Below are 72089 nucleotides of genomic sequence, written 5' to 3'. Positions count from 1 at the left end.
TAAATAAAATAGACCGGGAATTGATAGATTTTATGTCATACTGTTTACTAATTAATTAATTTGTGAGGAAAACGATTCAACCGGAAGTGCATTCGCGAATTTATTTTGAAATGTACGCCGTGCATTTCCGGGCCTGACAGTGGAGGCACAGCCATTATAACGAACAGCCTTGCCACTCTCTATTAAGCCCCATTGTACCGGCTTTTTGGCTGCAGTTCCAACAGAATTCCACTGGGGGTGTCGGTGGAGACCAGAATGAATGGGGCCCAATGGAGCTAGATGCTACAAATGGTCAGTTTCACCTAAGTCTCCTCAAGAGCGCTCAGATTTGAATGTAGTTTCTGAGAGCTCAACATGGGTTTCAAGTCAAAAATCTACTGAACGAGTACATATATCCCTTTGATTTCTTACAGGTTGGCTTCTTGTTGTCCACCACGCGCTAGCATTGTGCTAATGACAGCGCTCGACCAGAATTACGACCAGAGGCACCGCTTGACGGCTGGCTCCATACCAAGCGACAACAGAATTAAGATGGACTTTTTCCGCTTATGTTACCACAGCCTAAGAATCTGTGATGTTACCACACATTCTCTCTTACTACAGCTCTTCCTTGAAAACGCTGCTGCCTTTGAGACCAACAACAAGCAGGATTGTTGCCGTAAAGCGGCATCTCCGGTCGTAAGCTATGTATGACGTCATATACACTTCAAATCCTTTTTTTAAGCAAATGAGTGGCTCTAAAAATCTAAAACTCAGCCATGGGTATTTTCTAAACATCCTCTTTCGAAAACAACATTCGAATTACTAGAGAAAAAATTATATCTTGAGATAAGGGCACGAAAGGGCGTATAGCTCCATAGGACTCCATTCATTCTGGTCTCCAAAATTGAGCGCCCCACGTGGAAAAAGGGTGGAACTGCAACCAAAATCGCCTCGTTGGAAACCGGAAATGCACCGTGAGTGGCGTATCTGTACTATTATAGAATCTGTGGTGGAGGTCTGCAGCCAGGACCTCTGGACCGGAACTCCACCCTGTGACCCCGGAAGCAAACACCGCAGCCGGCCGCCAGTTTTCTCTGTGTGGGACTCAGCTGCTGGACGGTGTGTTAGCGTGTCTGAGCTGAATATCTGAGTGTGTGCAGCAACAATGTCTTCAGTTCAGCATCTGAGAGAGTTTATCAGCCAGCGACTAACTGCTGCCGCCGAAGAAATATTCTCAGAGTTTGAGAAAACCATCGTCCAGTACGAGGAAGAGATCGGCCGTCAGCGCAGACTGCTGGATATCAGCTGGAAACCGCAAATAAACTTCCACAGAGTGGGTAAGTAAGGCTGTGTGGAGGAACAGGGCTGCAGCTCTGAGCTCCGCTCCGGTTCTGTTGGGCTTTAACGGGCCTCATCCTGAATCCGCTGTTTCTGTCAGCCTGAACGGCTTTTACATCCTCCGCTCGAGGCAAGTGAGCAGACGTTCGTCTTTCCCTGATTTAAAGTGCGCCCGTATTACAGAATTTATGGCAAATGCAGGAAGTCCATGATAGGGAGCGTGCAAATATTTTACTCAACTGTAAAATCCCTTTGATCCATAATTTCTGACAAAGGTTGATACACTTGAACTCAGGAACATCCTGACTGTTCACTCACTCAGTATCAAGCTCATTCACTGTATCCTTTGAGGCTGAATTTCTCCAAAATGATACAGTGAATGAGCTTGATACTGAGTGAGTGAACAGTCAGGATGTTCCTGAGTTCAAGTGTATCAACCTTTGTCAGAAATTATGGATGAAAAGGATTTTACAGTTGCGTAATTTGCCATACATTTTTTAATACGGGCGCACTTTAAATCAGGAAAAGACGAACGTCTGCTCACTTGACCGCAGTCTCGAGGCCTGCCATGATAATCACGAGCATTTTTTTTAAATCAACATTGAGATCGCGATTATTCACAAATTTCATTGTAAAACAAAGTTTTTATTCCACTTCTCTGTACGGATGCAGTCTCCACGCATAACTCGGCTCATTTTACGGACCTCTGGTCCAGCAGAACCAAGCAGCCGGACATCTGACGGTGTGACACATCCGGCTGCAGCTGCATCTTAAAACTCCAGTTTTATCATTAAATCTGTTCAACTTTATTAGATACCAACATATCTACACAGTAGAAACAATGAAAGAGGCAGTAAAACCTGGCTTAAACCTGTCTAAGATGGATGACACAATTTCTTTACCATCCTAAAAATGGGAGGCAGTTCTATCTTTCAGTTCTAATTCTAACCATAACCTCTGACCACAAATATATTTGAACACCTTCAGAATGACTCGAAATCCTAATTTGCAGCTCATACAAAACAAAATCCTTCACAGAACACATTATACAGGACAAAGGATGTTCAGGATGGGTTAACCAGTGGTGTAGTGGTCCCTGGAGAAGTGGGCATACTCTCAATTTTGCCCCCTTTTTTTAAGAAGTCCAGAAAAATGCACCGTTTTAGATACAGTGACATGTAAAACTATTCTATTTAGTTTACCAAAACATCTGTCAGTAGTATTTGCTCACTATTACAACTTGATCAGGTGCAGTTTGTAGGTGTTACTGGTCACACAAGCAGCCTGCATGAATATAAAATATATTCAACATGAGGCAAACATGGTCAATTTCATGGTCGTTTCAGGTCATTTTTCTGCATTTATTCAAATAAAATACTTCAAATCTGAAGTTGACAATGCATCCTTGTTCATATTTCACCAAAAATCATTCCCTTCCAAACATCAAAACCAATTAGATAAACTCAAAAGTTCACTGTCGTAACATTGAAACGAACTATTCACTTTTCAATAGCTGAACACTAGCATACTTTGTTAGATATACAGTATATAAATATCACTATTGAATATCATTTTTTCAATCAATCAATCAAATTTATTTGTATAGCACATTTCATGTACAAACAAGTCAAAGTTGTAGCGTTGACACGTTATTAATTAATATTTACCTCGAAAATAGTAGGGCACCACCTCTTTTATTTTAATTTGTTACGTTACAGTCCAAAGAGGAAGACTGTTTAAAATCTTGCAATCCTAGTATGTTATTTTAAGAATCAGTCTCATTCTGAGTCGTGCGTCCTATTTGGATTGGTAACCGGCTTTAGTAACTGTCTGTGACACTCTTAAGTGGCTTAACATAAACATTTATTCAACATTGCACAGGTATATAGGGGTATAAACAATTGATAAAGAGACAGAAATTAGAATTATTGGGGAAACCAAAAAAAAAGGTAATAGGGAAGAAAGGAGCAGGCCATTAACAGGGTTACCTATCAAAAATGTGACTAAATCTGGTTCATAACACGGATATTGTGCCAACAGTCTTCTGCCCGCGTAGGTCTGTTCATTCGTCGCTTCCAGAGAAAGTTTTCACTTTATCCACGGTTTCAAAAGATCTCAAACCAGCACCTTACTTTGTCGTAGAGTATCGTGGTTATTTACAAGGTGAGCGTCAGTCCTTGGAGACCACGTTTCCTTGGTTGCCAGCGGCTGGGCGTCGTTGTTGGAGACCACGTTTCCTTGGTTACCAGCGGCTGGGCGTCGTTGTTGGAGACCACGTTTCCTTGGTGACCGGCTGGGTGACGTTTAGTCGGCTGTTCTTCTTGGGCCGGGCGGTGTGATTTAGCAAACACTCGCGTGTATCGGACCAGACTTTATAAAAAAAAGGAAGTCTAAAAAAAATGGGAATTAATAGTTACGGAGTAAAATAGAGAGAGGACAGAAGACTTGAGCTAAGAGCAAGCGATAAGACAAGAGAGAGGTCAAAATTGTAAGCATAAGCTTAGGGGACAAAGGGAGTGGTCAAGGCTTGGAGGACCACAGGGAGGTCCCAGAGTTGCGGATTTTGAGAGTAAGCAGTAAGAGCGAGCTAAGAGGGGGAAGATGGTAGATATGAGAGCAAGGGAAGAGAGCAAGCGAAGAGAGCAAGCGAAGAGAATGATTTCATGCGCGCCTCTCTTTTAAGCTGGAGATCACATGTCAGCTTTCGTCCAATCAGTGTTCAGCTGACCTTTGACCCAAGGGAAAAAGGGGGGTTGACCATGCTGAATTCATGAGACAAAAAGGGGGGATTCTGCTCCTTTCTTATACCGTATTTAACCCATATGACAGTGATTTTAGACAATATAATGTTCTTAACAGACAATAATGTCACATAAAAGCAGGCATAAACACAAATATGAGCATGAAACACTTATTAGCATACAATACTTCATATTATCATGACAAAAATGGTAATGACAACTTTGCTTGCTGTTAATTTAGAATGATCTGCAGCTGTTCGAGTAATACCTGTGGAATTAAACCCTATTAGGTTTTGCATTGCACATAATGAGAACATTAACATCCGTAGTTGAAATTGTCCATGGTTGTTTAGGCTGACATAGTGAAAAGTGTCCGTCTTCTGTGTCCACTGGGGGGCGCTGTGGCTCCACAAAAGGGATTGTTATTAAATCCAAATCTTCATAGTTTGGAAAATACTCCATGTAAGAGAATGGCGAATGTTTCAAAATGATCTGTAGATTTATGCAGTTCCGATTTTAACAGTTTTATTCCAGGAGAAAGTGAGGATTATGGTGAAAGTTCTACTTTCTAGAAAATAGAGAAGTGTGGCATTCCTTCAGGTTGGACCAGCAGGACATTTGAGGCTACATCTGCTCTCTTATCAGGAGGTGTCCTACATAATTTATTATTCGTAGCTGGTCTGGGGGAGAGAAGACTCGGAAACAAAGAACCCCATTTAGTTGGTCTCACATCTGGCTCCGTTATCTCCTTTGAGCTGATCCGTTGAGAGGGTCGTAAAGAGGGTACGTTTCTTGATGTCAAGAAAGGTTGGATCTTTATGTAAACATCTCTGTGCTCTGTCTTTCCTGAGAGCACGCTACATATCCCCCACTTGATTTGGAGGTGTCCTGGGGAGATCTCGGAATCACGGAGGAGTAATCCCAGTGGTCTCAGGTCCAAGAGGCTGAGGTGTTCTCTGAGGTGGTTGTGTTGGCTTTTCCTATCTTGTAGTACTATTTTACTGTAAGACTTATGGAATTAGAAAAACATATAAAAAGATATAACGAATTTAACTACGGTTTCTTAAGGGACTATAGTCGTAGCCTGAAACTAATGTCTAACCTATCTTCTAGCTAATTCTTTATAAAAGGGTAAATGGACTAAGTAACAAAGAAAAATCAAAAAGGGGCAGAGGTGACAGAAAAGTTGGCTTAGAGTTATACTTCATTCGCTAGTTCGTGGACTGCGGGGGAATATATGACTCGGGGTTCTTCCGATTCTGTCTCCTCATCAAAAGTCACTAGATCGGTGGTGTTATTATCCTGATCTGGCTTCTTACGTTTGTTACGTCTCGTGGTCCATTTGAGTAGGTTAATTTGGCCCTGGAGGGCGTTAGCGCGTCGAGAATATAGGTACGCGATTCCGAAGGTGAGGAGGTAGCCTAGGGCAACCATAGTCGCGGTTACTGTGTCGGGGCCTGACCATGAGTAGGATATAGTTGGTCGGGGAGGTTTGTTGCTGGAGGTTATTTCTTTCAGCACGTTCTCTATGGGACTGACGTCAATGGTTTTAAAACCTTCAAATTGGAGTTGAGTGACCGTGTCTGCCTCAAGCTCCAGGGATTGCTTTGAGTAGAAATCGGAGATTTCTATTTCCCCGTCGTATTGGTCAGGATTAAGGTGGTAAAGGGCCAGGTCTCCTATGTGAAGGATTGCGCCTTCAGGAACTGTGACCCACAATGTGCGGTTTGGTAGTTCCATTTTGGTAGACGTGTCGTGTTGATCGTAACTAATAGTGGCGGTCTTCGCTGGAGTGTTAACCAACCAGCGACTTCCCACAGTTTCTGCTTGGGTGTTAGTTACTTGGTATTTTGGTGTGAGAGTTGTTTGGCACTGGGAGTCTTCGGTGAGAAGTTTAAGTCCACAGAGGCCCCCAGTGTCGTCTCTAACGAATGGTTTGCTGGGGCAGAGATAATGAATGTCTCTGGTAAGGGTGCACATTTTTAAATTGGGCGCGAGGTAGAGATCTGGAGAACTATCGTGGTACGCTACCACTGTTGGTGTGTGCACTTTAACGTGGGTTTCACCTTTCCAGATTCCTACGTTGATGACGTCTTTTAGTCGGTAGATGTTGTCGAGGGTAACTATGGGAAGATTAATGAGGAAGGCTATTTCGCGGCCTTCGGGATTTACGTGAATGGGGACTGCGCTGCCTAGTGTATAAGCTAGATGTGCTTGCAAGGGGTTAACAATTTCTCTAGTGGCCGTGGACAGAATGTCCTGTACTACGGCTAGCGACACTAGGTACGGAGGGATTTTTCCCATAGCTAGAGTATCAACGGAGGAGCTAACATCTCTTATCAGATCAGACATGAGCATAGTTACCAGCTGTGTGTGAGCATAATCAACCTTTAAAACTCCCAGCAGTGTGTCTTCTGCTGCGACTGTCTTCATCAGGGTTTCACTATGGGAGTTCAAAACCAAGACCGTGCCTTCCACAGTTTTGGTCACCGTGCTGAGCTGTCCTCTCTGCAAGTCTAGTTGCTGTTGGATGCCCGGGATTTCACCCTGCAACTCACCCATATGACGCTTTATCGCGGCAAGGTTTACGGCATTCACGGCTGACGCCCCCAAACTGAATAGGGAGCCGACGGCGGATGCGGCTGCCAGTAGTCCCCCAATGAAGCGTTTCTCCCTTCTGTTCGCCCCACTCAGTTCTGATTGAGTGATGGTGAACTTCTGGAGTTGTTGCAACATATGGGTGATGTCTACCTCCGCATGAGTGATGACTTCTCTCTTCCACCGAGCGCCGGCCCACGAAGTCAGTTTGGCGGAGCTAGGCACGTTCCTCGTGCACAGCACACTAGGACTGAACCGGACATACACCTTCTGGGTGTGTAGCCGGCAGTTGGTGATCAGGAGTCCGGGTTGTTCCATTAGAACAATTCCGGAGTCTGGTCCGGGTTCAACGATCTCAGTCCAAGTGGGAATAGTTGCCAGTCCCATCGTCGCAAGTATGAGCCAGAGTGTCATCATCCTGGTGAAAAACAGTGATGGATATTAGGGCTTATTTCAAATTGATACACTTTTGGTTGGACGGAGGTTAGAGTTGGCTAGTTCACCCCCACTTGCAGTTAGTGTGTTAGTAGCTTTTATTAGACAGGCAGTCGGATCGGGAAGACGGACTTTAGTTTGAACTATTCTGGTTTTGCCTATTTTGATTTTAGTTCCTTGCTAATAATATTGTTTAGGAGGGAGCTCTGTGTTCTTTTCTTTTATCGTTTTGTTAAGGCTTTTGCTTCCCCCCTTGTGGATCTCGGTTTTATGGGTTTGCTGGGACCTTATTGTCCTCAGCGGGTCCCCTAAAGCTTTTATGTGGTCTAATTTGGTTTCTGTGGACCCATTTGGACTTGGCTTCTTTCTGTCCTTGGCTGATTTTTATCTGATACACCACTGGTGACAGTTTTTCGGTGATCAGGTGGGGTCCTGTCCATCGAGGAAGGAACTTTTTGGCCAGCTTTCCAACCTTGTGACTCGTCTGTTCACCGGTTTTGGTGAAGTTGTAGTACCAGACCTTGTCCCCCACTTGGAGTTCCTCCTGTGAGGCTTTTTGGTCATAATAGCTCTTTCTTCCCTCGACCGATTTTTCCAGGTGTTTCTGAGCGAATGCAAAGGTTACCTGTAGGTGTCTGCTGAGGTCCTTCATGTACTGGTGAGTGGTGTACGCTGTTGCTACACTGGCTTCACCTGGTTGGTAGAGCAGATGCAGTGGCATTGTCATCTGTCTGCCTGTCATCATTTCAAACGGGGAGATTCCCGTTGCTTCGTGTGGTGTTGCTCTGATGGCCATTAAGACCAACGGCAATTTTACATCCCAATCTCGTTGGTTGGATGCAACGTACTTCTTGAGTATGTTCACCACAGTTCGGTTGGCTCGCTCTACTTGACCTGAGGCTTGCGGGTGATAACTGATGTGCAAGTTTACTTTCACACCCAGAGCTTGCCACAACTGTTGCATGACTTCTGCCGTGAAGTGTGTTCCTCTGTCTGAGTTGACACGACTCGGAAGGCCGAATCTTGAGAACACATGGTTCATGAGCAGGTAGGCGGTAGTTTCAGCTGTATCGTTTGCAGCTGGTAGGCATTCTACCCATTTGGTGAATGCACATGTAACCGTGAGGAAGTATTTGTTGCCTCTGGTTGATTTGGTGAGAGGTCCCACCCAGTCAATTTGGAGGTCTGACCATGGGAATGAGATGCCTCTCCTCTGCAACGGAGCCCGGTGTATCGGGTTTGTCGGCTGAAACTGGCAACACACAAGGCATCCTTTGATGTAGTCGGCTACATCTTTTCTCATTTTTGGCCAGTATGCCACTTGTTTTAACGCGCTGTATGTTGCTTTGACACCTTTGTGTCCAGCCGCGGGAAGGTCGTGTGCGTGCACAAGCATCACCCCCCTTTGGTTTCGAGGGACCACGAACGCAGGTGAAGAGAGTGCGTCGGAAACATGAACTAAGACACCTTTGACCAACCGCAGGGCTGATCGAGTGGCAAAGAGTTTCCTTAAATCAGGGATGTTATTGAGGTCAGACTCAGAGGGTGTGTTTGAGCCGTCAGACACGAACAACACCATTTTATTGATGGCAGGGTCGAGCGATTGAAGGGTGACCAGGTCAGTGTCGGTGAACGCTGGTTCCACTGACACTGATCCATCGTTAGATGTCTGGGCGGGAGGGTTCGTTTTGGAACGCGTCACCACACAGATCTGTGGTTCGGAGGAGTCCGCGGTGGCTGCGGTTAGCCACGAGGGATCCAGTGACCAGGGGATGCCATGCATCGCTCCCTGTTTTGCCAAGGAATCAGTTAGATCGTTCAGTTCTTTGTCTTGCCCCGGTACACGTGAGTGGCCTCTGACCTTTTTCCAGTAGATCTGCATGTCGTTGGACTCAATGGCATGGTTACATGCCAGGAACAATTCTTTATTTTTCACAGGTTTTCTGCTGGAAGTCAGGAAACCATTGCGTTTCCACGTGGCAAGGTGGCAAGAGAAACTGAGACGAGCGTAGTTAGAATCAGTACAAATCAATAAGTTTTTCACACCTTTTTCTGCAGCGAGTTGTACCGTGATCAGGACACCTGCCACTTCTGCGTATTGGGACGACTGTGAACCAAGCTGGAAGCTTTGAGGTTCATAGGGGTTGTTCTGGAGCCAAACGACGCCTGCACCTGCTCGTGTAACCGTGTCGTGATGGAAAGAGCACCCATCTACATACGCAGTAGTCATGTTTTTACACACATTTTCATCGTAGTAGTGGTGGTGGGGGTTGGTTACAGGTGAGGGTTTATCTGTAATTGCGCAGAGTGGAGGTGTATCTGCAGTGCAGTTCTGACATGCAGCAAGATCGGTGCCGAGAGGGCTCTTTTTGTTCTGCGCGTAGCGGACTTCTAAGTCGAAACTTTGCAGAGCCATTAGCCATGAGGCCACACGGGCATTTGTTACAACTCCATCCCTTATACGTTGGCTGTTAAGGAACGTGGTAGGTTGGTGTTGTGTTTCTACAATGACCTTTTGGCCTCCAAGGTAGTTGGAGAAATGTTTAACTGCCCAAACTGTGGCAAGCAGAGCTTTTTCACAGTCAGAATATTTCAGCTCGGGTATAGCTAGCGTTTTACTGGCGTACGCCACTACTCTTTTATCCTGGTCGTATTTCTGGTACAGACCAGCGCTTAAGCAGTGAGCTGAGAAGCCCACTTCGAGGTGGAATGGTTTGTCGCAGTTAGGGTAGTTTAAACATGGTGCTGTGCACAGTTTTTCTTTTAAGGTGGACATGGCCTTTTGTTGTGGCTCAGCCCAGATAAAAGGTGTGTCCTTTCTAAGTAGTTCAGTTAGGGGTTTTGCTATGTCGGCATAGCTCTCAATGAACTGTCGAGAGTAGTTGCAGACTCCTAAGAAGCTGCGGAGCTCAGAGACGTTTGAGGGAACTTTGATGTTACTGATGCCCTGGATGCGGTTAACTTGTGGCTCGACACCACTTGGTCCTACTAGGAGACCGACGTAGTCTACTTTGGTTTTGCACCACTGACATTTTGAGAGTGATATTTTTGCACCCGCAGTGGTGAGTTGACCCAGGACATGGTCGATTTCCTGAATGTGTGCATCCAGGTTGGGGCTACGGAGGAGGATGTCATCGACGTAGATGAGGTTACCTCGTTCGCCGGCATCAGGACATGCTTTGTTCAGAAATATGTTGAATTCAGCAGGTGAGTTGGCGTAGCCAAAAGGACACCTGGTGAATGTATATTGACGGTTAGCGAACGTGAATGCCAACTTGTGTTGGTCCTCAGCGTGTACTGGAATGGTCCAGAAACCTGACGCCACGTCTAGAGTGGAGAAGTATTTGGCATTTTTAACGCGAGGAAGTTCTTGTTCAAGCTGAGTCATTGGCCATCTCGAGAGAGGGACCTGTTGGTTGAGTTTTCGATAGTCGATCGTGAGTCTCCATTTTCCATTGGGTTTCACGACCGGCCAGAGCGGTGCCGAGTAAGTGCTGTTACAAGGCCGAATGATCCCGTTTTTCAACAGGTCGTCTATTATTTCTTGTATAGGCTCCTGTGATGCTAGAGGAATCTTATACTGACGTACAAAAGTTGGCGGTGCGTCTGGTGGAGTAGGAATGCGCATTGAGTGGATTGTGGTTAACCCACAATCCGAAGAATCAAGTGAGAAAAAATCCTGATATTTGAGAAGGGTTTGGCGTAGCTTGTCGCGTTCCTCGTCATTAACGAGAGCGTTAGCTTGCGTTACCACTTCTTCGATTCGATCAGCAACATTAGGGGATGGCCCTGTTGTTACTTTTTCCTGTGCGTCGGGAGAGTCTGGGGTTGATGTAACCGCCAAGACGTCAACCGTGTGAAGTGTCATTTGTTCATCATGACTAAGATCAATGCGACTGACTGAGTTCTGGTCGAGAGTCACGACCGAAAAGAGTGCGATCGCCCTTGAAGGCTTTGTGTAGACAACGTGGGTTGTCTGATGTTTTGGGAAGAGTGGAGTTGGGATTTGTCCCAGTATTGGGATGCCCAGCTCAAAGTCATGGAAGTCAGTACTGATAAGCCAGCCCAGTGGCGTGCCTTTTGGGATCAGTATGGCTTCCTCGCCGATGTTGTTGATCAGCAAGAATGTGGTCCTAGAATTTAGGCCCAAAAGAGGGGTTGCTTCCAGGGACAGTCCAAGTTCGAAGAACAATGGCGAAGGTTGAAACAGAGCTTGTGAGTGGTTAAGACTCTGGCCTGGTTGCATGCATATTCGGAGAGGGACATTCGCCGTGCGTGCTGGTATTGTGGCATGTTGGAAGTTAGCTACTTGACATACCTCTGGAATTGTCTGTCCTGACTTCAGGTTGTCTGCGTCAGGCAGATAAGAAGAATCACGCACGGGTGTTAGTGACCACAGAATGTTATTTACTGTGTCAATTTGGACTCCTAGTCTCACCAGTATATCGCCTCCTACGTACACTGAGTGTGGAAGGTCGGGAATAACCAGAAAAGTGTGAACCAGCATTCTGTTATTCCACTTTACTGTGAGAGCACAAACACCCATGGCAGTGAGTGTTGTGGTTGGTGTAGGATCTGATGGGAAACGGAAGGTCTTCTTCACCATCCGGAGATTGGCGTTTTCTCGTGCCAGTGACTCATATAGATCTTTACTGATTGCGGATTTATCAGCCCATAAAGCTATAATCACATCATCTATCTGCGACTTTTGCAGTTCAAGACCTCCGAGCACCTGTGGACAGTACTCGTCCTGCGTGGCTGACGGTTGTAATGCACACAGGAAAGTGTCTCGCTGTGTCGCGAGCTGCGTCACCAGGTTGTCAGGGTCGGCCTGAGCGGCTGGACTGCTGTGGACAACCTCATCGTGTGTTACGGTTTCGGACGGCTCGAGTGAAGTTATCTGTTGGACAGAGTTATGCTTTTCACTTTCAATGGCATAGCAGCTAAAATCTTCATTGTACGGAAAAGTAATCGTCAGAGGTTCTCGCACCTGTGCCCACACTTTCAATCTTTTGAAATCGAGTAAAGGCTCAAAGCGGTTCAGAAGATCTTTTCCGACAAGCAAAGGAATGGACTCAAGCGATGACACATACACAGGATGAATCAGAGTCATTGGTCCGATTGACAGTTGTATCAGAGATACTGCTGACAGCGTAGTGTTATTAGAGGCGTACGGGCGCACCTCCAGAGAGCAAGGTTGGAGTTTTAACTCTTTATTGCCGTGGTTTGCTGCCTTACGAAGTCTGTTAAAAAGAGATAGAGACATTAAAGTTATATCCGCGGCGGTGTCGAGGAGAGCTTCATGTCTCAGCACATTTTCCAAGGTTAGTGAGATGTAAAACTTGCGTGCGACTCCCTTTTCAGAGAGGTTGCACAGAAATTGGTGTACAGGTGGTTCAACTTGTATCAGAGAGGCATCCTGGTCAGAGGAGATCTCTTTTTGATCCAGCTGTACAACCAAGACTGCGCTAGGTGGGAGAGGATCTTTCGCCTCTTCTTCTGTGTTGTTCACAGGAGTTTGTGACTCTGTTTGAGCCTGTTGTGGGTCCAGCTCAGATTCTGGAGTTGGCTCGGCTACTCGTTCTGGCTGTGAAAGGGAATCAGCTGGCAGGGCCAGGTTCTGTGTCACAGTGGTTATAGACAGAAGATCAGACTTTTTGTTAACTTTCTTTTCTTTCATTTCTTGCAACAAACGTTTAATATTGTCTATCTCATCCTGGCTGGGACCAAAGGCTTCTTTTTCCTTTTCAGATCTCATGCCTGGAGAGTCTTTGTTGCTCCTTTTGTGTGAATCATTCGATTCCTGTTGGGATAATTTGGACCATTCCGTGCGTGGATGTGTGTCCCGAGGCCTATTTTTATAGTCACTCTGGTTCTCCCGAGCTGGGTATTTGGGAAGCCGGTTTGGGAAGAACTTTCCTCTGTGAGGGTTAAAAGGAGGTTCGTTGTGTTCTGCACGTGAGTGAGATCGCTCTTTACTGGGCCAGTGAGGTTTCGAGTAGCCGTCTCTCGGATGAGACGGTTGAGTCTGTGATGTCTTGTGACTCTCACTAGACCGTTGTGGTCGGGTGTCGTGACCAGGTGCCTTACCCCTTTGGTTTCCTTCGAGCTCCATAGGTGGGTGTTCGGCGTTCAGCGTCAGAACAGTGTTATGCTCTGGCTGTTTAGCTTGTCTGTGTTTCTGGAAACCTAAAGTGGCCCACTCACGGAGCTGCACAATTGTGGCTGTTCGCGGATTAGCCATGACCCCCAAGTGGTGACTAGTAACGGGATGGAGATTTTGGATGAAGAGCGTTTTGAAATTTATATCTTCCTCCATTCCCTTGTCGTTGCGTGAGCCAAAATAAGCTTTGAGGAGACGGTAATAGTACTGCTGAGGCAGCTCACTACGTCCCTGTTTAACCATCATGGCGGTACTTAGGCCAGACTGAGACAGCTCATCTGAAAATTCCCTCTCCATCGTTTGACAGAGAAGTGCATAATCATTTTGGATGTAATCAAGCTGACGTTCGATGAATCTACTTACTTCACGGCTGGACGTGATTTTAATCAAGTAGATTTTGTCCGTAATGGATGCGTTTGGAAATCGACGCAAATAGAAGTCAATATCATTTAAGTAAGCTCGGGTGTCGTGCGGCCCCCCAGGAGTGGGTTCGAACCTTGGCACGTTGCGAGCGATTTTGTCTAATTCTCGGTCAGAAGGTCCCAACGGTGTGTGGTTTCCCAGAGCAAGGACCGACTGATCCAGTCTGGTTGGTTCTGGGGACTCACCGTGGGCTCTGAAAGGATTTGGGGTAGCTGGCCCTGTTGGGGGAAAGAACGACTCCCCCTGGGCTCCCTTACAGCTAAAACGGCCTTCCTTTTCTGGTTGAGAGGTATCATGCATTTTCAGTTTGCGTTCAGCCTCCAAGGACTGACGTAAATCTCTTTTTGCATTTATCAACTCTCCTGTTAGGCGTTCGTTTTGCTGATACGCTTCATTGATTTTGTCTTTAGCTTCGCCGAGGTGTTCCTGCAAAAGCTGTATCTGTTTTTGTTTAGCACTGAGATGAGTCTCATAGGACGCGACTTCAGTGTTCAAATCCTGCACTGTCTGCAGGGCATCGTGGAGAGGTTGTTGCGAGTCCTTATGGGCTTTATCAACCTCTCCCAGTTTAGCTTGGTTAGCCAGCAACTCTTGTTGGCACTGCTGGAGCGATTCCCCAAGCTCACCGTTTATCCCTTTTAGTTGATTCATATCTCTGTCTGATTGTTCAACCTGGGTTGTTAATTTCTCTATTTGGTCAGCAGCCTGGCTTGCTGTCCTTTCAGAGACTTCTAATTTATGTTGGAGGAATTTCTTTTCCTCCTGTAATTGCGTTATCGTTTGCGACCGAGTTTTGAGTTTTTCAGCGGCTTGCTCCACCACCTTATGGGCATGTTTGAATCGCGCGGAGAAGACGACAGCTAAGCTCCCCAATAACTTTGTTAAAGTTTTGTCTTTGGGCGTCTTCGCTTCCACTCCTGCAATAAGTTCTGACACTATTGCCCCGAGCTCGTTGGGGTCAGTGCTTGTTATTTTGTTGACATAACCTGGAATTAGCTCTTCAGTCAAATCCATCAGGGTGTTTTCCATTGCTTCGAATGGATCGTCCTGACTGGACGTGTCAGAAGTCATGTTGATTTGTCGAGAAAAGTTTTGTTAATCTATTTGTTTAGGCGTAACCGTGGTAAGCAGTTAGGCAAGTTATAGACTAAGTTTAGCGTGTCTGGAAGAAGGGAAGGAAAGTAAGAAAAAGAAAAGGGGAAAAAAAAAATTAAAAAAAAAAAAATTCTTTCAATTTAAAATTAATAAAATAAAAAAAAAAAATAAAATAATTAAAAATTAAAATTAAAATTAATGATCAAAAAAAAATGTTTTAAAAGTTTATCGCTTAAAATTATTTAATTCCAAATTGCTTTTGAAATTAAACTTAAAACAAAATTAACTAACAACAAGATGGAAATAATCAAACAAAAGAAAATTCAGAAAGAAGTATTCCTTAATAAAATTTATCTTACTTGATTAAGCCAAATTATTGATAAGTTCTTTCCTTCTTCCAAGTGTCGTTCCTTTTCTAATGATGTTAATTTTGGGGTTGCTGATTGGGGTGTCGCAATTTAGGAGTTGTGGATATAATCCACCGTTTTAGGTTGACTCTCTTTTAACCTTAAAAATCAGTTACTGTTGAGTTTTCTGATTTTAAATTTCCTATTTATTTAAGAATCGTTTTTCTCTTAAACCCTTAAACAAGTTATGCAAACAGTCATTGTTAGTACAGGAATTAGTTGTGAACCACGTGATTGCTTTTCAATTCAATCACTTCACCACAAGTTACAATGGCGCTGGTCAGATTTGTTAGTCAAACACCATTTCCCAGAATTCCTTCACTTTGTTGTAATTAACCAAGTTACCAGCAGATGACGCTAAGGCTCGTTCTTGCGTTATTTGCAGCGGACTTCCAGGGGAAGAGTGAGAAAGTGCTGACGTCAGATGTTGACGACTTTGGCACCTCCCACTCAGGAAGTGTCAGTGCTGTGTGGCTCTCAGCCCACAGCAAATTTTTAGCTTAGCAGACTTACGCCAAGCTTTTAAACAACATTCATGTCACAAGCAAAGAGAAACACGGCGGTTTCTAACACAGCTTTTATCAACAGCTTTGCAGAAGAGGCAGCATTTGCGAGACGTGGCAGTCTCCAACTTTCCACCTTAAGCTTTTAAGGGCTTCCAACACGTCAGCGCTCCTGCCGACGTGCTGACTCAATTGGGCTCGTGCTTCTACGAACACCGAGTTAAAACAGACTTGCCTTTAGGCACTTCAACTCTTCAAAATTGACTATAACTACCCTCTCTTCGGGAAGTGATAATACACACGCCGTATAGACGTTACTTTCACCGGCCACGGGAGGTTTCGCCGTAGGCCTGTCAAATCTCCTGACTGTTTGTAAACAAACCAGCCGCAAAAACTTAGGTAGCTACTTCTAGTTTTTGCACGGAGTCCTGAGTTCAGCAGACAACACCGGAATTTCGCGGATAATTATCTCTGTTCCTCAGAGTGGTTATATCAATGTTGGATACTCGCAACCATTAATCCCCACTTGGCCATATATAATTGAGCGTTTTTTTAACACGCTCTTGCATGCAAAATTACTTCAGGAGGAAGCACACTCAGGCAGCGCTGACGTGTTCCGTTTCTGTGTTTTTGTAATACTTTCTTACTACAAAAACAATTCAAACAACAAGTTTATGCGTCCATAAAGTTTGTTATTCGGCTCTATATCTTTGCTTTCGTTAACTCTTAACTGCAGGAAACAAACAGTTTGTAGAACAATGCTCACACACACAGGCAGTTTTGCTAAGCGCGGCTACTTCACAAATCGCCTCGGACGGACGGCACCAAAATATATGTAGCGTTGACACGTTATTAATTAATATTTACCTCGAAAATAGTAGGGCACCACCTCTTTTATTTTAATTTGTTACGTTACAGTCCAAAGAGGAAGACTGTTTAAAATCTTGCAATCCTAGTATGTTATTTTAAGAATCAGTCTCATTCTGAGTCGTGCGTCCTATTTGGATTGGTAACCGGCTTTAGTAACTGTCTGTGACACTCTTAAGTGGCTTAACATAAACATTTATTCAACATTGCACAGGTATATAGGGGTATAAACAATTGATAAAGAGACAGAAATTAGAATTATTGGGGAAACCAAAAAAAAAGGTAATAGGGAAGAAAGGAGCAGGCCATTAACAGGGTTACCTATCAAAAATGTGACTAAATCTGGTTCATAACACGGATATTGTGCCAACAGTCTTCTGCCCGCGTAGGTCTGTTCATTCGTCGCTTCCAGAGAAAGTTTTCACTTTATCCACGGTTTCAAAAGATCTCAAACCAGCACCTTACTTTGTCGTAGAGTATCGTGGTTATTTACAAGGTGAGCGTCAGTCCTTGGAGACCACGTTTCCTTGGTTGCCAGCGGCTGGGCGTCGTTGTTGGAGACCACGTTTCCTTGGTTACCAGCGGCTGGGCGTCGTTGTTGGAGACCACGTTTCCTTGGTGACCGGCTGGGTGACGTTTAGTCGGCTGTTCTTCTTGGGCCGGGCGGTGTGATTTAGCAAACACTCGCGTGTATCGGACCAGACTTTATAAAAAAAAGGAAGTCTAAAAAAAATGGGAATTAATAGTTACGGAGTAAAATAGAGAGAGGACAGAAGACTTGAGCTAAGAGCAAGCGATAAGACAAGAGAGAGGTCAAAATTGTAAGCATAAGCTTAGGGGACAAAGGGAGTGGTCAAGGCTTGGAGGACCACAGGGAGGTCCCAGAGTTGCGGATTTTGAGAGTAAGCAGTAAGAGCGAGCTAAGAGGGGGAAGATGGTAGATATGAGAGCAAGGGAAGAGAGCAAGCGAAGAGAGCAAGCGAAGAGAATGATTTCATGCGCGCCTCTCTTTTAAGCTGGAGATCACATGTCAGCTTTCGTCCAATCAGTGTTCAGCTGACCTTTGACCCAAGGGAAAAAGGGGGGTTGACCATGCTGAATTCATGAGACAAAAAGGGGGGATTCTGCTCCTTTCTTATACCGTATTTAACCCATATGACAGTGATTTTAGACAATATAATGTTCTTAACAGACAATAATGTCACATAAAAGCAGGCATAAACACAAATATGAGCATGAAACACTTATTAGCATACAATACTTCATATTATCATGACAAAAATGGTAATGACAACTTTGCTTGCTGTTAATTTAGAATGATCTGCAGCTGTTCGAGTAATACCTGTGGAATTAAACCCTATTAGGTTTTGCATTGCACATAATGAGAACATTAACATCCGTAGTTGAAATTGTCCATGGTTGTTTAGGCTGACATAGTGAAAAGTGTCCGTCTTCTGTGTCCACTGGGGGGCGCTGTGGCTCCACAAAAGGGATTGTTATTAAATCCAAATCTTCATAGTTTGGAAAATACTCCATGTAAGAGAATGGCGAATGTTTCAAAATGATCTGTAGATTTATGCAGTTCCGATTTTAACAGTTTTATTCCAGGAGAAAGTGAGGATTATGGTGAAAGTTCTACTTTCTAGAAAATAGAGAAGTGTGGCATTCCTTCAGGTTGGACCAGCAGGACATTTGAGGCTACATCTGCTCTCTTATCAGGAGGTGTCCTACATAATTTATTATTCGTAGCTGGTCTGGGGGAGAGAAGACTCGGAAACAAAGAACCCCATTTAGTTGGTCTCACATCTGGCTCCGTTATCTCCTTTGAGCTGATCCGTTGAGAGGGTCGTAAAGAGGGTACGTTTCTTGATGTCAAGAAAGGTTGGATCTTTATGTAAACATCTCTGTGCTCTGTCTTTCCTGAGAGCACGCTACAAAGTGCTTTACATAAAATAAAAGCATTGCAGCAGGGAGTGGAAGAAGCATTAAAAATACAAAAAAAGAATATAAAGAGAAACAAATAAAATCATTTAAATGAATTTAAAAACAAGCAACGGTCTAGATAAGTTCAAAGATATCGTGCATATTTCATGCATAGACACATGAGAACAGAAATGTTTTTAACCTGGATTTAAAAATGTCTCCATTTGGTGAAAGTTTAATCTCCACTGGCAGTTTGTTCCACTTGTTTGCAGCATAACAGCTAAATGCTGCTTCTCCATGTTTAGTATTTTTGGATGAATGTTATTTTAAATTATTCAACATAATTTGGATTTAAATTCTTCTTTTTGTTTGGCAGTCCACAGGTCTGGCCAGTCACTATCGCTGTCTACAGTAAAACAACTAAAATGATGCATATCTCTCACACACTCACACTATTGTCATCACAATACTCACCCCCCTCTTTACATTAACAATCTGGACAAAGTGAGGCTACACTTCTATAAACTGGAGATGCATTTAGCTGCCTTTGAATACTCTGACCTGGTGGTGGTAGCCTGGCTCCTTGTGTCTGCCCACACTGACTTGCCTGGTTGGGAGCTGCCAGGGCTGCTGGTTTCATGGCTGGGGTCTGATCTGGGCCTTATCTGGGTCTGACTTGTGCTTCTTTATAAAGAAGTCTGCAATATTTCCCGTTCTTTTCATTGTTATCTGTCCCTACACAAAATAAGGCAGCCTGGTTAAACCTCAATATTGTGTTAATCTTAAACCATTTGTCTCCATTCTTGTGCTTTAACTTACTTTAAAATCAACTAGCAGCCTAGCTGCTATAAAGTTAAACCAGATCATGTAGGTTAGTCAGGTGAAGTAGCTTGGCTAAAGTTATACTTTTAGACCTTTTATAATAACAAACAACATTGTAACAAATGCCCAAAGATTATATCAGTTTCATCTAACGTTACAGCCTGGTATGAAATCCTTAAGAACTGTGTTGATTATACACTGAAAACCAACAATGATATGTCCCCCCACATTACCCCAACACAGTGGTGCGTTGAGTTATGCGTTTAATTGGTTCTGTGACAGAGCTCATAAGTCAAACAGCTCGTACGTCAAATCAATATCCACCATTGAAATGAATGGAAATGCCATTAATCCGTTCCATGCCCCCCAAAAACCTCCCCAATTTTTTTTTGTGATGGCTTCAATTTATTTTTAAATAAAAAACATTGTAGAAGAACATAAGACGATATGATAAATGAAAAAGTAAAGAAATATACTGGTTTTATCAAGTGTATTTATCTGGAGATCAGACGCTTGGACTGGCAGAAGATGCTGGCGGAGGAGGTTTGCAACTTTTAAAAAAAAGTTGTTACTTCATAACAAGTAACTTAAATTTCTGCTCACAAATTAAAGTAAAAAATAGACGAATAACGGCTCGTAACTAAAACAACTCGTATGTCGGGACACTCGTAACTCAAGGTACCACTTCATAGTGCTACATAGCTTCACGCTAACGTGACGTTAGCCTTTCATAACTTAAGCCCACTCATACAGTGTAACAATTGGCAACAAAATCTCTTCTCTAAATGGGCAGTGTCTTTAAAAAACAATGACTCATTTGGAAATCACATTAAAACTTAACTCAAAATGATGTATTCCAGGAAAGTAGGTTCACTCCGACAGTAGCTTCAGCACCACAGTCTCTACCCCTGGCACTCATTTCAAAGACGCCGCGTTTCTCATTCGCATCGCGCATCTTTCTAAGAGACATACCTGTCAATCAACTGGAGTGGCACCTGAGGTGTCCAATCGTGTTCCAGAAGTGGCCAGAGCATCTCCCGCCCCACTCTGCCTCTGATTATCTCACCAGTCCTCGTGCCTAAAATTAACCAGCGTAATCAGTGAAGGCACTGGCAGCGAGTACTGGCCGCATCAGGGGGGATTTAGACGTGGGTTTACGCAATGCTGACTGACAAATAAGTAGGTATACGCCGTATACCCTGGACTACACCACTGGGTTTAACACACTCAAATATCTGCTCACATTGCACAGATAACAAACCTGATGATTATGCACACGCTTTGTGGTTTTGTGCGCCTGTCCAGAAGTTTTGGCTTGAGGTCTGTGAGGACCTATCAACATGACTTAAGTGTAGTGTTCCTGCACACTCCACACTGTGCATACTGGGTGACTTGGACAACATCAACATGGAAATGAACTCAGCACACATGGTCCTCACAGTGCTATGTATCGCAAAGAAAACTATTCTCATGAACTGGAAAGCAGAGAACAATCTGTGTATTAACCAGTTTATAAATGTTCTTTTAGATTATATTAGCATGGAAACAATGTCTGCCTCCTCAAAAGATCAACTGGCTGAATTTCATTCTCTCTGGTCCCCGCTGATTAGCTTCATCACATAGTGGGGCTGGTTGGTTGCTGTCCCGCCGCTCTGGGCGGTTGGTTTTTAGCTGGGGGGGCTGTGTGGCTTCGGGTTTCTGGTGGTCTCTCGGGTGGTGGGGGCCGGGTTGATCATTGCTGGGGGGGACTGTGTGTCTGGCCTGGTGGGCAGTTTGGGGGGCTTGTGGGTGGAACTGTCTTGCGGTGTGGGGCGTGGTCGCTTGGGGGCCATGGGGGGGTTGGCCGCTGGCTCTGGGTCGGGTGGCCGTGCCGCTCTGGCATGGGTTGTAGTGCTGGGCCTGGGCCCTGGTGTCTGAGCGCTGCCTGTAACTGGGGGGTCTGGGTGGCCCTGGGCACGCCGCGGTGAACGTGGGTTGGTGCGGGTCCTGGTGTCGGGCTGGTTGCTCTGGGATCTCTGATGTGTCTGCAGGTTTTTCTTTGTTAGCGTGTGGTGGTGCTTTTCCCCTGTTGGGGGCAGCTTGGGTGGGCCTGGGTGATGGTGGGTCTCAGGCCCGAGCTGCTGTGACTGGAGTGACTGCGTGGTTTGTTTGTTTTGTTATTTTTTTTTTTTATTTGTAGGGGCCGTCTGGGGTGGGGTGGGTGGTTGCCTTCGGGTTACCAAGTGGCTCCCCGAATACAAATTGGAGGGTGGTAGCACTGAGTGGTATCTGGAGGCCGACTTATGTTTATGCCGGTGGGTGCTCGTGGTTCCCAACTGGGGGTCGCGACCCACAGAAAGACCCGTTTTGAAGTAAAACCTTGCTTTCCAATAATATAACCGTTTCATGAGTTGGTCACTTTATTTGTATGTATAATAAATGTATCCTATTTATTTTCCCTCCGAATGTCACATCAATATTTTACAATAAAATAGCCTATATTTGAATTGAAATTGATAATGGAATTAGGCCTACATTACAGTTGCCAAACGCTTTTCTGCAATCTAGGGATGCTGATGCTGTGTCGATAACTTGGACATACTGTTGTCGGTATAGCTCGTCAGGTGTCTGGAAGCTGCGCACCGGCGCAATTGCATTTTCCAACCGGCGGGGAATTTTTCTTGGTCGGGGCAAAACCGGGCTTTCCAAAGCTCAAGTGTCTGTGTCATTGATGAACCAGTAGCAGTACTTGGTTGCCCCACTGCATCTCCTCTCTGTAAAAGAGAATAGGCATGTCATTATTATTAATTATTATTATTATCATCATCATCATCATCATTAGGCTAACGAACGCACCTTTAATTTTGCCACATACAAGACAGACAGACAGACAGACAGAGACACACACTCTATATATATATATGTATATATATATATAGTGTGTGTCTCTGTCTGTCTGTGGAATTGATGCAGAAATACGTTTGTTGACATGAGCACGCAATACCGGCTTTTGAACTATTTCCGAATCTGATATTACTGTGGTCTGCCCCGAGTGGAGTCCTCCGCTATCATGCGTTTTGGCCGCGTATTGCCGCGGCAAGTCTGCACAGTTTCAGACTGCGAATGTTGTTGTGTTTATTTTAAAACGAAATACAGTGTTACAGAGCGAAATACAGGCTAACGGGGTGAAATACAGTCTTACAGGGCAAAACACAGGTGAATTTGGGCGATTTTGAATTATTTTTCCATCTGAAAGTTACAATTCCGTTTCAAAGGGTACATTCTGCGATTTCCGTCCGTTTTCCGTTATCGCGGAAAATTGTTGGCTCTACGCATACAAAGAGATACTGTAGCCTACAACTGTATGATAAACACAACTCAAATGTGCACCCGTCTAGCTCTGAGGCTAACGTTAAAGATGTGTCCCGATTAGCTCCACACTAACACCTCTGAACGAACATGTGCATGTGCCGTAGGCATCTGTTTAGATTATTGACACGTTATTAAAAAGTTAGACAGACGGATCATTGCATTCTGCTTCAACCCGATGTCCCCACACCATGCATTTATTTATGCATTTGAGCTGAAAAGTTAACGTTAACTTACGTTGCATTGGCTATACAGTTGTGGGTGATGATCACGGAGATGAGCAAGGAGATTTGACGTATTGCCACCTTTAGCGGAAACTTTTTTACTGCATCTTCTGCAGACAGGATAACCATCTTCTATCAACTGTCCCCCGGCATTCTTATAAAAACCAAAATATGCCCATACTTTGGATTTAGTCCTCTTAGAGGGCTGATAAATGTCCTGACTCTGAGTGCTGTCATCTACACCTTCGGCCATGATTCCAACTTCAAGAAATGCACGTTGTAGGCTGCGCAGTGAGCATGCGCGACAAATTAAGAACTCGGATGAGGCTGGGAAGGATTAAACTCACGGTTTTCATACCGTGTTATTAACCGTGATATTAATTATATTTGAAATGAACGCGGTAATTGTTATCGTCAACACTTTTTATCGTGGTTTACGTCATACCGGTAACCGTTACATCCCTACTTATAACTACAGTCTTTGTTATTCAGTGATAATAATAATCAAAGTGTTTTTATTGATTTTTCCATTCAAACAACAAAACATCAACAACAAAACAACAGGACCCAACATACACGCACAAATATCTGTCGCAACTACAGACAGACAACAACAAGACAAATCACCCCATACAAAACATCAAACATACCACCACCCATGTGGCCCAGACACTCTAAAATAAATAAACCAATAGAAAATAACAACAATAATACAATAATAATAAAAATAAAAACATGGATTTTAAAGCAAATTATTTTGGAGCAGAGGAGAGCTCCTGTTCAAAATGAGAAATAAAAGGCTTCCAGATCTTAGAGAATCTGTTTGTATTGCCCTGCAGCGTATATCTAAGGTGTTCTAATTTAAGGTGTGCCATCTCCTCCTCCATCCAGCGTTTGTGGGATGGTGGTGTTGCCTTTATCCAATTAAATAAGATCAATCTCCTGGCCAACAATGAAGAGAATGCAACTGCTTTCCCTTGAGTGATCGTTAGTTGTGCTTCTCCTGGTGCCACACCAAAGATGGCTGCCAGAGGGTCAGGTTCTACATTTTTCTTATAAATGGATGAGTAAGTTCTGAAAATTTCAGTCCAGAAGTCCTTCAGTCTGGGGCAGGTCCAGAACATATGGCATATGTTAGCTGGCACCTGTTTACATCTAGGGCAAGTCGGATCAGCCCCCTGATAAATTCTCGCTAGTTTCTCCCTTGAAAAATGAAGTCTGTGTAATACCTTGAACTGTATCAAACCGTGTCTAACACGAGTGTATTAGTTCGACTAACTGTCCCCAGTCAACCTCTGATATGTCCAGCCCTAACTCGTCCTCCCATTTCCTCTTCATGTAATCAAGAGACGGGGACGCCACCTTCTGAATATCCACATAAATCCTGGAGACCACCCCTTTAGCAGTTGGATTTGTATCCATCTATCCATACATTCTGCAATAGCATGAGGGATGAAGAGAATGTTTTCCTCACAAATTCTCGAATTTGGAAGTATCTGAGGTAGTTAGTTTTTAAGGGGGATTCCATACTCCTTCTCCAATTGTGCAGCAGACATGAATACCCCATCTTTGAAAAGATTTTTAACACATTCTACCCCAGCTCTATGCCAGTCCCCAAACGCTGTACCCCCAAGGGCTGGGGAAAATAAATGATTGCCATAAATGGGAGCGGATAAGAGGGCATCTCTATTTTTAAAATGTGTCCTGAACTGAACCCATATCTTGATAGAGTCACGTACTAGAGACCGACCGATCGATCGGCCAGCTGATTTAATCGGCCGATTTTTGCTATTTTTTAATCAATCGGCATCGGCCGATTTTTCTTATTTGCCCGTGCCGATTTTAAGTCTGGCACATCTGCGGGCAGCTACTTGGAACGCAGCGCGAGGTTTCAAGAGTGAGCAAGACTGTCAACAGGTAAGACATCAATGTTTACATTCTAAACTATAGCAGTGTTTCCCGCAGTGCATTATAGTTAAGGCGGCCGCCTTACCAAACTCGCACTGCCGCCTTGCCAACGTTCCCAAAAAAAAAAAAAAAAAAAAAATTTTTTTTTTTAAACCGAAGTAATAATGCTTTGCCAGGCTCAGACCCTGGTCCCGGCCGACGACTCACCACCTTGACTAGCATCTAAGTGGAAACGCTGGTTCTAAATTAACACCAGCCAACCGGCCAAATGCTGGTGAAAATTCAGTTTGGCTGGTAAAAAATAAAACTTACTAGCCACTTCGACCCATTAGTGAGTGTGTGTTTGGCTAGAAAGATTTATATCCACTAGCCATTTTGGCTGGAAGTGTAAAGAAAAAAAGTTAATTTAGACCCCTGCTGGGGACTGCTATGTTACGATCTAAACTGAAGTAACAGACAATCTTAGTGAAATGTTAACAAAAAGAGGACGCACAAATAACAAGTGAACGTTTTAAAACATTCTCATCCCATGTCAATTTGTTTTTCGCGATGCATACATGTTTGAATTGATTTGAATTTGCCGACTATGCAAGCCCCCTCAACGCTGGTGAGGTGACTGACTGCTATGTTACGATCTAAACTGAAGTAACAGACAATCTTAGTGAAATGTTAACAAAAAGAGGACGCACAAATAACAAGTGAACGTTTTAAAACATTCTCATCCCATGTCAATTTGTTTTTCGCGATGCATACATGTTTGAATTGATTTGAATTTGCCGACTATGCAAGCCCCCTCAACGCTGGTGAGGTGACTGACTGCTATGTTACGATCTAAACTTAAATAACGGACAATCTAAGTGAAATGTTAACAAAAAGAGCACGCACAAAGAACAAGTGAACGTTTTAAAACATTGTCATCCCATGTCAATTTGTTTTTCGCGATGTATATCGCTTGATTTGATTGTGAATTTGAGAGCGATCAAACGGATGTTCTCTAGTTCCGGTTTCCTGCACAGCATGCTGGGAGACGGAGTTTTATATTGTTGAAACATAGGAAAGTGTATGTGCAAACATAGAGGAAGTTCCTGGCAGTATTAAGAACGAGAAGCATAAAACATGCCTGTGAAACTGAAATAGTAAAACTTGAACCTCCTTGTTTACATTATTTTTTATGTTGGTCGTGTGTTTGCAGCACTAATATATATTTTTTTCATATTTATTTTTATGTTGATTATATATAGTTTTATATATATATGTAACCATATTATTATAGTTGGTATTTATTTATTTTATATTTAATTCATATGTTGTTTTTTCAACAATAGTTGTTGAACAGTTGTTAAATTTTCAATAAATCGTGTGAAGTTTACAAGTGTTGTGCCTCCTCTTACTAGTATGTTTGTTTGCATGCTAATTAAGGATAATACAATAGCATATCGGCCCTAAAAATCGGCCCAAAAAAATCGTCAGGTCACATCGGCCATCGGCTGACTCTGACCGCTAAATATCGGTATCGGCATCGGCTTTAGAAAAACCCATATCGGTCGGTCTCTATCATGTACCACAGGATTGTTTGTATAAAGGTGTTTGCTTTTGGGCAGAGGAGCACAGACCAGGGAGAGTAGAGCCACCGGGCTAGATGCATGTCTTTCCATATGTACCCACACTGGGGTTTCATCATCATCTAACTGTGAGACCCAAAACAACAGCTTATGTACGTTAGCAGCCCAATAGTAGTGCATATAGTTTGGCAGAGCTAAGCCCCCCTCTTCTCTTTGTCTCTCAAGAAACTCCCTTCTTATCTGAGGAACTGTTTTCTTCCAGATAAAGGTGGATGTATATTTATTTAACTCTTTAAAAAATGACTTAGGAATGAAAACTGGAATTGTCTGGAACAGATGTAGAAACCGCGGCATGATATTCATCTTAACAGAATTTATCTTCCCTACTAATGATAGGGGGAGGGATGACCACCCTTCCATGTCTAATTTTGCCTTATCCAGTGTCACCTTAAAGTTATGATAAAATAAATCTTCGTATTACTTTATTATTGTTACATTAATACCTAAGTAGGTGAATTTATCTCTGTGTGTTGTAAAAGGATATGCTTGGAGTCATAGTCTCCTCGCCTGCTTATTAATTGGGAAAAGAACACTTTTCTCTAAATTGACTCTATAACCTGAAACCTTCCCAAAGTCTTCAATAATATCCAGAGCCACCGGGATGCTTGTGACAGGGTTAAACTGGAAAAGGAGAAGGTCATCTGCATATAGAGAAAGTTTATGGTTTTGCATCCCCCTGTGTATTCCCCCAAGTCCCGCAGCGTTCCTCAACATTATTGCAAAGGGCTCAATCGCTATATCAAAGAGTAGAGGTGATAAGGGACAACCCTGCCTCGTACCTCGGAATAGAGGAAAAGGTTCAGATATTACATTGTTTGTTCTGACCATAGCCTGGGGTTCGCATATATGATTTGTTATTCAGTGATGGTGTAAATAACCATTTCCTTGTGACCTTGTGTCTTTCCAGAGCTCCCACAGTATTATCTCTGTGAGGAAGAGATTCCTGTTAACCTTGAGAAGGACTCCAGTCTGGACCAGGAGGAACCAGAACCTCCACAGATTAAAGAGGAACAGGTGGAAGTCTGCACCAGTCATGAGGAACAGCAGCTCTTACTGAAGCAGGAGACTGATAACCTTACGGTGACCCTAACTTATGAGGAAAGTGACCGTAGTGAAGCAGAACCAACAAATGTCCAGCTCCAAGATCAGAGCCAAGATCAGGAAGGAAGTGGGCGTGAATCAACTGGAAATGCAGAGCTGAGGCCAAAGAAGAGGCATCACAGTAACGATGGAGACAACTCTTCCATGTCAGAAAGTCACCGTAACACCGCGAAAGGTAAAGCATCTTTAAAACTTTAATAATGAATCAGCAAGACGTTATTCATCACCACAGGGGGTTTTACATGTTACAGCCGCATCACAGAAAACAGACAGGAATTTCATAACATGTGATTTCATAAACAGTGGGGGAGTATGTGCATAGTAATCAACCTTATTAATAATCCGTATGGCTCGTTTTTGTAGGAGAACTATACAGTTGTTTTCTGTCTCATATATATCTCATTTGCATATTTTACGGTTCACCACATTTCTGTGGAACACTCTCGACATTTCAAACTAAAATGTTTCTTGTCAGATCTTAGATTCATCAGTCATCAAGTTATTAACGTTTGGTTTTGTCCCTTTTCCAGCAGACCTCTCACAACAATATGTCTGTAAGGAGGAGGAGATTCTTACTGACCAGCAGTTCTTTAACCACGAGAGCAACTCCAGTCTGGACCAGCAGGAACCAGAACCGCCACAGTTTAAAGAAGAGCTGGAGGAACGCTGCACCTCTCAAGAGGAAGAGTGGCTTGAACTGAAACAGGAGACTGATATCTTATCGGTGACTCCTACTTATGAGGAAAGTGAACTAACCAGTGACCAGCTCCTCTCTCAGAACTCCTCTGTAGCTGAGAGACAAGAAATGGAAGAAAACTTGAGAGACGAAGAGTCTGAATCAACTCAAAATGCAAAGCTGAAGCCAAATAAGAGACGTAAGAGAAACATAAATCACAGTAACGATGTGATCAATGAGAGTCAGTTTAATGCCGACACAGGTGACCAGGCAGTAAAATGTGAAGTTTGTGGAAAAGCCTTTATGAGTTACTCTGAGTTGAGGGCCCATTGCAGAATGCACACAGGTAAGAAACCATATTCTTGTAAAATATGTAAGAAAGCTTTCAGGTATAATAGTGGTTTGTTGGTCCACATGAGGACTCACACAGGTGTGAAGTCGTTTTCATGTTCGACATGTGGCAAAGTTTTCAGCTCCAGCAGTAACTTAACCGCTCACATAAAAGTTCACACAGGTGAGAAGCCTTATTCGTGCAAAACATGTGGCAAATGTTTCAGTGTTAGTGGTAATATGCAGCAGCACATGAGAACTCACACAGGTGAGAACCCATATTATTGTGAAATATGTAAGAAAGCTTTCAGGTACAATAATATTTTGTTGGTCCACATGAGGACTCACACAGGTGAGAAACCTTACGTTTGTAAAACGTGTGGGAAAAGATTTTCTGAAGGGTCAACACTTAAAATGCATTCACGAATCCACACAGGTGAGAAGCCGTTTTCATGTTCTACATGTGGGAAAGGTTTCAGCTCCAGCAGTAGCTTAACCCGTCACATAAAAGTTCACACAGGTGAGAAGCCTTATTCATGCCAAACATGTGGCAAATGTTTCAGTCAGAGTGGTAATCTGAGGCAGCATATGAGAACTCACACAGGTAAAAAGTTGCAGTCCTGAAACATCTGTAAAGAAATAATGTTAAAGGCCTACAGAAAGCTGACACTACACCCAATACATAATGATAATACATACACAGAGGAACAATAATGATCATTGGACCCTACACCAAAACATTTCATAAACCCAGAAATTTGCGATTTTTTTTAATTTGCTTCTTGGAAATCCTTCCTGGAATTCCAGACTGGGGGCGGGGCTTCCGTGTGACGTCACAAATGCCATGGGTTTTCCTGGCTGCCGCCATTGTAGTATGCTTGTTGAGTGATGAAGGCAATAAAACGTTTGGTTCAGTGCAGTTTTTATTGCGAGTAGATGTACGAAGTCAGTTACCAGTGGTTACCAACATTATGGAGCCAGAAACCAAGAAAGGGGCCCGGAAGAAATGCGCAGGAAAGAAGAAGGAGAAGGTGGAATACGACACAGGCAAACGTTGTGTGGCTTGGGGGTGCAGCAACACCTGTGCCATGAAGGGCATATCTACGTTTTTGTTCCCAAAAGATAAAGGTAAGTCTGGGGTGAGTGGAAATATTTATGAAAAAATGTTGACCCGACCCGCTTTTAAAAAAAGTAGTCAATGGTCTTAATGAACATCCTAGCATCATTGACAACGCACAACGGACCTCATATAGCCTACCTGCATTCATTTTTAAGGTGTTAAAATTGTAAGATGGCATTGCTTGTAAGTTTATGTTGACAAACTTGCCCCGCTTCAGCATTCAAAAGTTAAATTGGCGCTCAGCATCTAAAATAATACAACAGAGGTAGCCTTCCCACAACAATTGGCTATAGGCAACTTTGTCACATGGATGAATGATAAAAGCTCTCACATCACATGCACAATATGTCTTTATTAACGTATGTCTGTGAACGCGTGTCTCATTTTACACAACCAAAAATAGTACCTACTGTACTTCTGACCACGTACGTCATCTCTGCAGAAGTTATTCAGCCAATAAAGTGTATTTATTTAATAGAACATTGTGTCTACTGTTTGAATTACAAACGTTTACCACGTTATTTTTTTAATGTTTATCTCAAACGACAAAACGACCCGACCGGTTGCAACCCGAATATCATTAAAAATATTTTTTTATGACCCGCAACTGCAGGTGCCCGCTGGCTTCGGGTCAGCCCGCACATCACTGGTTGTTACCTATTGAGTATTGTGCCTGCTGTCATCTCATTGCAACCAGATCAAATACTATTTTTCTTTTTTCTCTTCATTTTCAAAGCCCAGTCCAAGGCCTGGTCAGATGGGGTGAAGAAAATAAGGGCTGATTGGATGGAGCCAACCAAGTACAGTGTCCTGTGCTCAGAACACTTCACAAGGGACTGTTTTGAGGAAGGACCACTGATGAGAGCCGCACTAGGCATTGACACCAAGCGACCCCTGCAGCTGAAGAAGGGTGTAGTGCCATCTATTTTCCCCAAACCACAGACAATAACCCAACCACATGCAGAACCATCAGGTTCCAGATCAGCCTATGCCAAGAGGGAGAGAAAACGGGTAATAACTGACAGACTGTGTACAGCTACAATAGGGAACAATTATGTAATGTTAGACACATGCATTAGCAGGTCAAAATTATGTAGCCCACTGATGAAAAATCGAAAGGTGGAAAAAAATCGAGAGTACACTCTACCTAGTATAAAACAAAGGTTTAGTGAGTATACATTTGATCTAGATAGGCCAGCTAGTATGCTATACTAATAGAAAGGGCAGGCTACAGCAGTTCTGATATATTATTATTTATAAACAGCTAGATGATCCACTGGACTTTCCCTAAATGGTTAGGTGATTGTGTTGTCAATTCACAGAAAATAGACGGAATGCTGTCAGCACAACAAGAGGGAATGGAGTCGAGCAGTCTGGCTTCGTTCAGAGGACTCCATGGACAATCAGACTGGCACCGACATAGATACTGGCACAACACAGATAGACACTCAGGTTTGTTTTTGCTGCCACTTGTGATAACTTTTCCTGGCTTTTTAAAAACAGTGCTGCCTTTTTAATTATTGTGTATAAGAACTAAAGACAAAAGACAATTATTTATATTGACAACCAGGTACTCCTGTACTAGTAGTACTGCACATGCATAACTTTTCACTTCATTGGGGCCTGCCATAGCATTGCATATGCAAATGCATGGCAAGGCACCTATTACTATTCCGTTGGCAAAAGTCTATGGGATTTAACATTGAAAACGTGTCTCTTTATAGGCTATATTTATATATTTATATATGTCGATGCTGGTTCACCCATCGACATCCTCAAACCCGTGGTAAGGGCCATCTGAAGGGTACTCTTGCCTAATCCTGAGGACTGCACAGGAAGGCAGTGGGACGCGGATTTCTTTCCCTAGGAATCCCCAGCACAAATGCACCACCTGTCGATAAGCAGTGTACTGATGACGCCTGCAAGAAAGAACACAGAAACACAGAAAACTTACTTGTAAACGAACACGAGAAAATACAGGACAATAAAACTATAATGTCGCTAGAACAGAAACACTGGTCAGAATGACCAAATAACTACTAGATAGTAATACTAATCAGTACTACTATTGCATGGTACTGATTTCTCAGCTGCATGGTGCTGTGTGTGTGTGCTACATTTGTGTCTTTGCATGTTTGTCACTGAGTGTATTTCAGTCTGCAGGAAACGGCAGTGAAGAAAGATTAGAGAAAGAAAAGATGTTTCAAATGAGAAAAAAGTGTTTAGTTAAAAAACTAACACTTTCCTCATGCTCCCTCTGAACTTCCTTTCCTGAGCACCAGAACCAGTGGATTGGACCATGAGCTCTGGGATGAGAAAAAGTGCCTGAGACAATTGAATTTGTATTTTTCAGTGGAATATTAAACTGTTAGAGATCTCAGGGATTGATTTTTTTATTTATTTATTTATTTATTTTTTTATTTATTGTTTGAGATCAAAGTAGGTTGACCTACTCATGCTGTATGCTTTTTGTCTTTTCAACAGGAGCGATACAGTGAAGTCCAACTTTCTACATCACAACTCCTTCAGAGGGAGCACGAGCTCTTACACTGTCCTGACCTTTCTTAGCATCTCTGCTACAGCAGATAAATCCCCTTTCACATTTTCAATGATTTGTTTATTGCTTTTATTTAATAAGAATAAGTAAATAAAAGTAATACAAACTCATTTCTTTCAAGTAAAAAATATGCCCATACACTGAAGTATTTTTGTTTGATCCTAAACTGAAGATAAGTTGGAACAACTATTTGCATATATTTTTACTGAAATGATTTTTAATCAAACAAACTCATTTCATATTGTTTATCATACTAATAAACCAGATTTGAAAAGACAAATGTGACATTTGTTTTGATACTTTATAATTTTTTAACAAATATTTTCTTGAAATGAACATCTGCATTCTGTGTAAAGTGACAGGGGACATTGGTAATGACACACACCTGCATGTTAATTAGATACTTGTATTCATTTTCTTATAAATTACTACCATACTACTACACTAGTCACTACTAAGACTACTGAAATGTCATAAACTCTCATATGTTCTCTTAGTACACTACCCGTTCTCATCTCCTTGCAAATCCCCATGCTGCTGCTTGTATGCTAGATAAGCTATCCGCAGCACCCAGATATCCAGACAGCCCGACCGGAACCCTGGGTGGTCACGGATACAGGAGTGCACCCCCTCAGCCTCCATTGTGTCGGCCACTTGGACGATCTCCCTGCAGCAAACACATTCCTGTTGCGTCGGCATAGGTGCACAGTTGCCACACTGACACCTGCAACCGAGAATGAGAACAGGTTTCAGCTCATTGAACTTTGTATCTGTGATAATGTGATAATAAACAGATAAAGGATTGTATTGCCATTGAGCATGAAACTTGAGTGAAAAATTGGATATTGTCTGCAGATATTGTCTGTATACTGGGCCAGGGTAGGGAGAGACTGGTAAGTCTGATAAGAAGCTATTAAAATTGTGACCCAGCATCCCGGTCTGCACTCATTGACTCCGGCACTGTGTAAAAAGTGTGTTGACAGGCTGTCAGTGTCAGTTAGCTTCAGTTGTCAGTGCAGTGCTAATCCCTCTCGATAAAATTATTTATGCCTCATCAACATCGTCCAGACTCGTGGCCTAGACAAAACACAGTGTATGCTCACCAATCGGCATTCTGAAGACGACCAAAATCATCATGATCACCATCGTCCCCACTGCTCTCGGACTTGGACTCCGACTCACTGTCACTGGCAATGGCTGGCTCGAACCTGTATGGTTCTAGCCCCAATCCATACTCGGTTTCTTCCTCAGGCTCTTCATTGTCTTCTTCATTGTCATCAACAATATTCGGCTCGAAATTTGCCGTGAAGAAGCTGTCCAGGTCTGGCAAACTGCTGGTTTCGCTACTAGAACTACTGGTATCAGACATGGTGATTGTTGGTGGTTGTTCCAGCAGCTGGCACTCGTGACGTCATGCACCTGTCGTCTGCTACTTCCAGTTTGCCAAATGTCGGGCTATTCGAGTCAAATGTGGTGATAGTTTATTGGGCCTAATCAGGACTATCCAGGGGCCTAAAGTTATTTTAAAATCATAAAAACATTCCATAGTATATAAGGAATCGATCTGCTATTTTAGTTTTGTGGAAAAAAATCACCTTTCTGTAGGCCTTTAATGACTTTAATGGATGCCAAGAACAACCATAATTCCAGCTGGGACGCTGTGTAAATTGTACATAAAAACAGAATGCAATGATTTAAGAAGCTCATATTCAAATTTTTATTCACAATAGACTGTAGAGAACAGCAAATGTTGGGATGGGGCAACAAAAGAGATCAGATAAACTGTGTATCACAAAACAAAAATAGGTCATGTTTTGGGGAATCCTCCTGATCATACAAACTGTGCAAACACTGGGTCAAAGTGCATGATGAACACAGGTTGCCAAACAGTGGGTGCCACCAATGGGCTGGCTTGGATAAACTCTGAAAACCCATTAATCCAAATGACAAAAGATCTCTGCTGTAGTTTAGTTGAGTCTGCTCTAAAACCTGGTGGAGTCAGCTCCAAATTCAAATGAGTGTCGGTCTCCTTTTGGTTATTAACTGTTAAATAATGTTGTCCTTGTTGTCTGCTGCTGGTTCATCTTCTGCTGTTCAAAGCCGCTCTCCAGTTAAAATTCACATTAAATCGCATTTGTCCCACAGCGACTTGTCTTACGCTTTATGATTACATAGCTCAACAATCCATCCATCCATCTACCGCTTCTCCGTGGTCAGGTCGCGGGGACATTAGCTTGAGCAGACAAACCCAGCTGTGCAGCCCCTGTTTCATTGTCAGGATTTGATATATATGTTTTTGTTCTGTTCTGAATAAAATGATTTATGATTTGAAACTGATTTTATTTAGTTTTTATTTAGATTTCTCAAAGTGCAAACTTGTAACAATTGGTTTGAAATTGTCAATCATTGTAGTTAAGATTAGAGCTATTCTGTCTTCTCACAATACCATCAGGAAGCAAACCTGTTGCAGTGATGGGATGGCTGGGAATGTTGTTGAGTGCCTTGAAGTTTGGCTTATAGCCTATTTGTGAAATTTCTGTATACTGAATTGTATAGTGTCGGTCACAAAGTTGTGAAATGGGTCTCTTAGAAAAAAGAGATAGAAAATGCTTTTTGTAAAATGTTTTCTACTAATAAACTTATTTCTGAGAACATTTCTTTTTTGTTTTTAAATAATTTCATCTTCCTCGGTGTGTTGAAGCATATGAAAGGAAAAAGCTTAGGTATGTGGAGTTGTGGGCAGAAGCAGAGCAGCGAGGATGGAAAGTTAGAATCTGTCCAGTGGAAGTAGGATGTAGAGGATTTGTTGCAAAGTCTGTTGTCTCATTGTTGAGGGAGCTGGGTGTAAGTGGACAGAGTGTGAGAAAAATAGTGAAGGAAGTGTCAGATGAGGCAGTAAAGTCCAGTCAGTGGATTTGGTTTACAAGATGCAATGGCAGCTGGGGGCCCATTAGTGGGAGCACATAGGGTAAACAGACTCTTGGAAGAAGCAAAGAAGAAATTCAGGATATTTAAATGGAGGGTGTGGCCCATGTGAGCCTTTTGAAACCAGGCGGCCATTTTAGGTGAGTTGGCCTGCATGGCCTTGTTTCTGCTGGAATTTTTAGTGATTGTAGGACTGTTTAGGTGACTTTGTCTGCTGAATCTGCTAGTGTGTCTTGTCATGCCTCCACCTCTGATACCCTCTATACTTTCATTATTCCCCTAACCGAACCAGGCTTTGAATCCCATTCCAACTTATCTTAAGCACAATTTTCTTGTGTTTACCTTAAATCTAAATCTAGCCTAGCTAGTGGCTGTTGTGAATAGGCAGCTGACAACAAGGGAAAGACCATGTGACAGATTGTAAAGACAGCTGACAGGAGGCAAAGACCCAAAATGTGCTGCCATGGGGTAGCAATCCACGGTTGCGGTAGCGAGGCCTTGGAGCTTTGTTACAACCAGCATAAGCTACAAATAGATTAAAGAGAATACCCCTCGAGTCAGCAAGAGCAGGGGCGGAAGATGACTCACAGGTAGACTACATGGCAACTGACACTGGAACGAACATGACTAAGAGGTGGATATGCGACTCAGTGAAGGATAGGGGCACGGACCTATTCTCTCGGGCTAGAAATGACCAGAATAGTTCTCAGAGGAAAGAAAGCGTAGTTGGACAAAATAAAAGTGGTTGGCTAGAAGGAAATAAGCTCCATGTTTGTCCTTGTGGCTGGCAGAAAGTAACAGAAGCCTTAAAATGCATCAGGGAAGAAAGAGATGTGTGGTAAAAGAAGGGCAGTGTGGCCGTATCGATCAGTAATTTTTAAGAAGTCAATCAGGTAAGTCGGATGAAGTCCAGCGGCAGGTAGAAAACCACAAGGATACCAAGGATATCAATAACACAGCTACGGAGGTGGAGGAGGATCTAAGAAGGGATGCAGCTGATACTGAGGTGAACAGGCCAGTTATAGAGAGAAATATGGAGCAGAAAGCTGGAGTTAACTGGCCTAGGGCAAATAGCAATAAAGAATGGGAAGTAGTCAATAAAGATTTGTCTAATATTAGATAAGAGGAAATGCAAGCGATAGGCTAGAGAAGAAGGGAGATATAATTTACTCCTATGGTTTAGAAAGATTTGGTGTGCAAGACAGAAAGAGTTGAAAGAGTACATTTAGTTAAGTCCAGACCAGAGATACTCATTGCGCGGCTCCTCAAGATTTAATTGGCGGCTCGCACTCGCGTAGTAGCTTATAACAATATGGTAACAATAACAATACATTTTTTTCAACTAACATACAGCGAATACTGCACAGTATTAAGTATTTTTATTAAGTATTAATTAAGTCTTAATGGTGTTTCCTAAAGGGGGCTCTGTTAAACCTGGAAACTTAGCCCGCTTAAACCACCATCACACTTGACCACAGAGCACGCTAGCTCCTTTAGCCAGAGCGAGATGCAGGCACAATGGATTGGTTTTTAATTAAAAAAGGGCAAAAACCAGCACAAAAAGCAGCACAAAAACCATGCTCATCTTGAATGTCTCACTATGATTACAACAACAAACTACAAATACAACATGAAGAAAGTCGAGGACAGTTTCCGCTCATCCCAGTATTACGGTAAATGTGGTCTGAATTCAAAATGTATTGGCTGTGTTGTCTCTTTTTTTGTGGGATGTTTTATATGTACAAATGCAGATTTGCAAAAGGGGATTTAGTGTGTTGGCGTAAAAGTGGCTCTTCCCTTGATTTTGCTCTGCCAATGTGGCTCTTGTGAAAAAAATATAGCGAGTATCACTAGTCTAGATGACAAAATGAGATGGAGAAATTGGTTAAGGAAAGAAGAAATTTAAGAAAGCAGTGGAAAAGAGTTAGAAAAGAACAGAGGGAGGGAATTAATGTTTCGCAGGAAGAATTGAGAAGCAGGCCAGCAATACTCAGAAGGGCTGAATATCTGGTGACGCTTTGCTTTGTGGTAAGACGTCTTGCACCAGCAATTCTTGTAAATGAAGAATCTTCCTCACACACCAGAGTAAGTCATGGAGTTCCTCAGGGTTCTGTGCTTGGACCGATTCTTTTCACTTTATACATGCTTCCATTAGGTAACATTATTAGACAGCATGACATAAATTTCCATTGCTATGCTGATGATACTCAGCTGTACTTATTTATAAAAGCAGATGAACCCAATAGGTTGGTCAGACTACAAGCATGTCTTAAAAGACCTGGATGACTCAGAACTGTCTGCTTCTAAATTCAGACAAAACTGTAGTTGTTATCTTTGGACCTGAGCGCTCTAGGGAGAAATTGTCTAGCTATATAGTTACTCTAGATGGTATTTCCTTGGCTTCTAGTTCTACAGTGAGGAACCTTGGAGTTATTTATTTTTTTTTGTCATTAAAGTTTTTATTCAATTATTCATACACACCTAAACAAAACATTCCAACTAGAAAACAAACACTGACACTAACATCAACAGACGGTATATCCAGTTTATAGCCCTGTACACAAAGACCTGCACATAGACTTTTTTTTTTTATATACATTTTACATTTTGCATTGATCAGCACCATATCTACAAATTTTCATTTTCCATACCTACAAAAAAATATGTTCCCAGGCCCTCCTTACATGTTCCTCTTCATTGTTAACTCTAGCCAACATGCGTTCATATGATGCAACCTCTGACATAATTTCCATCCACTTTTTAACATCTGGGGCGACTGTACTCTTCCATACTCTGAGAATTGTTCGGGCAGCTGTGACCATTCCAACTTTTAAAATCCCTCTTTCATATTTAGATATATTTAGGATTCCTGTTTGGTCCCCTAACAAACACAGTTTTGGTGATACAGGTACTGCCACACCCAGCCATTTACTCACATGGTTCAATACTTTCTCCCAAAACGGGTACACTAGTTTACATCCCCAAGTCACATGTAAAAAATTCCCTATCTCACTCACATTTCCAACATAAATTATTTCCTATTAAGCCCATTCAATGTTGCTTTGAAGGAGTAAAATAAAATCTATGAATTATCTTGTACTGAATAAATTTCCCCTTCGGCTCTCTCATGTGTTTCCCTGTATTTGATTTAACACTACATGCCCAGTAATATTGTTGTAATGTTTTAAATACTTGAACGCAGTTTTTCTAGAGAATATAATTGTTTTGTATATGGGATTATCGTCCATCGACTCTTCTGGGCTTTCACATGCGCGAGCCTACAACCAGCCGGTGAGTTACATGCTGTTTATAAAGTTGTTTTGTAACGTCCCCATGCCAGTAATGTGAGAACCATGCATATGGTTTTGATGGTAAGGCTTGTGACTTTATTGTCGGATGGGTTATAAAGTGGTGTGACGTTTCTGCAGTGTGCAAGTTGTTGTTTTACGTGGAAGGGTTAGCTCTTGCCCCTTAGCCACCACGTATTAGCCTCGCATGACACGCTGTGCGGACAGAGCAATCTCCACACAGGGAGCGCAGATTTGCACCTCTCTGTGTCCTACTATCAGTATTTGACAACCTCTAGCAATGGAAACACGCTTCAAATGCCCCGGAGTTCCCCTTTAAAGCCATATGAAGTGACAACCCCAGAGTGACATGTATGCGATATTGGCATATATTCGGATTTATTCCAGTTAATTTTATAACTTGATAATCTAGAATACTGTTCAATATATTCAAGTAACACTGATAGGGAGTCCCCAGGATCTTCTAACACTGCTAATATGTCATCGGCATACATAAATAGCTTGTGCTCTCTACCCCCTGAAATTAGACGGATCAGAAGTATCTCTGTCCTTTTTAGGAATAAGCGAAATTAAAGCATCATTAAATGTACCAGGCAGCGAACCCCTCTCAAACGCTTCCATGTACACCTTATGCAATATGGGGGCTAAGATATCAATATATTTCTTATAATATTCAACCGGGAATCCATCCAAGCCTGGTGACATCCTGGTTTTCATGGATGAAATGGCTCTTGGAGTTATTTTAAACCAGAATTTATCATTTGACTCGCATATAAAACAGGTATCTAGGACTGCCTTCTTTCACCTTCGTAATATTGTTAAAATCAGGAACATCTTGTCTCAGAGTGATGCAGAAAAACTGCTCCATGCATCTGTTACTTCAGGATTGGACTACTGTAATTCTTTATTATTGGGCTGTCCCACATATTCTCTGAAAAGCCTCCAGCTGATCCAAAATGCTGCAGAGTTCTGATGACAACTAACAGCAGAGATCATATTTCTCCAGTTTTAGCTTCTCTTCATTGGCTCCCTGTTAAATTCAGAATAGAATTTAAGATTCTTCTCCTCACATATAAAGCTCTTAATGACCGAGCTCCATCATATCTTAAAGATCTCATTGTAAGATATTTTCCTAACAGAGCACTTCGTTCCCAAACTGCAGGTTTACTTGAGGTTCCTGTTCCTTCTTGAGTTTGGGAGGCAGAGCCTTCAGTTATCAGGTCCCTCTCTTTGGAACCAGCTTCCAGTTTGGGAGGCAGAGCCTTCAGTTATCAGGTCCCTCTTTGAAGAACCAGCTGCCAGTTTGGGAGAAAAAGCCTTCAGTTATCAGGCCCCTCTCTGTGGAACCAGCTTCCAGTTTGGCAGGCAGAGCCATCAGTTATCATGTCCCTCTTTGAAGAACCGGCTGCCAGTTTGGGAGGCGGAGCCTTCAGTTCTCAGGCCCCTCTCTGTGGAACCAGCTGCCAGTTTGGGAGGCAGGGCCTTCAGTTATCAGGCCCCTCTCTGTGGAACCAGCTGCCAGTTTGGGAGGCAGAGCCTTCAGTTATCAGGCCCCTCTCTGTGGAACCAGCTGCCAGTTTGGGAGGCAGAGCCTTCAGTTATCAGGCTCCTCTCTGTGGAACCATCTGTCAGTTTGGGAGACAAAGCCTTCAGTTATCAGGCCCCTCTCTCTGGAACCAGCTGCCAGTGTGGGAGGCAGAGCCTTCAGTTATCAGGACCCTCTCTGTGGAACCAGCTGCCAGTTTGGGAGGCAGAGCCTTCAGTTATCAGGCCTCTCTCTTTGGAACCAGCTGCCAGGTTTTGAGGCAGAGCCTTCAGTTATCAGGCCCCTCTGTGTGGAACCAGCTGCTTTTTTGGGAGGCAGAGCCTTCAGTTATCAGGTCCCTCTCTTTAGAACCAGCTGCCAGTTTGGAAGGCAGAGCCTTCAGTTATCAGGCCCCTCTCTGTGGAACCAGCTGTTAGTTTCGAAGGCACAGCCTTCAGTTATCAGGCCCCTCTGTGTGGAACCAGGTGCCAGTTTGGGAGGCAGAGACTTCAGTTATCAGGCCCCTCTCTGTGGAACCAGTTGCCAGTTTGGGAGGCAGAGCCTTCAGTTATCAGGTCCGTCTCTTTAGAACCAGCTGCCAGTTTGGAAGGCAGAGCCTTCAGTTATCAGGCCCCTCTCTGTGGAACCAGCTGCCAGTTTGGGAGGCAGAACCTTCAGTTATCAGGCCCCTCTCTGTGGAACCAGCTGCCAGTATGTGAGGCAGAGCTTTCAGTTATCAGGCCCCTCTCTGTGGAACCAGTTGCCAGTTTGGGAGGCAGAGCCTTCAGTTATCAGGCCCCTCTCTGTGGAACCAGCTGTCAGTTTCGGAGGCACAGCCTTCAGTTATCAGGCCCCTCTCTTTGAAGAACCAGCTGCCAGTTAGGGAGGCAGAGCCTTCAGTTATCAGGCCCCTCTCTGTGGAACCAGCTGCCAGGTTTTGAGGCAGAGCCTTCAGTTATCAGGTCCGTCTTTGAAGAACTAGCTGCCAGTTTGGGAGGCAGAGCCTTCAGTTATCAGGCCCCTCTCTTTGGAACCAGCTGCCAGTTTGGGAGGCAGAGCCTTCAGTTATCAGGTCCGTCTCTTTAGAACCAGCTGCCAGTTTGGAAGGCAGAGCCTTCAGTTATCAGGCCCCTCTCTGTGGAACCAGCTGCCAGTTTGGGAGGCAGAACCTTCAGTTATCAGGCCCTCTCTGTGGAACCAGCTGCCAGTATGTGAGGCAGAGCTTTCAGTTATCAGGCCCCTCTCTGTGGAACCAGTTGCCAGTTTGGGAGGCAGAGCCTTCAGTTATCAGGCCCCTCTCTGTGGAACCAGCTGTCAGTTTCGGAGGCGCAGCCTTCAGTTATCAGGCCCCTCTCTTTGAAGAACCAACTGCCAGTTAGGGAGGCAGAGCCTTCAGTTATCAGGCCCCTCTCTGTGGAACCAGCTGCCAGGTTTTGAGGCAGAGCCTTCAGTTATCAGGTCCGTCTTTGAAGAACTAGCTGCCAGTTTGGGAGGCAGAGCCTTCAGTTATCAGGCCCCTCTCTTTGGAACCAGCTGCCAGTTTGGGAGGCAGAGCCTTCAGTTATCAGGTCCGTCTTTTAAGAACCAGCTGCCAGTTTGGGAGATAGAGCCTTCAGTTATCAGGCCCCTCTCTCTGGAACCAGCTTCCAGTTTGGGAGATAGAGCCTTCAGTTATCAGGCCCCTCTCTCTGGAACCAGCTGCCAGTTTGGGAGATAGAGCCTTCAGTTATCAGGCCCCTCTCTGTGGAACCAGCTGCCAGTTTGGGAGGCAGAGCCTTCAGTTATCAGTTCCCTCTCTGTGGAACCAGCTGTCAGTTTTGGAGTCAGAACCTTCAGTTATCAGGCCCCTCTCTTTGGAACCAGCTGCCAGTTTGGAAGGCAGAGCCTTCAGTTATCAGGCCCCTCTCTCTGGAACCAGCTGTCAGTTTCGGAGGCACAGCCTTCAGTTATCAGGCCCCTCTCTTTGAAGAACCAGCTGCCAGTTTGGGAGGCAGAGCCTTCAGTTATCAGGCCCCTCTCTGTGGAACCAGCTGCCAGGCTTTGAGGCAGAGCCTTCAGTTATCAGGTCCGTCTTTGAAGAACTAGCTGCCAGTTTGGGAGGCAGAGCCTTCAGTTATCAGGTCCCTCTCTTTGGAACCAGCTGCCAGTTTGGGAGGCAGAGCCTTCAGTTATCAGGTCCGTCTTTTAAGAAACAGCTGCCAGTTTGGAAGGTGGAGCCTTCAGTTATCAGGCCCATCTTTGTGGAACCAGCTGCCAGTTTTTGAGGCAGAAACTTCAGTTATCAGGTCCCTTTCTGTGGAACCAGCTGCCAGTTTGGGAGGCAGAGCCCTCAGTTATCAGGTCCTTCTCTGTGGAACCAGCTGCCGGTTTGGGAGGCAGAGCCTTCAGTTATCAGGTCCCTCTTTGAAGAACCAGCTGCCAGTTTGGGAGGTAGAGCCTTCAGTTATCAGTTCCATCTCTGTGGAACAAGCTTCCAGTTTGGGAGGCAAATGCTTCAGTTATCAGGCCCCTCTCTGTGGAATCAGCTGTCAGTTTGCGAGGGAAAGCCTTCAGTTATCAGGCCCCTCTCTGTGGAACCAGCTGCTTGTTTGGGAGGCAGAGCCTTCAGTTATCAGGCCCCTCTCTGTGGAACCAGCTGCCAGTTTGGGAGATAGAGCCTTCAGTTATCAAGCCACTCTCTGTGGAACCAGATGCCAGTTTGGGAGATAGAGCCTTCAGTTATCAGGCCCCTCTCTGTGGAACCAGCTGCCAGTTTGGGAGATAGATTCTTCAGTTATCAGGCCCCTTTCTCTGGAACCAGCTTCCAGTTTGGGAGATAGAGCCTTCAGTTATCAGGCCACTTTCTGTGGAACCAGCTGCCAGTTTGGGAGGCAGAGCCTTCAGTTATCAGGCCCCTCTCTGTGGAATCAGCTGTCAGTTTGCGAGGCAAAGCCTTCAGTTATCAGGCCCCTCTGTGTGGAACCAGCTGCTTGTTTGGGAGGCAGAGCCTTCAGTTATCAGGCCCCTCTCTGTGGAACCAGCTGCCAGTTTGGGAGATAGAGCCTTCAGTTATCAAGCTACTCTCTGTGGAACCAGCTGCCAGTTTGGGAGATAGAACCTTCAGTTATCAGGCCCCTCTCTGTGGAACCAGCTGCCAGTTTGGGAGATAGAGCCTTCAGTTATCAGGCCCCTCTCTCTGGAACCAGCTTCCAGTTTGGGAGATAGAGCCTTCAGTTATCAGGCCCCTCTCTGTGGAACCAGCTGTCAGTTTTGGAGTCAGAGCCTTCAGGTATCAGGCCCCTCTCTTTGGAACCAGCTGCCAGTTTGGGAGGCAGAGCCTTCAGTTATCAGGTCCCTCTCTGTGGAAACAGGACGAGAGAGACCGGCCGATAGTTCTCCACATGAGTTGGAGGGAAGGAAGGTTTCTTGAGCAGCGGTGTAACCCGAGCAACGTGAAAGTTTTTTGTTTCATTATTTTTCTTTATGCAAAGAAAAGAAGAAGGAAAATTAGCTTATTTTACGAGTAGCTGTGAGTTTCTGATTTTTATTATCCGTAGAAAGTACATGCATGCTTTCTTGTGTTCTTCGTCAATATGGATGCCATTTTAGTAGTCGTTGTAGAAGTCATTAATGACGCAAATTACCAAATGTTACATGTCGGTTTGGGTTGTTGTTTTGAAGCTAAGTTAGATGATTTCAAAGTTTACTTTCACCAATGGTGTTTAGCATCAACACCTAAGGATTGTTAACTTTTTAGTGCATAACGTATAGTAACTGTTTGCATATTTGTTTGTATGTAACGTTATGAAACTTTTTTGTAAATTCTCCGTGCATTAGTTGGGCATGCTCACAAAGTTACAAACAAAAAATGAGCTTGATCAAGGGACCAGCCCAGCAGGAGGTACAGGTTGGGTTAGCACAACATGCTGCAGTCAGGTCCACTGCCCCCGGCGTACCAAACACCTCTTTAAACCAACAAAACCAGGCAGAGTTCGGCAGCATTTGGAGGTCCACATCAAAAATGCCATTACATTTGAAGGTAATGCCATTGCATTTTAGATTAAAGATATACGTGCACACACACACACACAAATATGTATCCTTATGTATGTTCATTTGAATTGTTTGTCATTGTTTAACATGAACATTTTCTTGACTTGCTCTTAGATAAGATCTGCTGCTGCATTTTGACTTGCAGGAATGGGGGACATTATCATCGTCCCATCTGTGACACAACTGTCATTAGAAGGACAGACATGGAAGCGCATGTAAAGTCTTGTTCCATACAACAAACATCCACCTCAGCTGCTGCCCAGTCCAATCCGAGTCAGGATTCATCCTTCCTCTCCCTGCAACCAAGTCCATCTGCATCCCCATCTCCAGAGCTTCTCGTGCAACAATCAATTCAAACATCTTCTATCGTCCACTCCTCAGCAGACACACAATTGTCATCTCCTTTGATTTCCTCTTCTGTTGAAATTGAAAAAGGTTGAATGTCCCCTCTGTTCACTAACTTGCCATCTGAAAAACTTGGCCAAACATATGAAGCACCCCCAAAAATATCAAATGATGTAACTCAAACCTACCATTTAAAGAGTGTCTCTGTGGATGCCAAAATTGACGACATGTTGAGATTTTGTGAAGAAGAAGACGACAAAAACAAAAAATTTTGGCCTATTGTGAATGTCTCACTGAGTAAAGGTCTACAGAACATTTGATCATGTTGTGACTTGGTATGTTTTTGATGTTTTCTCATCGATCACTTAATAATTTGACTTGGATTATACTGTAGATATCAAGAGTTAGGGTAGTATTTCGTGGTACTAAGGTGTTCCAGCAGCACATCAACATAATTAGCATAGACAAAGAACCAAACATGAAATTTATGGTGGTTAATAATAAATTTACAGAAAAATACAACAGAAAACTAATTGAAACAAATGTATAGAAAAAGAGCAGTGCAATAAAGTCAAAATGAAATGATAATAAAACGGCAGTGACGTACTCTATAGTACACAATAAAATGTATAGGCCTATGGCATCTTATGAGATGTTGGCTTATGAATATGAGTAATAGCTTAAGAGAAAATGTGCACTTACCAAACAAAAGTTTACTATACAAATAAAAACAATATATAAATAGACCGGGAATTGATAGATTTATGTCATACTGTTCAATAATTAATTAATTTGTGAGGAAAACTATTCAACCGGAAGTGCATTCGCGATTTAATTTTGAAATGTACGCCGTGCATTTCCGGGCCTGACAGTGGAGGTCTGCAGCCAGGACCTCTGGGCCGGAACTCCACCCTGTGACCCCGGAAACAAACACCGCAGCCGGCCGCCAGTTTCCTCTGTGTGGGACTCAGCTGCTGGACGGTGTGTTAGCGTGTCTGAGCTGAATATCTGAGTGTGTGCAGCAACAATGTCTTCAGTTCAGCATCTGAGAGAGTTTATCAGCCAGCGACTAACTGCTGCCGCCGAAGAAATATTCTCAGAGTTTGAGAAAACCATCGTCCAGTACGAGGAAGAGATCGGCCGTCAGCGCAGACTGCTGGATATCAGCTGGAAACCGCAAATAAACTTCCACAGAGTGGGTAAGTAAGGCTGTGTGGAGGAACAGGGCTGCAGCTCTGAGCTCCGCTCCGGTTCTGTTGGGCTTTAACGGGCCTCATGCTGAATCCGCTGTTTCTGTCAGCCTGAACGGCTTTTACATCCTCCGCTCGAGGCAAGTGAGCAGACGTTCGTCTTTCCCTGATTTAAAGTGCGCCCGTATTACAGAATTTATGGCAAATGCAGGAAGTCCATGATACGGAGCGTGCAAATATTTGACTCAACTATAAAATCCCTTTGATCCATAATTTCTGACAAAGGTTGATACACATGAACTCAGGAACATCCTGACTGTTCACTCACTCAGTATTAAGCTCATTCACTGTATCCTTTGAGGCGGAATTTCTCCAAAATGATACAGTGAATGAGCTTGATACTGAGTGAGTGAACAGTCAGGATGTTCCCGAGTTCAAGTGTACACGCCTTTGTCAGAAATTATAGATGAAAAGGATTTTACAGTTGAGTAATTTGCCATAAATTCTGTAATACGGGCGTGTGACACCGCATTACGTAATAATGTAATAAATTTGCACTTCATTATGTAATAACTGCCGCATTTTGTAATAATCTGCCGCATTATGTAATAAACTTCTTGAACCCAATATGTAATACATTTTGCCGCATTATGTAATAAGTTATTACATATTGTGGTTGTTACTACATAATGCGGGTGTTGTGATTTTTTTTTTTTTTTCTTTAGCAAAATGTAGCAATTGGTGCATTATGTAATAACCAACCGAAATTGACATTTTCATTGATTAAAAACAGCACGATAATGTGTATTTTACTCAAAAATAATAATTAAGAGGACAGTATGTCAACTATTGCTCAGCTTACATTGTAGCAATCCACCTTTTAACTTTGGTTGTGCTCATTTAAACATACAAGGGGTTAATTCATATTTGCAGTTAGATTAGTCATGAGATCAAGTTTGGAGGTAAGTGTTTCTGATAGTTAACCAATTTAGAAAATTGTCAACTAAATCTCTGTCTATGCTCAAGCAGCAGTAAAGAAAAGACATACAACACCAAATAATTAAACATGGGCTGTGCACAACAGCACCATGTAGTCTAGCCTATTCAATAAAGGTCATGTTCCATGTAACCTTAACCTTCCTTCATAATGCATATTTCCAATAACACCTACAGTACTAGTACCTGCATTAATGTAGCACTGGCAGTGTCACAAAATTATACTAAGTATTATTCTGACACAAAAATGTAGGATAGCCTATATCATGCAAACCCAGAGTAAGAGACAAAAAATAGTTGCAAGAACAAATGACTAATGTCGAACAGTTAATTATTTCAAATTATTTATTCTCTAAAGCCCAATACTATACCATCCTGTAGAGGTACAGACATCATGGATTAACATTGTGTAATGAACAGCAAATATTATGGCAATCTTTGATAATAGGCCTAATATCTCAATCAACTAAATGAAAAACAATCCAGCCACAGCATAGAGCCCAACACACACACAATGGAACTGTAGTGGATAATAAAGTGGAAACATAAAATTTAACAATGTTCTAGACCTATTACAGGCCATGGCAATATAACCACACAACTAACCCATCTAAAAATCTACATTTGAACTAGGGAGACTCAAGAAAATCTACCTACAATGCAAAACAAAATATAGCCCTAAGGTTTCCAAAAAATGTCCTTGAGTTTAAAATGACCGTGGCCAATGTGCTTTATCAGAAGCCAGGCCATCATCCACCTGCTATTTTGGCTGAATAGCTCCCTCAGTCTAATAGCAAGACCACTACTGTGTCCAGCGGATTTATAGAGCCTCATTATGCTTATGGAATTGTCATGATCATAATCCAAGTTTAGGGTGTCAGCTAAAGTTTCTCTGATGTAGATTTGCGGATGGAACGGATCTGCAAGATCTCGAAAAAGTTTAGAAACTCTATTAAATGCCCAGAGCATTGAGGAGTCTGCATTAAGGGTCAACTGGATGATAAATGACAGCAATTCTGTAGGCAAGATGGGTGTGCCATGCATTCTGTTTCCTACATCATTATCTGGAGGTCCACACAACTGGACATCATCTTGGTCTCGTTGAGCATCATCGTTGGACTGATCATCTAGATGGACATCATTGTGGGGTTCATCTTGTTGGGAATCATTGTGAGGTTCATTCAGTGTGGGATCATCGTGTGGTCCATCAGTAAGAGTTTCATTGTCTGTGTTGTCGTTTGGTATCACTCTCTTGGTCTGATTCATTTTTATGTTGAATTATCCTTTCTCTCTCTGCTTCTAAGATGTTTTCAATAAATGAAGAGACTGATCCTTCCAGACTTAAAGATAGGGTAGGAGATCCTGGATTTTGAGTCCAGCGAAGCTGCAATTTGAAAATACACAGGTAAAAAGTCCCAACCCCTTTCTTCACTTTCCCCCCGAAGGCACGCCTCTAGAGTACATGAACGCGCACGAGCAGGAAGGTGCACGAGCGCTGTTCTGACAGCAAGCATCGATCGTTGCCATATTTAGTATTTAGTATATGCTAACGATACGTTTAATAATGCTAGGTGCTAGCCAAGCTGGCTCTAGTTTAGCTTCCTGCCAAGCTTCTGGACCCGTAATTCGTTCACGGAGCAGGGTACGAGCACAGGGGGAAGGAGGGGGAGGGAGGAGCAGATTGCAGTTTGATAGACAGCATCAGTATCCAATCATTGTGAACGGTCCGTTCACAAAGAAGTCTGCAATATTTCCCGTTCTTTTCATTGTTATCTGTCCCTACACAAAATAAGGCAGCCTGGTTAAACCTCAATATTGTGTTAATCTTAAACCATTTGTCTCCATTCTTGTGCTTTAACTTACTTTAAAATCAACTACAAACCTAGCTGCTATAAAGTTAAACCAGATCATGTAGGTTAGTCAGGTGATGTAGCTTGGCTAAAGTTATACTTTTAGACCTTTTATAATAACAAACAAGCTTCATGGACATTGTAACAAATGCCCAAAGATTATATCAGTTTCATCTAACGGTACAGTCTGGTATGAAATCCTTATGAACTGTGTTGATTATACACTGAAAACCAACAATGATATGTCCCCCCACATTACCCCAACACAGTGGTGCGTTGAGTTACGCGTTTAATTGGTTCCGTGACAGAGCTCATAAGTCAAACAGCTCGTACGTCAAATCAATATTCACCATTGAAATTAATAGAAATGCCATTAATCCGTTCCATGCCCCCCAAAAACCTCCCCAATTTTTTTTTGTGATGGAATGAATTTATTTTTAAATAAAAAACATTGTAGAAGAACATAATATGATATGATAAATGAAAAGAAAAAGTAAAGAAAAATTCTGGTTTTATCAAGTGTATTTATCTGGAGATCAGACGCTTGGACTGGCAGAAGATGCTGGCGGAGGAGGTTTGCAACTTTAAAAAAAAGTTGTTATTTCATAACAAGTAACTTAAATTTCTGCTCGCAAATTAAAGTTAAAAAAAATAAATAAATAAACGGAATAACGGCTCGTAACTAAAACAACTCGTATGTCGGGACACTCGTAACTCAAGGTACCACTTCATAGTGCTACATAGCTTCACGCTAACGTGACGTTAGCCTTTCATAACTTAAGCCCACTCATACAGTGTAACAATTGGCAACAAAATCTCTTCTCTAAATGGGCAGTGTCTTTAAAAAACAATGACTCATTTGGAAATCACATTAAAACTTAACTCAAAATGATGTATTCCAGGAAAGTAGGTTCACTCCGACAGTAGCTTCAGCACCATACTCTCTACCCCTGCCACTCATTTCAAAGACGCCGCGTTTCTCATTCGCATCGCGCATCTTTCTAAGAGACATACCTGTCAATCAACTGGAGTGGCACCTGAGGTGTCCAATCGTGTTCCAGAAGTGGCCAGCGCATCTCCCGCCCCACTCTGCCTCTGATTATCTCACCAGTCCTCGTGCCTAAAATTAACCAGTGTAATCAGTCAAGGCACTGGCAGCGAGTACTGGCCGCATCAGGGGGGATTTAGACGTGGGTATACGCAATGCTGACTGACAAATAAGTAGGTATACGCCATATACCTGCGTATACCCTGGACTACACCACTGGGTTTAACACACTCAAATATCTGCTCACATTGCACAGATAACAAACCTGATGACTATGCACACGCTTTGTGGTTTTGTGCGCCCTTCCAGAAGTTTTGGCTTGAGGTCTGTGAGGACCTATCAACATGGCTTAAGTGTAGTGTTCCTGCACACTCCACACTGTGCATACTGGGTGACTTGGACAACATCAACATGGAAATGAACTCAGCACACATGGTCCTCACAGTGCTATGTATCGCAAAGAAAACTATTCTCATGAACTGGAAAGCAGAGAACAATCTGTGTATTAACCAGTTTATAAATGTTCTTTTAGATTATATTAGCATGGAAACAATGTCTGCCTCCTCAAAAGATCAACTGGCTGAATTTCATTCTCTCTGGTCCCCGCTGATTAGCTTTATCACATTGTGGAGCTGGTCGGTTGCTGTCCCGCCGCTCTGGGCAGTTGGTTGTGTGCTGGGGGGCTGTGTGACTTCATCAAATCAAATCAAATCAAATCAAATTTATTTGTATAGCACATTTCATGTACAAACAGTTCAAAGTGCTTTACATAAAATAAAAGCATTGCAGCAGGGAGTGCAAGAAGCATTAAAAATACATAAAATAATATAAAGAGAAACAAATAAAATCATTTAAATGAATTTAAAATCAGGCAACAGTCTAGATAAGTTAAAAGATATTTCATGCATAGACACATGAGAAAAGAAATGTTTTTAACCTGGATTTAAAAATGTCTACATTTGGTGAAAGTTTAATCTCCACTGGCAGTTTGTTCCACTTATTTGCAGCATAACAGCTAAATGCTGCTTCTCCATGTTTAGTCTGGACTCTGGACTGGACCAGCTGACCTGAGTCCTTGGATCTAAGAGCTCTGCTGGGTTTATATTCTCTGAACAGATCACAGATGTATTTTGGGCCTAAACCATTCTGGGATTTGTAAACCATCAGCAGGCTTTTAAAATCTATTCTGTGACTGACTGGAAGCCAGAGTAAAGATTTTAAAACTGGTGTGATGTGTTCAGATCTCTTAGTCCGGGTTAAAACTCTAGCAGCAGCGTTCTGGATGAGCTGCAGATGTTTAATGCTCTTTTTGGGAAGTCCAGTTAAAAGAGCGTTACAGTAATCGAGTCTACTGGAGATGAATGCATGGATGAGTTTCTCCTGGTCTTTTTGGGAGAGGAAACCTTTAATTCTGCTGATGTTTCTGAGATGGTAAAAAGCTGCCTTGGTGACAGCTTTGATGTGGCTGCTGAAAGTCAGATCTGAGTCTATCAACACTCCGAGGTTACCAACTTGGTCAGTGATTATAAGGTCCCGAGTCTCAAGATATTTACCAACGCTGACCCTCTTCTCTTTGCTACCAAACAGAATGATCTCAGTTTTGTCTTCATTTAATTGTAGAAAATTCTCTCTCATCCAGGTGTTTACTTCCTCCAGACACTGACACAGTACGTCTGCTGGGCTGCAGTCGTCCGGTGACAGAGACACATAAAGTTGTGTATCGTCTGCATAACTGTGATAATTGATGTTAAAGTTCTGCAATATCTGACCCAAAGGGAGCATATACAAGTTAAACAGAAGAGGTCCAAGAATTGACCCCTGGGGGACTCCACAAGCCATGGCCACTCGCTCAGATTCAGGGGTCTTGTGGTCTCTTGGGTCGTGGGGCCGGGTTGATCATTTCTTTGCTGGGTGGGACTGTATGTCTGGCCTGGTTGGCAGTTTGGGGGGCTTGTGGGTGGAGCTGTCTTGCGGTGTGGTGCATGGTCGCTTGGGGGCCATGGGGGGTTGGCCGCTGGCTCTGGGTCGGGTGGCCGCGCCGCTCTAGGATGGGTTGTAGTGCTGGGCCTGGGCCCTGGTGTCTGAGCGCTGCCTGTGCCTGGGGGGTCTGGGTTGCCCTGGGCACGCCGCGGGGAACGTGCGTTGGTGCGGGTCCTGGTGTCGGGCTGGTTGCTCTGGGATCTCTGATGTGTCTGCAGGTTTTTCTTTGTTAGGGTGTGGTGGCGTGCGGTGGGGTGTGGCGGTGCTTTTACCCGGTTGGGGGCAGCTTGGGTGGGCCTGGGTGATGGTGGGTCTCAGGCCCGAGCTGCTGTGACTAGAGTGACTTCGTGGTTTGTTTGTTTTGTTATTTTCTTTATTTGTAGGGGCCGTCTGGGGTGGGGCAGGTGGGTGCCTTCGCGTTACCAAGTGGCTCCCCGATACAAATTGGGGGGTGGTAGCACTGAGTGGTATCTGGAGGATGGGACTCTTTGGGTATTTAGGCTGCCCGGAGGGCCGCACTCCCAGTTCCACAAGGTTGCCTGCCCCTCAATTTTAAATGCTCACTATTAGAAAATATCAAAGAGCCAGAAGGGCGAGGGGAGGGGTCTTCACACACACTTGTTGCCTGGTTGTTGCCTGGGGCGGGAGGGGCCAGGAGGAGGAGTTGTCCTGCTGGTTCGGGGTCTGTGGTAGCTGGGGGGCTGCTGGCCCTCGAATGTGCCCGCTGCGCCACACCCCAGCGGAGTTGGGGGATGGATGCATGTGCTGTGCGAGTGTGTGTGGATGTGTGTTTATTTATTTTTGTATTTATTATTATTATTATTATTATTATTATTATTATTATTATTATTATTATTAATAATAATAATAATTTGCTGAGGCCCAAAATTTAGACATGTCTCCTGTAGACAGTTACATCATTTTTATTAAGGTCCTGTTTAAAATACAGCTTTTATGGCATTTTCAAAATGCATTTTGGGTTTGTTAAGTTCTTTTCAATTCATTTTCCCATTGCATTGTGGGTATTTTCAAACTTCCACCCACTATCTGTTTAAAGTAGAAAAGCAGATCAGATTAATAATATTAAGCTGTTATAACAGGGCATCCATCTTACTCTGCCCTCATAAGCAGTCTTAGAACAGAGCAGGCTAACAAGGCGTTGCTACGGAGACAGAACCAGCTGCGGCTCGTCTGTGTTAGACAGAGAGCAAACTGACATGTGCACACACTATGGCTTCTTAAAATTAAACTATAATTTTGACTGTCGCCTACTGTCTGGAACAAACGGTCAATGTTCGAAAAGTAAAAGTCAGCGCCCCAAGAGACGACAGAAGCCATTAGTGTAATTTTCATTCGGCTACTATGTATGGCTTGTTTTTTTATGGCAGTTTTAGTATAATTTTTCACCTGAATTCGATGACTTTAGGCTTTTATAATGGAAATGGAGAGGCAATTTGTAAGAAATATGTGTGGCAGAGCTCAATGAGTGTGACTTTGTGTGAAAGAGGACAAAAATGTCTACGTTTTGAAGTAATATTTGTCCAGATCGGGCAGATATTTTGGACATGAGAGACATTTGTTCCAGGAATTGGTGCAGTATCGAAATTAGAGTGGGGATCTGAGTGGGAGAGACACCTCGGCCGAGATGTAGTCTTCCTAAAATGTAAACTGCTGTTGTGTCAAAGCTGTATAATGTATCAAAAAAAAGCTTTGGTTCAGTTAAAGCCGAGAGTATCCTGTCACATATAAACTTTGAATGAGGTCTGTGTTATGCTTTATGGCTGAGTTATAAGGCCTCTAAAATAGAGCATTTTGGCGCTCCTTGAGGAAACGGAAAAATAAGAGTCAGGCAACAGAGTAATATGTGTGTCTAATGCCTTCGGCATTGGCACACATAATAATCTGAGCATGAACCAATGCTGCAAACCTCAATGAGCTGAAGCAGAGTTGGAAAGAAGAGTTGGCTAAGATTCCTCCACAACCATGTAAGAGATTGATAATGTCACACAGGAAACCATTACTTCAACTTACTGCTGCTGAAGCTGCTGCTACAAGCTGCTGGATTAGGGGTTATTATGTATGTAGATTATGTATATCTGATGTATCTGAAACAAGCTAACAAACCTACGTTTCTGCTCACCAGCCAGTTGATTGTTGCATCTCTGCTGTTAAGAGTGTTAAAACTTAAGATTTTCTCGTATCTGTGCACCTAAATAATTAGTCTCATTCACATTAAGTTTCACCCTCATATCTGTGGAATCCTTTTTATTACTTATAACTACAGTCTTTGTTATTTAGTGATGTTGTAAATAACCATTTCCTTGTGACCTTTTGTCTTTCCAGAGCTCCCACAGTATTATCTCTGTGAGGAAGAGATTCCTGTTAACCTTGAGAAGGACTCCAGTCTGGACCAGGAGGAACCAGAACCTCCACAGATTAAAGAGGAACCGGTGGAAGTCTGCACCAGTCATGAGGAACAGCAGCTCTTACTGAAGCAGGAGACTGATAACCCTACGGTGACCCTAACTTATGAGGAAAGTGACCTTAGTGAAGCAGAACCAACAAATGTCCAGCTCCAAGATCAGAGCCAAGATCAGGAAGGAAGTGGGCGTGAATCAACTGGAAATGCAGAGCTGAGGCCAAAGAAGAGGCGTCACAGTAACGATGGAGACAACTCTTCCATGTCAGAAAGTCCCCGTAACACCGCGAAAGGTAAAGCATCTTTAAAACTTTAATAATGAATCAGCAAGACGTTATTCATCACCACAGGGGGTTTTGGATGGAAGGATGGATGGTGATTTCATAAACAGTGGGGGAGTATATGCATAGTAATCAACCTTATTAATAATCCGTATTGCTCGTTTTTGTAGGAAAACTATACAGTTGTTTTCTGTCTCATATATATCTCATTTGCATATTTTACGGTTCACCACATATCTGTCGAACACTGTCGACACTTCAAACTAAAATGTTTTTTGTCAGATCTTAGATTCATCTGTCATCGAGTTATTAACCTTTGGTTTTGTCCCTTTTCCCCCAGACCTCTCACAACAATATGTCTGTGAGGAGAAGGAGAAGATTCTTACTGACCAGCAGTTCTTTAACCACGAGAGCAACTCCAGTCTGGACCAGCAGGAACCAGAACCGCCACAGTTTAAAGAAGAGCTGGAGGAACGCTGCACCTCTCAAGAGGAAGAGTGGCTTGAACTGAAACAGGAGACTGATATCTTATCGGTGACTCCTACTTATGAGGAAAGTGAACTAACCAGTGAGCAGCTCCTCTCTCAGAACTCCTCTGTAGCTGAGAGACAAGAAATGGAAAAAAACTTGAGAGATGAAGAGTCTGAATCAACTCAAAATTCAAAGCTGAAGCCACATAAGAGACGTGGGAGAAACATAAATCACAGTAACGATGTGATCAATGAGAGCCAGTTTAATGCCGACACAGGTGACCAGGCAGTAAAATGTGAAGTTTGTGGAAAAGCCTTTATGAGTTACTCTGAGTTGACGGCACATTCCGGAATGCACACAGGTGAGAAACCATATTCTTGTGAAATATGTAAGAAAGCTTTCAGGTATAATAATGGTTTGTTGGTCCACATGAGGACTCACACAGGTGAGAAGTCGTTTTTATGTTCTACGTGTGGCAAATGTTTCAGTCAGAGTGGTCATCTGAGGGAGCATATGAGAACTCACACAGGTGAGAAACCATATTCTTGTGAAATATGTAAGAAAGCTTTCAGGTACAATAATATTTTGTTGGTCCACATGAGGACTCACACAGGTGAGAAGCCTTACGTTTGTAAAACCTGTGGGAAAAGATTTTCTGAAGGGTCAACACTTAAAATGCATTCACGAATCCACACAGGTGAGAAACCGTTTTCATGTTCTACATGTGGGAAAGGTTTCAGATGCAGCAGTAGCTTAACCGCTCATATAAAACTTCACACTGGTGAGAAGTCTTATTTATGCAAAACATGTGGCAAATGTTTTCGTCAGAGAGGTCATCTGTTGTATCACATGAGAACTCACACAGGTGAGAAGCCGTATTCATGCAAAACATGTGGCAAATGTTTCAGTCGGAGTGGTCATCTGAGGCAGCATATGAGCACTCACACAGGTGAGAAGCCGTTTTCATGTTCTACATGTGGCAAAGTTTTCAGATGCAGCAGTAACTTAACCCGTCACATAAAACTTCACACAGGTGAGAAGTCTTATTTATGCAAAACATGTGGCAAATGTTTCAGTCAGAGAGGTCATCTGAAGGAGCATATGAGCACTCACACTGGTGAGAAGCCTTATTCATGCAAAACATGTGACAAATGTTTCAGTCGGAGTTATCATCTGAGGCAGCATATGAGCACTCACACAGGTGAGAAGCCTTATTCATGCAAAATATGTGGCAAATGTTTCAGTCGGAGTGATCATCTGAGTCGGCACATGAGCACTCACACAGGTGAGAAGCCTTATTCATGCAAAATATGTGGCAAATTTATCAGTCGGAGTTATCATCTGAGGCAGCATATGAGAACTCACACAGGTGAGAAGCCGTTTTCATGTTCTACATGTGACAAAGTTTTCAGATGCAGCAGTAACTTAACCTCTCACATAAAAGTTCACACAGGTGAGAAGCCTTATTCATGCAAAACATGTAACAAATGTTTCAGTCAGAGTAGTAGTCTTTTGCATCACATGAGAACTCACTCAGGTAAAAAGTTACAGTCCTGAAACATCTGTAAAGAAATAATGTGAATGACTTTAATGGATGCAGAGAACAACCATAATTCCAGCTGGGACGCAGTGTAAAATGTACATAAAAACAGAATGCAATGATTTAAGAAGCTCATATTCTAATCTTTTATTCACAATCGACTGTAGAGAACATCAAATGTTGGGATGGGGCAACAAAAGAGATCAGATAAACTGTCAGATAAACAAAAATAGGTCATGTTTTGGGGAATCCTCCTGATTATACAAACTGTGCAAACACTGGGTCAAAGTGCATGATGACCACAGGTTGCCAAACAGTGGGTGCCACCAATGGGCTGGCTTGGATAAACTCTGAAAACCCATTAATCCAAATGACAAAAGATCTCTGCTGTAGAGTTTAGTTGAGTCTGCTCTAAAACTTGGTGGAGTCAGCTCCAAATTCAAATGAGTGTCGGTCTCCTTTTGGTTATTAACTGTCAAATGATGTTGTCTTTATTGTCTGCTGCTGGTTCATCTTCTGCTGTTCAAAGCCGCTCTGCAGTTAAAATTCACATTAAATAGCATTTGTCCCACAGCGACTTGTCTTACGTTTTATGATTACATAGCTCATCAATCCATCCATCCAGCTACCGCTTCTCTGGGGGTCAGGTCGCGGGCAGCAGCTTGAGCAGACAAACCCAGCTGTGCAGCCCCTGTTTCATTGTCAGGATTTGATACATATGTTTTGATTCTGTTCTGGATAAAATGATTTATGATTTGAAACTGATTTTATTTAGTTTTTATTTAGATTTCTCAAAGTGCAAACTTGTAACAATTGGTTTGAAGTTGTCAATCATTGTAGTTAAGATTAGAGCTGTTCTGTCTTCTCACAATACCATCAGGAAGCAAACCTGTTGCAGTGATGGGATGGCTGGGAATGTTGTTGAGTGCCTTGAAGTTTGGCTTATAGCCTATTTGTGAAATTTCTGTCTACTGAATTGTATAGTGTCGGTCACAAAGTTGTGAAATGGGTCTCTTAGAAAAAAGAGATAGAAAATGCTTTTTGTAAAATGTTTTCTACTAATAAACTTATTTCTGAGAACATTTCTTTTTGGTTTTTAAATTATTTCATCTTCCTCGGTGTGTTGAAGCATATAAAAGTAAAAAGCTTAGGTATTTGGAGTTGGGGCAGAAGCAGAGCAGCGAGGATGGAAAGTTAGGATGTGTCCATTGGAAGTAGGATGTAGAGGATTTGTTGCAAAGTCTGTTGTCTCATTGTTGAGGGAGCTGGGTATAAGTGGACAGAGTGTGAGGAAAATAGTGAAGGAAGTGTCAGATGAGGCAGTAAAGTCCAGTCAGTGGATTTGGATTACAAGAAGCAATAGCAGCTGGGGGCCCATTAGTGGGAGCACTTAGGGTAAACAGAAGCCCCTTTCACACTGCGACCCGCTACCTTAGCGAGTCCAAATTGCACCTTCGACCAGCGTCGAGCAATGTGAATGCTTGGCGTGTTACGTGACCCGTGTCGCCTGAAGCCGAGTTCAGGGGGCGTTGCCTAGTGGCAGAGCGTCACACGAAACACATAAAATGCTGGGCATGTACAATGACGTAGTCACAAGCCATGCGCCGGAGGTAGGGTTAAATACACCTTGAGGACTCGTTTTTGCAATTGTATATGCAGTTCATGGAGATGTTATTTTACGAGGTGTGGATGGTTACAACGTGGCATGCCGCCGAAGAACATATGCGGAGAATAAAAGAGCACTATAGTCCCCGAAATGTGGCGGTAAATAACGTCCTCTGCTCGGAGGCTGAGGAGCTCGCGGACCTCCTTGTCTCCCCAGTTGGCCATCTTCAAAAATGTCTCAAACTTGATGTAGGCTAAAACAGAGTAAAAATTGTCCTCACCTGTCGCTGTTGTTCTGAATCAGCTGTCCATTCTGTCTATTAAACTCCTCACGTCACGCCAAGCCCACGTCCGACCCGCGTCAATTGCGTTCACACCAAACTCGGCTCGGCAAAAAGACTAGGGTGCGACGCGGGTCGAAAGGCGAGTCGAGTTGACTCCAGTGATCATTGACGCCAGTGATCATTGTCTAGCCTCCTTGAGGTGTCGTGGGCCCATCTAGACGAAACACTGATGAAAGGAGGTTCCCACCTTTTGGTCAGCACTGCTCACTCATCTATAAAGTGAGTATTGGGAACTAGAAAATTTCTGAAGAAATTGATGGGTGCCAATCTACTGCCCAACCTATCAACAAACCCTTTAGTTCAGTTGAAGCTGAGAGTCTCCTGTCACATATAAACTTTGATTGAGGTCTCTGTGATGTCGTATGGCTGAGTTATGAGGCCTCCAAAGTAGGGCAGTTTTTGGCTTTTTTGGCTCGTGAAGAGCTTTTCAATCGATTTTTCCTCTGCGAGGCCCAAAATTCCTAAGACAGGTCTGATGAAGACAGTTATTTCATTTTTATCAAGGTCCTGTTTAAAATACAGCTTTTATGGCATTTTCAAAATGGCCTCCTTAAGTGCTTTTCAATGCATTTTCCCATTGCATTGTGGGTATGTTCCTACTTCCCTCACTATCAGTTTAAAGGAGAAAAGCAGATCTGATTAATAACATTAAGCTGTTATAACAGGGCATCCATCTTAGCTCTGCCCTCATAAGCAGTCTTAGAACAGAGCAGGCTAACAAGGCGTTGCTACGGAGACGGAACCAGCTGCAGCTCGTCTGTGTTAGACAGAGAGCAAACTGACATGTGCACACACTATGGCTTCTTAAAATTAGACTATAATTTTGCCTGCACTCGACTGTCTCAAACAACCGATCGTTTTCCAAAAAGTAAAAGTCTTATCCGAATAATTCTTGAACCGTCAGTGTCCCAAGAGACGGCAGAAACCTGCGGTGTAATTTTCATTTGGCTACTATGTGTGGCTCGTTTTTAATGGCAGTTTTAGAATAATTTTTCACATTTATTTGATGACTTTAGGCCTTTATAATGGTGAGGTAACCTCTGGGCTCAGAGGCAATTTGTAAGAAATTTGTGAGGCAGAGCTCAATGAACCCCCCCCCCCCCCCCAGCAATCAGAAGCAGGCCGAGAGGGCCTCCAGACCCAGGCCACCAACAGCCCCAAGGAGCAAAGAACCTGGGAATCCCACCATAGGGACAACCACGCATCCCCCCAGAAGACAGCAGAGGGAGCCCCCAGACAGAGCCCCCACAAGCATCGGGCAGAGCCCCCCGGCGACCAGAGGTGGCAGCCTACCAGCCCCGCCACCAAGACATGGGCCGCGCGCCGGAACCGGCCCCGCGAGCCCGAGCGCCACCAAAACCCCCCGGCAGGGGCCCCGCCCAACACCCGAGAGGGCCAGGCGCAGTGGGCACATCTGGGGGCCAGCAGCCCCCCAGCCACCACAGACCCCGAACCAGCAGGACAACTCCTCCTGGCCCCCCCCGCCCCAGGCAGCAACCAGGCAACAGGGGTGTGGGAAGACCCCTCCCCTCCCCCCTCTGGCTCTTTGATATTTTCTAATAGTGAGCATTTAAAATTGAGGGGCAGGCAACCTTGTGGAACTGGGAGCGTGGCACTCCGGGCAGCCTACATACCAGAAAAGCCTCGCCCTCCAGATGCCACTCAGTGCTACCACCCCCCAAAACCTAATGTGTGTGTGTGTGTGTGTGTCTCATGATTAGTGATGTCTAAGGTGTAATTAAAACAAGGGCGGGGGGCTGCAGAGCGCAGCAAAGGGGACCACCTACGTGGACCCATCTGCTGCCCCCCACAGAACACACCCGCCCTCAAACCCTACGTGTGTGAATGTGTGCTGTGTACAGGAGTCAGAAGGGAGAGGCCAATGAGAGCCAAACTTAATAGAACACCAATCGAGGTCGTTGCGCACACAGCGGTGTGCTTTTTTATGCCGGTTGGAACATCGGTGCTAGACTAGTAGCGCGCCGAAATTCATAATGGAAACGGATGAATAAGAGTCTGGCAACAGAGTAATATGTGTGTCTAATGCCTTCGGCATTGGCACCCATAATGATCTGAGCATGAACCAATGCTGCAAACCTCAATGAGCTGAAGCAGCGTTGGAAAGAAGAGTGGGCCAAGATTCCTCCACAACCATGTGAGAGAATGATAACGTCACACAGGAAACCGTTACTTCAACTTACTGCTGCTGAAGCTGCTGCTACAAGCTGCTGGATCAGGGGTTCACTTAGTTTTTGTTCCATAAATAAAGACACAGTGTGATATATCACAAGTTTTAACACCTGCTGAGGAGCAGATGATTGTTTTAGCACCTTGGAATTAAAAGATTATGTTTTTCTGATGTATCTGAAGCAAGCTAACAAACCTACGTTTCTGGTCACCAGCCAGTTGATTGTTGCATCTCTGCTGTTAAGAGTGTTAAAACTTGAGACTTTCTTGTATTTGTGCACCTAAATAATTAGTCTCATTCACATTAAGTTTCACCCTCATATCTGTGGAATCCTTTTTATTACTTATAACTACAGTCTTTGTTATTTAGTGATGGTGTAAATAACCATTTCCTTGTGACCTTTTGTCTTTCCAGAGCTCCCACAGTATTATCTCTGTGAGGAAGAGATTCCTGTTAACCTTGAGAAGGACTCCAGTCTGGACCAGGAGGAACCAGAACCTCCACAGATTAAAGAGGAACAGGTGGAAGTCTGCACCAGTCATGAGGAACAGCAGCTCTTACTGAAGCAGGAGACTGATAACCTTACGGTGACCCTAACTAATGAGGAAAGTGACCGTAGTGAAGCAGAACCAACAAATGTCCAGCTCCAAGATCAGAGCCAAGATCAGGAAGGAAGTGGGCGTGAATCCACTGGAAATGCAGAGCCGAGGCCAAAGAAGAGGCGTCACAGTAACGATGGAGACAACTCTTCCATGTCAGAAAGTCACCGTAACACCGCGAAAGGTAAAGCATCTTTAAAACTTTAATAATGAATCAGCAAGACGTTATTCATCACCACAGGGGGTTTTACATGTTACAGCAGCATCACAGAAAACAGACAGGAATTTCATAACATGTGATTTCATAAACAGTGGAGGAGTATGTGCATAGTAATCAACCTTATTAATAATCCGTATGGCTCGTTTTTGTAGGAGAACTATACAGTTGTTTTCTGTCTCATATATATCTCATTTGCATATTTTACGTTTCACCACATATCTGTCGAACACTGTCGACATTTCAAACTAAAATGTTTTTTGTCAGATCTTGGATTCATGTGTCATCGTGTTATCAACCTTTGGTTTTGTCCCTTTTCCCCCAGACCTCTCACAACAATATGTCTGTGAGGAGGAGATTCTTACTGACCAGCAGTTCTTTAACCACGAGAGCAACTCCAGTCTGGACCAGCAGGAACCAGAACCGCCACAGTTTAAAGAAGAGCTGGAGGAACGCTGCACCTCTCAAGAGGAAGAGGGGCTTGAACTGAAACAGGAGACTGATATCTTATATGTGACTCCTACTTATGAGGAAAGTGAACTAACCAGTGACCAGCTCCTCTCTCAGAACTCCTCTGTAGCTGAGAGACAAGAAATGGAAAAAAACTTGAGAGACGAAGAGTCTGAATCAACTCAAAATGCAAAGCTGAAGCCAAATAAGAGACGTGGGAGAAGCATAAATCACAGTAACGATGTGATCAATGAGAGTCAGTTTAATGCCGACACAGGTGACCAGGCAGTAAAATGTGAAGTTTGTGGAAAAGGCTTTATGAGTTACTCTGAGTTGAGGGCACATTACGGAATGCACACAGGTGAGAAACCATATTCTTGTGAAATATGTAAGAAAGCTTTCAGGTATAATAATGGTTTGTTGGTCCACATGAGGACTCACACAGGTGAGAAGCCTTACGTTTGTAAAACCTTTGGGGAAAATTTTTCTAAAAGGTCAACACTTGAAATGCATTCACGAATCCACACAGGTGAGAAGCCGTTTTCATGTTCTGTGGTCAACGCCTGGCTCCTCTACAAGCGGCACTGCCAAGCTCTCAAGATGCCAAAGAAGGAGATAATAAACATGAGAAAGTTCCAGGCACAAGTAGCATCCTCTCTCATTCTGGTAAGAATCTATTTCTGCTATTTGCCATGTTTGTGACTTGTATCTCTGACTTGTATCATCATACATTTTTAGCATATACATGCATTGATTATTAATAGTAATATTAATGCTTCTCTTTCCAGGTGAACACAACACCGAAAACTCCGAAGAGAGGACGACCATCTTCAAACCCAGATGCGGCAGGGAGTCCTTTGAATGCTGGGAAGAGACCATCCCCAGGTGATGGGAGTCCAAAATGTCCCTCTTCCAAGAAAGCATGTACACACCCCCCGCAGGATGTGCGCAACGACCAAACTGGACATTTCCCAATGAAGGTGAAGAGAGGACGCTGCAGACACTGCAGTAAAGGGTATACTAATACCCAATGCAGCAAGTGTGATGTTCGCCTCTGTTTTTCAGAAGACAAGAACTGTTTCTGGGACTATCACTGTACATAAGTGTTCTATTGACTACACACTGATGCCAGAGCTGTCCCAGACCGGGAAGCCTCTTGGCATGTGTGTGTGTGTACTTAGCCCAAAATTGGGGGCATTTTTCAGAATACACACCAGTTGATTGGGGACAGCTTTCCAATTGGGGACAAAATTCACCGTCCCCATTTAGTTTTCAATATAAACGTATTCTACAAGCTCCAACATGCATTTCTATCTAAAAATGGCCGCTGTCCCCCAAAGTGATTTTTTTCAGATATTGTGTGTGAGTGTGTGAGCCCCCCCCACACCTCCCACTCAATCTGTGTATAATCCTGCACACTGCCCCTCGTGGATGTGTATGGAATTACATGATCTCTCTCTCTACTCCATGTCCCCGAATTCACTATAAACTTTCTGATAAAAGTGTAAAGCAGAATTTAATAGAATAGACAGCTTTATTGTGAGTGTAGTCTAGCAAGCCAAGAGCTAGCAGGCTGGAAGACTCTCTGGTGGCTAGTAGACCCACAGCTAGCATGCTGGGAGTCTGTGTTTAGTCGACCATACTTGGTTTGACCCTAAAAGTGGAGAGGGGTCTGGCTGCACTCTCAGGACCCATGACCTGCACTGTCAGGACCCTTCGTTGGAGACATGCACTGTGACGTCACCTGCACTGTGAGGACCGGAAGCGACAGGCGAGTTTACCTGAAAGCACGTAAAAGTAAAAAAAAAATATATATATATATATAAAGAGCAGTGCGATAAAGTCAAAATGAAATGATAATGAAATAGCAGTGACTTACTCTGTAGTACACAATAAAATAAATAGCAGTGACTTACTCTGTACAATAAAATGTACAGTATAGGCCTATGGCATCTTATGAGATGTTGGTTTATGAATATGAGCCTAAGAGATTAGTTTACAATAAAAAATAAAAACAATATACAATAGACCGGGAATTGATAGATTTTATGTCGTACTGTTTACTAATTAATTAATTTGAGGAAAACCTCTTGAAAAATATAGCGTTTAAAAACGTTTAAAAATACGTGCTTCCGATACACACGCTTTTATTTTTAAATTAATCCACTTCCGGTCCTCACAGTGCACTTCCGGTCCTCACAGTGCAGGTGACGGTCTGCAACAGGGTCCTGACAGTGCAGGTCTGTGGGTCCTGACAGTGCAGGTCTGCAGGTCTGCAGCCAGACTCTCTTGGAAAAGTGCGCAAGCCTCATCTCCTGGTTTTACCGCTGCAGCAGTCTAAATGAAGACAACGATGACGGGTAAGTAACTAAATTAAATGACTGTAGACCAGTAGCGCCTTTGTAGAACATAATCACATAAAAAATAGCGAGTTATTCATAATATTTACCAGGCAAAACAATAATTATTCCTCATCTGGATAGTTTAACTAGTCCTGTCCTGCTAGCTAGAGTTAGCGTGTAGCAAACGTGTAGCATCGTTAATGATTGCAAGGTCCGCGATTTTCCCGCTGTTTGTGTTGCTGTGGGTAAAAAATGTCGGTCGGCAGGGCTTTCACCACCTGGAAAGCATGTTCATTCAGTCACGTCGAGTTTCCGTTACACGCCAACCGCCTTTGATGTGACGTCATATGTGACGGGACTGTGATATAGATATAAATGTACGCGTTGATCCCATTAGTTGCATTAAATAGTGGTTGTTGTGCTTATTTATTGCATTTAAATATGCCGGAAACTGTAGAAACCTGCCTGTGAGGTTTTGGTGACGCATGTGCACTGTGTGCCGGTCAGCCAAACTACCACTGCACCGGCTGCGCTTTGCCTTGCGCCGAGAGTAGACCACCTTCAGCGTAGCCTTTTGCCACTAAACTTCCACTGCGCCTTGATCAATACGTGACACCGCCACTCCCATTTCGGCGCACCGCGGTCTACCAAAGTCCAAACTGACCGTGCGCCGGGCTGCGCCGGTCGAAACTTGCACTGCGCAGCCCGGCGCAGCCTGCGCCACCCTACGCCGCGCCACGAAACTAGAGCCCTAAGTGAGCTATGATGTTTGTCCATGTAACTACTCTGTAAATTAAGAAATGGGAAAGTAAAGTAATAAGTAGTGAAGTTACTTTTCAAATGCAGTAACTAGTAAAGTAATTTCATTACAATTTACAGTAACAAAGTAACTAATTACTTATTTTGAGTAACTTCCCCAACACCGTTCAGGACCGCTGACTCCTGTAATTTTCAGCCTCCTTTCATATTAAATAAAAGGGGGCAATGCATACCAATGATCTTCTGAGCTGTCAGGATGTGGGATATCTGTTCTGATCATACAAGTCAGAATAGTGCATGCATGTGGAAGCCTACTTTCATGTGAGAGGGGTTCCCCCTCAGATATAATTTTGTTATTAATTGTTGGAATATCCCTTTAATTGGGTGGTTGTGATGACACATAAAACTGTTCCTGAACATTTTTGAACAGATAATGATGGCTGATGATGGCTGCAGTTTAAAGAATCCTTCCAGAAGGAGGGTGCGGATGAAACCACAACATGATGCAGAAAAGCACATAAGACTTAAAACTGACAAAGAGGGTCTTAGACAGGTGTTTGTGAACTCTTACAAAGGTCAGTTTTTATCTACCTTATATTCTTTTTCTACATGTATTAGTTTTGCTTAAATATGAGCTTCAGTGTAAGAGATGGACTACTAGCCTGGTTGATACAAGCATATCATTAACATAGCCTACTTCTTTTTCATTTTCTCATAAAGGGAGAGGCATTTTTGCTTCAATACCTTTCAGCAAAGGAGATTTTGTACTAGAGTACAGAGGGAAACTTCTTACTCCAGACAATCCTCCTGTCGTCGAGACCTACAGTGAAACTGAAGCAACATATCTCTTTGATTTTCAATGGAAAGGGAAATCTTGGTGGTAAGTTAGGCTGAATATGCCATTTTTGCAGCTGTAGTTTGTAATTAGAATTCACTGATGTTTAGAAATAAAAATTCTGATCATGATAAAGTAATTTAATACTGAGTGTCTGCCACTACCAACTCTTGGTCCAGGAGTACATATTCCTAATTGTTACAGCTAGACAGTTTATACGTTAAGTACATTAAAAGTATCACAATCAATCCAATGTATAAGGTTGATATTTAAAAAGCTCTGCAGTGCATAAAAATCCCATCATCCATACAAGGTTTTATTTATTTTTTATTTTGTCTCCTACTCTAAGATATTTTATGTAAGCCGCACACATATACACACTTTGTGGCAATGTCTTTGGTTAAGGGAACGGGAGGTTCTGTCAGCCATGAATAATGTGATGCAGCCATGTGGCTGTCTTGGTTGACTATATTTCAGTGTGAACAATATGTTAGTATTTTGATTTGTTGGTATTTTTGGTACTTTATTGAGAATCACACTATACGAGACAATTAAATAGGGGATGTTTTTGTTGTGCATTAATGCCATTTATTCCTAGTCTTGATGCATCTCTGGAGGACCAGTCGCTTGGGAGACTAGTAAATGATCAGCACAAAGCCCCGACCTGCAAAATGCGGACAATTCAAGTGGACGGCATGCCGCACCTCTGTCTCTTTGCACTCAGAGACATTGTGCCAGGGGAAGAGATAACCTACAATTATGGTGAATCGGACTGGCCATGGCGCAAACAAGTATGATAAGTGGTTACCCATCTTCAAATTTACAATGTAGAAAGAAATGCAACAGATGTCTTTAAATAATCATTTTCCTTCTTCTAATGTTTGGTCCTTAAAGTATGCATTCATCAAACAAAAACCCTATTCACAAGACATCCAACATTCTACTATGCAAAACCGATTAATGGGGCTTAAATAATTTGTGTCTCCGTGCTGTTTGTTGCAGAAGTGTGTGTGAATTCTGTTGCTTTCTCGAACTGCAGATTTCCACTTCTCCTGTGGCCGCACCATCAACCGGTGACGACACAAACAGCAGCCTTCAGTTGCTGGTTCCTGCCGAACATGTTCAGCACTTGTCTTCCAATGTCAACACGGTATGTGACTTTGCAGCAACAAAGACAAACGTAGTTCAACTGATTATGTACTAGTGTACGAGGATAAACGGTGTCCTTGCCCACAAAGCTAGTTCCAGTCCAGATGTTCACCTAAATTACCACTTGACCAGTGGCTATATGACAGCACAGTTAATCCAGTGTGTTTCACTTGCCCAAATACTGATAGTCTATGTTGAATTGTCTTTTGTTGATAGCCACATTGTTATCGTACAGAATTATATTGATAGCATGGGGCTCACCACGCAAACGTCCCCATTTTGGCGGATACAGAATGTGTGCGGAATGTCCCCACTTTTAGGTTAGACTTGTGTATTGGTGGTGAAGAGGTGTAAATCCATGAGTGTCCCCAATTTGGCCCAAATAGAAAGTGTATGTGTGTGGAGTGTCCCCAATTTTAGGTTAGACGCAGCTATTGGAGTCTGAGCAGGTTTAACCTCAGAACAACATGTCCCCATCATCAATGTCTGGTACAAAAATGCTCATAGTGTTTCTCCCTTTGTCGAACTGCAGGTTTCCACTTCTCGTGTGGCCGCACCATCAACCGGTGACGACTCAAACAGCAGCCTTCAGTTGCTGGTTCCTGCCGAACACGTTCAGCACTTGTCTTCCAATGTCAACACGGTATGTGACTTTGCAGCAACAAAGACAAACGTAGTTCAACTGATTCTGCAGTCTGGTAGTTAAACATCAATGCAGTAAACATAATTAGGTATCAGTTACTGTTTGAAATGAGATTAAAGTTTCTACATTATTTGATTCTATTGTCTTTCAATCTTGTTCATTCTAGCCATTTCAGTCCAGGATTACTAAATAGGGCTCGGGCACACGCGTTGCATTCTGGGATATGGTCGCCATATTGGAGGCACAATCTCGTAAACAAACCCTGAGGCAAGACGGAGATCAAGGAAAAAACAGTGAGAGAAAAGTGAGAGAAAAGCATGTTAAAATCGAGGAAAGGATGTGGGACATACCGGGATACATTACAGAAGGAAGCCAGAGATCGGTACATACAGAAGATTGGCGTTATAAACGGACTGGACCCTTATGAAATACCGAGCAAGGAATGGAGTGTCGACAAAGATTTACTGCCTAAGTTCACCCTTTCGGACATAATTGCGTATATATTATGTGGTGTCAGTGCTTATACTTTGCAACAGTTTCAATTATAATGACACTTTACACTTTGTCATGTTACTCTACTTGTAAATAAATAATGAAACACACACACTTGGCTGTATCTCAAAGCATATTTATTTCAGACGACTTCAACTTTGCACAACACTCCTGCTCATGGTGGTCAGAGTACAACATACAGACACAATCTTGTCAAAGAATGTTTTGTCTTCACCTTCGCATGGCAAAACTATGTTGATAGGTACTTTTGCTGACAAAAAGGTGTATTGTTTCTGACAGTTCCAATCGCCCTTTCCATGTGAATTTGGAGATGGGCAATTTTCCTTGTATTTTCCACATTAAATTAAGATTAAGATCAGATTTATTGTCATGTATACATGCATTCACACGAAATTTGTCCTCCGCTTTTAACCCATTGAGACGTCCCTTGCTTCCAACTGACAGTGTTCTCTTGTGAAGGCGGGGATCTTTACCTCAGCACACAAAAGTCTGTAACTTACCAGAATGAAAATGCAGAGAACACACTCTCATCGACACCGGGATTGAGTGGAAAGTTATGCTTGGTCGTCTTACAGCAGCGATCCATGCTAGTCGACGACGCTTTGTTATCTCGGACACTTGGTCTCCGTGGGTGCGCCTCCAAGCAGGAAACCGGTAAAAAGATAAACCATTTACGATTTCCTCCCCATTCCTGTCACAGCTTTCGCTATTGCACCCCACGACACAGCAACGTGCGACCATAGTGGCAAAGACAATAAGTAAAATAGATAAACCAACGAAGAAAGTTCCGAGACCAGGCGGGAGTACGTCTGCGCGCAGTGGAAAACAATGTAAACAAAACAGTTCTGAGCCTCCAGTATGGCCGCCGCTCACGTAGTGACGTCACGTGCCCGAGCCCTATTGAAACAGCACCATGAGAAGTGCTCTGCACGCTACATGGCCTCAGAGGAAGAACGCAATGAAATTGAAAGACAGCGTACCTTCCTTTTGCATAAGCGTAAGCTTCTTGATCAACAACTAGCACGGTTGGATAATGTGAGTATACTATAGGTGTATACCGGTTTAGTTATGTCAACACTCGTTTTAAGATTTTTTTATTATAACTTCTCTCTCATGAAAGAGAAAAGTACAAGTCACCTTTTTCTTTCTTACCATATGTAGGAAATAGTAGTTCCAGGTGTACAATTTATTATTTACGGATGGACAAGAACTTCTTATCACTTGGCCCGAATGACAAAATAATGAATACATCAGTCACCATCAATGTCAATATCACACTATTTAAATCTTGCTTTGTCACTTAGTGGATTAGGTTTGACGTGGGGAAACTCAATTGTATACATAGTTTTAATGATGCCATTCATATAGATTAGATGTTCCTTCTATTTACTTCTCACTTAACCTTAACTTTATTTTTGGGGCATGTTTCTGTGCCTAAAAATTCCCTTGAATCATGCAGTGAACCGTTAGTGTAATCCAAAACTAAAGTCAGTACAGGCGATCTCTTCACCAATCATACTTAATTTAAAAATCTATTGGCCCTCATATATAAAGGGAGCATATGCTCCAATCTGATTTTGCTCAGTTCAAATGGTATACAAAAAAGAAAATCACCTTGCATTTTCTGCAAGGTGAAAGTTATTCTGCCTTTATGACATGTTTCTTCATTCTGCTTTGCACAAGAACAATTTCATTTTGTTTGAACTTGTAACGTAATTTCACTGCTTGAATCATGCTTATTCTTGCAATAACATGTGGGCATAGCATGAGAGGGAGGCATCCATTATTAGAAGCTGCAAAAATAAAGGTTTCAAATAATCCATAAACACCATCATGTTCTCTCTTTTTTTTTAGAGCAAAGAAGATACCTCAGATGAATCAATGGATGAAAGCAGTCATTCTGACTACAATGATGTTGATTACATACCTGACACTGATGGAACTAACTCTGATGTCAGCATGTCTTTGTCCCCTGACAAACCACGACAGAGGTTACAAGTTTCCCATATGATACCAGTGATGGCAAATAACCCAGACAAAGAAAGCAGCTCAACGGACAGCCCAGACAAAGAAAGTAGCACCAAAAGAAATGCAGTAAGGAAGAAGATGGGATCATCATTCATCCCAGGAAAAAAGAAGAAACGGACAGTCAGCCTGCAGGAAAGGAGGAACACATCACGCCATCCTGAGAAAGGTAGTAGTGCGATTGTCAGTCCAGAGAAAGACAAGGGTTCAATTGAGGTACCACGTACCACAAGTACTCAGGAGCGTCGAGTGTATGACAAGAGGAGCTATTGCCTTTATTGCTCCAAGCCAACAGCAAAAATCTCACGACACCTTCAAACTGTTCATCGCAATAAACCAGATGTTGCAAAAGCACTCTTTTATCCACAAAATTCCAAAGAACGGCGAGTTCGTCTGGCCGTTCTAAGGAATAGAGGAAACTTTTCTCACAATACAGATGTGGTGAGGGAAGGAAGAGGAGACCTTGTTGCACGTTACAGAACAAAAGACATTAGAAATGGGAAAGACTTTATCCACTGTATCCATTGTCAAGGTCTGTACTCAAAAAAAACACTGTGGAAACATATCAAAACATGTAACGAGAAGCCAGGAGAGGATGAACCTAGAGTGGGGCGAAAAAGAGTTAGGTCCCTCTGTGCTCTGACAACGCCCGTCAGTTGTGAGATAAGTGAAGGCCTGTAGAAAATACTAACACACATGAACTATGACGAAGTGTCAAATGTTGTTCAGAATGATAAATGCATTCTGCAGCTTGGACAATATATGTTCAATAAGCTAAAAAATAAAGGGAACAATTATGATGACTATATACGACAGAAGATGAGAGAAGTTGGAAGAATGGTCCTCGTAGCTCAAGATGTTACACCACTGAAGAAAGTGAAGGAGTTCTTCATTCCTAAAAACTTCCTACATGTTATATCTGCAGTGAAGAAGGCAGCAGGATATGATCCTGAGACCAACACATATCAAACTCCATCTTTAGCGCTCAAGCTCGGCCACAGTCTAAAAAAAATATCCAGTATTGTTGAGAGCGATGCTATGATGTTTGGTGATGATATCACAGCAGAATATGCCAAAAGGTACAGAGCTATACATGACAGCAGATGGGAAGAGTTCATCTCCTCCGGAGCACTAAACACTCTTACGGAGGCCAAGTGGAATATGCCACAGGTGTTGCCCTTTACCAATGACGTGAAGCTCTTGAACTTTTACATGGAAAACCAACAACATGTTTCAGAGAGAATGCTAAGAATCTCCCCCACTCCAGAAAACTATGCTGCCCTGGCTAAGGTAACTCTTGCTTTGGCCATTACATTCAAGAGACGAAGAGCAGGAGAGGTTTGTTACTCACTGCCTTTAGGTCCCGGAACAAGTCAGTGTTGCATGATGATGTGGCTATCTGCTTGACTCCATTCGAAAGGAAGCTGTGCGAGTATTTTGCGAGAGTGGAGATCCGAGGGAAAAGGGGGAGGATGGTCCCTGTCTTGTTAAAACCATCTATGGTGGCTGCTATGGAGCTGCTAGCTGAGTTGCGTGAAAGCTGCAGTGTACCGAGTGATAATTTATTCATGTTTGGAAGACCAGAAGCCTTGTCAGCCTACAGAGGGGGCGAGTGCCTTCAAAAATATACCAAACTCTGTGGTGCCAAACACCCTGAAGCACTGACTTCAACAAAGCTTCGAAAACATATTGCTACAATGTCACAGGTCTTGAACCTTGAGGAAAATGAGTCTGATCAGCTGGCCGACTTCTTAGGCCATGATATTCGCATCCACCGACAGTACTATCGATTGCCCCAAGGAACTCTGCAGCTTGCTAGAATGAGCAAAGTGCTCCTGGCCATGGAGAGAGGGACTGTGTCGCAGTACAAAGGGATGACATTGGATGATATTGAAATTGACCCTGAAGGTTTGGGCATGTTCTTAATTTTGTAATCTTTTTCTTTTTCTTTTCTTCATTTATTTTAATCTTTGTTTTTATAGATGCTGTACTAGATTCTGCCTGTGAGATTCAGAATGCTTCTGATTTAATTTAGAATATTTTTTACTTGTCTTGTTTTTTTTTGCCAGAGAAAATACCACAATCCAATGAAGGAGAGTCCAGTGACCCTTCAGAACATGAGTGTACCAGTAGTGAAATGGAACACATAATGGACACATCTACATCATCAGCACCAGCAAGTGCTGCTACTCCTCCTATACAAGGTTAATACTTACAACATGCATTGCAAAGAGAATGATGATCATTGTGAAGCTGTGAAGCTATGAAGCTAATCTCTCTTAATACAGAAGTTCACATTTATACAGAATGGACATATTTACTTTTTG

General features: G+C 43.1%; 2 protein-coding genes across 3 annotated transcripts; both read left to right on the top strand.

Annotated features, from left to right (window-relative positions):
- Nucleotides 1-23889: 23889 nt before the first annotated feature.
- LOC142383938 (uncharacterized) lies at nt 23890-71670 on the top strand. Its single transcript, XM_075469801.1, has 12 exons — nt 23890-23903; nt 27093-27151; nt 27307-27675; nt 28031-28522; nt 62026-62162; nt 62285-62476; nt 65028-65172; nt 65318-65477; nt 66031-66223; nt 66472-66582; nt 67114-67224; nt 69592-71670. The coding sequence occupies exons 1-12, from the start codon at nt 23890-23892 to the stop codon at nt 70441-70443; spliced, it is 2835 nt and encodes a 944-aa protein (XP_075325916.1). The 3' UTR covers nt 70444-71670.
- On the top strand, nt 45201-61084 carry LOC142382460 (uncharacterized). Of its 2 annotated transcripts, XM_075468341.1 has the most exons (4): nt 45201-45517; nt 53726-54094; nt 54423-54914; nt 60645-61084. In XM_075468341.1, the coding sequence occupies exons 1-4, from the start codon at nt 45346-45348 to the stop codon at nt 61034-61036; spliced, it is 1425 nt and encodes a 474-aa protein (XP_075324456.1). In that variant the 5' UTR covers nt 45201-45345; the 3' UTR covers nt 61037-61084. The 2 variants fall into 2 exon arrangements, with proteins under 2 accessions (XP_075324456.1, XP_075324446.1); XM_075468331.1 differs by lacking the exon at nt 60645-61084 and having other exon boundaries at nt 54423-57123.
- Nucleotides 71671-72089: the final 419 nt, after the last annotated feature.

Source organism: Odontesthes bonariensis, chromosome 1 (assembly GCF_027942865.1).
Source record: "Odontesthes bonariensis isolate fOdoBon6 chromosome 1, fOdoBon6.hap1, whole genome shotgun sequence".
Lineage (NCBI taxonomy): Eukaryota > Metazoa > Chordata > Actinopteri > Atheriniformes > Atherinopsidae > Odontesthes > Odontesthes bonariensis.
The sequence above is the reverse complement of the archived record's forward strand: the minus strand, read 5'-3'. Positions and strand labels throughout refer to the sequence as shown.

Bases quoted from the DNA above. Each gene is read 5' to 3' on its own strand.
- LOC142383938 (XM_075469801.1), top strand. The intron at 62,163-62,284 runs GTAAGAATCTAT...TTCTCTTTCCAG, and splicing joins TAGCATCCTCTCTCATTCTG to GTGAACACAACACCGAAAAC. The intron at 66,224-66,471 runs GTATGATAAGTG...CTCGAACTGCAG, and splicing joins ACTGGCCATGGCGCAAACAA to ATTTCCACTTCTCCTGTGGC.
- LOC142382460 (XM_075468331.1), top strand. From the start codon at position 45,346: ATGTCTTCAGTTCAGCATCTGAGAGAGTTTATCAGCCAGCGACTAACT. The intron at 45,518-53,725 runs GTAAGTAAGGCT...TTGTCTTTCCAG, and splicing joins AATAAACTTCCACAGAGTGG to AGCTCCCACAGTATTATCTC. The intron at 54,095-54,422 runs GTAAAGCATCTT...CTTTTCCCCCAG, and splicing joins TCCCCGTAACACCGCGAAAG to ACCTCTCACAACAATATGTC.